The 72,089-nt window shown below is 42.6% G+C and overlaps 1 protein-coding gene and 1 long non-coding RNA gene across 2 annotated transcripts; one reads left to right on the top strand and one right to left on the bottom strand.

Moving 5' to 3' along the window:
- The first annotated feature begins 25,427 nt into the window (after positions 1-25,427).
- On the top strand, positions 25,428-28,614 carry LOC139554307 (uncharacterized). Its single transcript, XR_011670812.1, has 5 exons — positions 25,428-25,572; positions 25,696-25,919; positions 26,007-26,057; positions 27,021-27,068; positions 27,250-28,614. It is a non-coding gene; the product is annotated as an uncharacterized lncRNA (long non-coding RNA).
- A 5,263-nt stretch (positions 28,615-33,877) lies between these two features.
- LOC139554862 (CMP-N-acetylneuraminate-beta-galactosamide-alpha-2,3-sialyltransferase 1-like) lies at positions 33,878-54,501 on the bottom strand. Its single transcript, XM_071368076.1, has 6 exons — positions 54,290-54,501; positions 43,224-43,417; positions 42,504-42,686; positions 42,341-42,386; positions 41,450-41,569; positions 33,878-34,323 (listed from the first exon to the last, which is right to left on the bottom strand). Exons 1-6 carry the CDS (start codon positions 54,401-54,403, stop codon positions 34,165-34,167), a joined length of 816 nt encoding a protein of 271 aa, XP_071224177.1. The 5' UTR covers positions 54,404-54,501; the 3' UTR covers positions 33,878-34,164.
- Positions 54,502-72,089: the final 17,588 nt, after the last annotated feature.

Raw genomic sequence — 72,089 nt, 5'->3', positions numbered from 1 at the left:
GACCTACAGTACAGACATGATTAGTAGACCTACAGTACAGACATGATTCGTAGACCTACAGTACAGACATGGTTAGTAGACTACAGTACAGACATGGTTAGTAGACTACAGTACAGACATGATTAGTAGACCTACAGTACAGACATGATTAGTAGACCTACAGTACAGACATGATTAGTAGACTACAGTAGAGACATGATTAGTAGACCTACAGTACAGACATGGTTAGTAGACTACAGTACAGACAAGATTAGTAGACTACAGTACAGACATGATTAGTAGACCTACAGTACAGACATGGTTAGTAGACTACAGTACAGACATGGTTGGTAGACCTACAGTACAGACATGGTTAGTAGACTACAGTACAGACATGGTTAGTAGACTACAGTACAGACATGGTTAGTAGACTACAGTACAGACATGGTTAGTAGACTACAGTACATACATGGTTAGTAGACCTACAGTAGAGACATGGTTAGTAGATCTACAGTACAGACATGGTTAGTAGACCTACAGTACAGACATTGTCAGTAGACCTACATTACAGACATGTTTAGTAGATATACAGTACAGTCATGGTTAGTAGATCTACAGTACAGACATGGTTAGTAGACGAACAGTACAGACATGGTTAGTAGACTACAGTACAGACATGGTTAGTAGACCTACAGCACAGACATGGTTAGTAGATGAACAGTACAGACATGGTTAGTAGACCTACAGTACAGACATGGTTAGTAGACCTACAGTACAGACATGGTTAGTAGACCTACAGTCATGGTTAGTAGACCTACAGACATGATTAGTAGATCTACAGTACAGACATGGTTAGTAGACCTATAGTACAGACATGGTTAGTAGACCTACAGTACAGACATGGTTAGTAGACCTACAGTACAGACATGGTTAGTAGACCTACAGTCATGGTTAGTAGAACTACAGACATGATTAGTAGATCTACAGTACAGACATGGTTAGTAGACCTATAGTACAGACATGGTTAGTAGACCTACAGTACAGACATGGTTAGTAGATCTACAGTACAGACATGGTTAGTAGATCTACAGTACAGACATGGTTAGTAGACCTACAGTACAGACATGGTTAGTAGACCTACAGTACAGACATGATTAGTAGATCTACAGTACATACATGGTTAGTAGATCTACAGTACAGACATGGTTAGTAGATCTACAGTACAGACATGGTTAGTAGACCTACAGTACAGACATGGTTAGTAGACGAACAGTACAGACATGGTTAGTAGATCTACAGTACAGACATGGTTAGTAGATCTACAGTACAGACATGGTTAGTAGACCTACAGTACAGACATGGTTAGTAGACCTACAGTACAGACATGGTTAGTACATGAACAGTACAGACATGGTTAGTAGACGAACAGTACAGACATGGTTAGTAGACGAACAGTATAGACATGGTTAGTAGACCTACAGACATGGTTAGTAGACCTACAGTACAGACATGGTTAGTAGACTACAGTACAGACATGGTTGGTAGACCTACAGTACAGACATGGTTAGTAGACCTACAGTCATGGTTAGTAGACCTACAGTACAGACATGGTTAGTAGATCTACAGTACAGACATGGTTGGTAGACCTACAGTACAGACATGGTTAGTAGACCTACAGTCATGGTTAGTAGACCTACAGTACAGACATGGTTAGTAGATCTACAGCACAGACATGGTTAGTAGATCTACAGTACAGACATGGTTAGTAGACCTACAGTCATGGTTAGTAGACCTACAGTACAGACATGGTTAGTAGATCTACAGCACAGTCATGGTTAGTAGACCTACAGTACAGACATGGTTAGTAGACCTACAGTACAGACATGTTTAGTAGACCTACAGTACAGACATGGTTAGTAGACCTACAGTCATGGTTAGTAGACCTACAGTACAGACATGGTTAGTAGACCTACAGCCATGGTTAGTAGACCTACAGTACAGACATGGTTAGTAGACGAACAGTACAGACATGGTTGGTAGACAGACATGGTTAGTTTCCTCAGTCCAGAGGCGCCCCTCAGTCCAGAGGTGCTCCTCAGTCCGGTGGGGCCCTTTATTAGGGTTCCCAGGCCAGGGTCGGCGGCGAGGGTCGCCGCTCAAAGGACGTCACTGAAGCGGACAAAGACTATGGTGGAGTGGGGTCCACGTCCAGCGCCAGAGCCGCCACCGCGGACAGATGCCCACCCAGACCCTCCCCTATAGGTTCAGGTTTTGCGGCCGGGGGGGGTATACTGTCACGTTCTGACCATAGTTCTTTTGTGTTTTCTTTGTTTTAGTGTTGGTCAGGACGTGAGCTGAGTGGGCATTCTATGTTGTGTGTCTAGTTTTCCCGTTTCTGTGTTTGGCCTGATATGGTTCTCAATCAGGTGTTAGTCATTGTCTCTGATTGGGAACCATATTTAGGTAGCCTGTTTTGTGTTGGGTTTTGTGGGTGGTTGTCTTCAGTCTTCGTGTGTCTGCACCAGACAGAACTGTTTCGGTTTTTTCACATTTGTTGTTTTGTATTTTGTAGTGTTCACGTTTATTGTCTTTAATTATTGTCTTTAAACATTATGGACAATTACCAAGCTGCGCTTTGGTCCTCTCCTTCTTCCACAGAAGAAAGCCGTTACACATGCAGAATTGGGGTACTGGGTTTTCCCACAGATAAGAAATAATCACATGAAATCAGAATTGCTTACAGGTCTCTGTATCCTAGAAAAACAAAATAAAGACAAGAGAGGGGGGGGGGGGGGACCCCAGGGCGATGGCATTGGAATGTGGTGAGATTTCACACATGGTGCACAGAGACCCCTCCTCCTCCCATCTCTGCTGAAGGAATAAAGGGACAATGACAGATATATTCAAAGGGTTAGTTGTTCTTTCATCTGAAAAAGTGAACCATTAACAACAACCATAAAGGGGAAAATAAATAATGTAATGATACAAAATGGTGTATCAATCAAATTGAAGAAATTAACAACAAAATGTAATTTCAGGGGGTATTGTGCAAGAGATTTTGCTTCAAATCGCTGCAGCTGTACATAGCCCATCCAATCTACCTACCTCATTCCCATATTGTTTTTATGTACTTTTCTGCTCTTTTGCACATCAGTATTTCTACTTGCACATCATCATCTGCACATCTATCACTCCAGTGTTCATTTGATAAATTGTAATTACTTGCTACTATGGCCTATTTATTGCCTTACCTCCTCACGCCATTTGCACACACTGTATATAGACTTTCTTTTTCTATTGTGTTATTGACTGTACGCTTGTTTATTTCATGTGTAACTCTGTGTTGTTGTTTGTGTCGAATTGCTATGCTTTATCTTGGCCAGGTCGCAGTTGTAAATGAGAACTTGTTCTAGATACTTGAATTAGATACTAAATGACCCCCACATGAAGACTACAGCTAGAATCGGAGCTGTTCAGGAGATAATTGGGAAAGATATTTATTTTAATCAACGAACATCATGGAATAGCTTGAAGTTGTTGGTTTAGCTACAGTTATTGCGTGCAGACGAGCCACTATTAGAGAATGGGAATACCACAGCATTGAGCTTCACTTGGCCCTCATCTTTCTTGTCCTATGTGACGTGCACATACAAAAAATGAAACATCCCTCAAACACCTGGAACTTTTCGTAATAGGTATGCATGGAAAAGCTAACATCAGAAACTATTGTACCCTGATAACATTTGTGTCCAGGTTTCCCATAGGACTTGGATCATTTTCTACCATGACTTAGACAGAGAAGTGACACTCTCCTCTCCCACCAATCCTAAGTAAAAATAGAGAGAAGAAAACGGAGATAAGGGAGGGGATGAAAATAAGTTAATTGGTGGGGGCTAGCTCCCAACCCAGAGGTGCCGGTGTCTGGTTCTGCTGTGTGGCCGGGTTCTGCAGCTGCAGGGGGAACATTCCTGTCAGCACAGAGACGACTGCAGGTAATCACACAGGAGGAGCAGTGACAGACAGACAGACAGACTGACAGGGAAATCTCAGAGTGATAAGAATCTTTAAAGTTGAACATGTCATTCTCTCCAGGCCTGATGCTGCTCCATAACAGGCTATTTCATTCCAGTGGTCTAGAAAAGACTGTGGAGGAATTTTCTCCTTTAGGGCAGAAGTGAAGTTTCCTGAAACAGACAAAATATCAAAACAAGTCTTTAATTCTTAATTCCTAGTCATGGTCATGTTGACATTATTATGTACATCTCCACTACAACGTCATATCTAGAACCTTTACCATGTGAGATACAGAACTGTGTGAGGAGTGTAGTACAGCACAAGGTATAATATAGTGAGCGTTATCCACATCGTCCTGTAACACATTGCAGTACAACTATATGAGAAGATTAAAGAATAAAGTATAATCCTTCGGCAATTACATGCTCATTGACTGCTTAAGTCACAAAACAGCTGATTAACCTTTGTTGACTCGTAGCATAAGGATTTGATAATGACTGAATTAATTTGAACTTGCCATTTTAAATGTGACTGGGAGATCAGGTGACAGGTACAGCTACTGTAAGTAGGACTACTGTAAATGGCACAATGAATCAACACAAGCATTGTGAGTCAAGCAATACTCTAAATCCTTATTCCTTAGATTCCCAAAATATCTTGTGCCTCAATTTCACCACACACCCACACACACCATCCCACTGTGATTTCTCAGCATTGCAACACAGTAAGCCCTGTTCTGCTTGCGACCGTTCTGTTCCTAACCTCTGACCTCTCACAGGGCCACCAGCAAGCCAGTCAGATGCTGAGGAACTTGCTGATACAGATTGAATCCCAAATGGCACCCTATTCGCTATATAGTGCTCTAATTTTGACACGAGCCCTATGCCTTGGTCAAAAGTAGTGCATTATATAGGAAACAGGGTGCCATTGGGGACATATAGGTAACCTTCCTCCTGGGGGCTGTTTCTCCTGAGTTATTATCAACTGCTATGCTGCTGATACGGTCTCTCTCTGCAATCTGTCCCATAGCAAGGAGGATAAGTGGTAGTGATCTGATCTGAGGTGGGGTCAGGGTCAAAGGGGGAGAAAAATGTGTGTGTGCATTTTCGTATGCGTGCGTGCATGCATGTGCGTGCCTGAATCCCGGCCAGTGTATCTGTAAAGACACGTACAGTATGTAGAAGGTGAAATAATAAATACTGAAGCTGTTGTCCAGATGCAGTAACAGAAAAGTTACCTTAAGATTTAAGGAGTTTTAACAGCTGAGAATCTACGGATGCAGAGTTGGATTTTACAATATGTAACAGTTATGAATAGAACACTTTTCAGACATGTACTTCCATCCTCTCCATCCCCACCCCTCTGACAAGGCCAAATCATTACCTTCAACTTAATTGTCCTTCGTGTGGAAATGACACACTCAAAGCCACTGGATCAAATAGCCTGTAGTAATCCTAGAACATAAAGCCTTCCAACCCTCCGCCCCCTCTCATTTCTGATCACAGGGACCGTCAGAGTGTTTCATCCCCCAGCGTCTATAACACAATATATCCTAATGAGCAGCATCAACAGTGTGTGTGTGTGTGTGTGTGTGTGTGTGTGTGTGTGTGTGTGTGTGTGTGTGTGTGTGTGTGTGTGTGTGTGTGTGTGTGTGTGTGTGTGTGTGTGTGTGTGTGTGTGTGTGTGTGTGTGTGTGTGTGTGTGTGTGTGTGTGTGTGTGTGTGTGTGTGTGTGTGTGTTGGTACAAAGCATTGGCAATAACTTGCTGACACCAGAATCATAGAAAAATAATGTCTACCTATGTCTATGGTCAGAATATTGAGTCTCACATTAAGTAGTATGTTGCATTGGTTAGGCCTATATGCTGTGGGCTTAAATCTATGACATTCTGTAAAAACGACTAGCTGGAACAGTCAGAGCGGGTGGCTGTAAATGCCCTCATGCACTAGTAATTTACACTGGCTGCTAAAGGTCTGACCAGCTACAGGGTTGTCCAGTCAGAAAAGGTAGATGCTCAGGCTCAAAACTCTAGTATATTGTCACCACACATACACTGGAAACCAGCTACCACTTGAAGTATTTAACGTGGCTCAATAAAAAGAATAACAAATACAATCATGAGGATTCATGTTTACAATCATGAGATTAATTAATATATATCATGCAGAAGAGCAAACTAGCATAATATAAGAATAAAATTGAAACATGCAAACACAGTGCTATTCACACATACTAGAATACTGTCACAGAAAGATAAATAGCCAACACAGGGCAATTAAGGTTTAGGAACATCTGCGGTGTAATCATTAGGAACCAAAATAGGGAGGGACCTAAATGAATTTGTCCAATACAAACTCCCGTTTTCGTTGCAAAACCTTTCCTGTTTGCAACTGTTTGCTACGGTTTGGACTAATGATTACAATCCTGGCATTATCTGCAGCCAGGGCCGGTTCCAGGCATAAGCGTCAGACAAAAAAGGAATGACTTCATAGTTAAAACTTCTTAGGGCTAGGCCCCTTTTCTCTCATTTTCGGCCTGATTGACATGCCCAATGTAAATGCCTGTTGCTCAGGCCCTGAAGCCAGGATATGCATATAATTGGTACCATTGGAAAGAAAACACTTTGAAGTTTGTAGAAATGTTAAAAGAATGTAGGAGAATATAACACCATAGATATGGTAGGAGAAAATCCAAAGAAAAACCAACAGGAATTGTTTTTTGAGAGAGACCATCCTCTTACAATGGCAAGTATAAGATCATACTGATACTTAGCTCCCTGGATGCAATTCCTATGGCTTCCACAGGGTGTCAGCAGTCTATGTTTAAGGTTTCAGGCTTGTAACTTCAAAAACGAATAAGAAATAACAGTTTTAGTAGAAGGACAAAGTCTTGGAAATTCGTGTTTGTGCGCGCCATGAAGACAGGATGCACCTGCTTAAATCGGTTTCCTATTGAACATACTTCTTTCCGAAAGAAATGTTATAGTTTGATTACATTTTAGGGTTTCTGAGGAGTAAATAGAAATGTATTTTGACTTCGAAACAAAATTTAGTGGTAGATTTTCAAATTCCTTTCTGTGCATGTTGAACAAGTGGGTTACTCAAATCGATGGCGCCAACTAAACTTTTTGGGATATAAAGAGGGATTTTATCTAACAAAACGACACTACATGTTATAGCTGGGACCCTTTGGATGACAATTCAGAGGAAGATTTTCAAAAAGTAAGTGACTATTTAATCGCTATTTGTGAATTTATGAAACCTATTCCAGTGGAAAAGTATTTTGATGCGGGGGCGCTGTCCTCAAACAATCGCATGGCATGTTTTCACTGTAATAGCTACTGTAAATCGGACAGTGCAGGTAGATTAACAAGAATTTAAGCTTTCAACCGATATCAGACACTTATACTGTATGTAACTAAATGTTTAATATTCATAATTTATATGATTATTTATTTGAATTTGCGCCCTCCAGTTTCACCGGAAGTTGTCCCACTAGCGGGACGCCTAGCCTTAATGACAGCTCTGCACACTCTTGGCATTCTCTCAACCAGCTTCACCTGAAATGTTTTTCCAACAGTCTTGAAGGAGTTCCCACATATGCTGAGCACTTGTTGACTGCTTTTGTTGGCTCCTTCACTCTGAGCACTTGTTGGCTCCTTCACTCTGCGGTCTAACTCATCCCAAACCATCTCAATTGGGTTGAGGTCAGGTGATTGTGGAGGCCAGGTCATCTGATGAAGCACTCCATCACTCTCCTTCTTGGTCAAATAGCCCTTACACAGCCTGGAGGTGTGTTGGGTCATTGTCCTGTTGAAAAAATAAGATTGTCTCACTAAGCACAAACCAGATGGGATGGCGTATCGCTGCAAAATGCTGTGGTAGCCATGCTGGTTAAGTGTACCTTGAATTATAAATAAATCACTGACAGTGTTGCCAGCAAAGCATCCCCACACCATCACACCTCCTCCTCCATGCTTCACGGTGGGAACCACACATGCAGAGATCATCTAAAGGAGAGATTTCCACAGGTCTAATGTCCACTGCTCGTGTTTCTTGACCCAAACAGGTCTCTTCTTCTTATTGGTGTCCTTTAGTAGTGGTTTCTTTGCAGCAATTCGACCATGAAGGCCTGATTCATGCAGTCACTTCTGGACAGTTAATGTTGAGATGTGTCTGTTACTTGAACTCTGTGAAGCATTCATTTGAGCTGCAATCTGAGGTGCAGTTATCTTAAATTAACTTATCCTCTGCAGCAGAGTTAACTCTGGGTCTTATACACATGGTTAGCAGATGTTATTGCGAGTGTAGCTAAATGCTTATGCTTCTAGATTCGACATTGCAGCAGTATCTAACAGGTAATATCTAACAATTCCACAACAAAACCTAATACACACAATCTAGTACAGGAATGGGATAAGAATATATAAGTACATGGATGAGCAGTGACAGAGTGGCTAAGATGCAATAGATCGTAAAGAATAGATAGTGAAGGATACAGTATACACTATATACATATGACATGAATAATGTGAGTTTTGCTTTTTCTAACCATGTGCTGCAAAATGCGAGATGCCACTGATTTAACCGTGGCGCCTGTGCTTTCTTCGATGCAAAGTTGCTTTTATACACCGACCTCTACTGGACACCTTATTTACCAATTTAGTTTGATACTTTGTCAGTTTATAGCACTTGAACGGTAGCTCAGCAGGTAGGGGAATAGGGGATCAGACACCAGCATAGGCACAAGATTGAGTCCTGGCTATGGTTGAAAGATTATTTTCTGTGAAACCACACAATCTTCCCATTGTTGTTCAAATAATTTACTTCATTTAGTGTACTCTATGATAATCCTTTGTCTTCAGCACCCTAAATAATACTATGGATGCACAGTTTTTGAAAAAGCAGTGAACCTGTATGCAAAAAGGCTAAGTATGATGTGGGATGCAAACCCCACATTATAACTAAATTTAGTTTACAAACATACCCTGGCGGTTAGAGAGGCGAGCCAGCAACTGGAGGGTTGATGGCATCAAGTTAGATGCCATTGCCTGCTGTTGTGCCCTTTAGCAAGGCACTTAACCCCTACAATAGGCCTGGGTAACTCGGGGGCATGATTGGTGTCACACTTTTGCCCCATCCCCAGCTAACACACCTGACTCCAATAATCAACTAATCATGATCTTCAGTTAAAAATGCAATTAGTTTAAATCAGGTGTGTTTGCTAGGGATGGGGGAAAGGTCTGACACCAATCAGGTCCCCGAGGACTGGAATTGCCCAGGTCTGCCCTACAACAACAGCTCCCCAGGCGCCCAGTGTGGCAGCCGCCTCCACCTCTCCAAAACCTGTATAGAGTGCATTGGGAAAGTATTCAGACTCCTTGACTTTTTCTATTTTGTTGCATTACAGCCTTATTCTAACATGGATTAAATAGTCCACCCCCCCCTTATAAATCTACCCACAATACTCCATAATGACAAAGAGGTCATTTCCTGTGTGCAGCTCCCTGAGCACGAGCTAAAGGTTACCATGTGTACATTCCAAATGGCACCCTATTCCCTTAGCTACCAGGGCTCTGGTCAAAGGTAGTGCAGTATATAGAAAATATGAGGCCATTTGGGATTCAGCCCATGTCAACCTAAGAGGATCAATTCCACTAGAAGCCAGAGAGCTACTTCTTCTCCAAGTGATAAATGTCTCAATGTCAATTAACTGTCAATGGAGGTCTTAGCCTTTTTTCATGGACCAGGGCCCACAGTATATAATACCCCTGTTCTCTACAACTTTGGAGTAGGGGTGTGAGAAGACATGGCTCCAGTATTGCCCGGACGGCACATCCCATTCGTCTCCACTGTGTCTGCTCTGCTGGGGCTCTTAGGTGGCGGGCAGCGTGACTCGAGTCCTGGAGAACAAGGAGCACTCTGAAATGGAGGCAGGGGGCTTCCTCCACCCTGGTAGCCAGCCTCTCTCCCTCTTCCCCCAGCCTCCCTCTCCCCCCAGCCCCTCTCCCTCTTCCCCCATCCCAGTCTCGCTCTTCCCATCGCTCTTCCCCAAGCCAGGATTTTCTCCCTCTCCCCCCAGTCCCCTTCTCTCTCTCTCCCCCAGCCCCCCTCTCCCCCAGCCCAGCTTCTCTCCCCCCAGCTCAGCCTCCCTCTCCATCCAGCCCAGCCTCTTCTTCTGCCCTAGCCCATCTTGGTGGGCATCAATCCCCCAGCAGCGAGTCGACACCGTGTCCCAGGGAGGGGTAAGAGGATCCACCTTGTTGCCTCCGACTATCCCTCTGCCCCTGTAGGGACAGGTCGTGGTAAATGAATAGAGTGTTTGCAGACCCTGGATATTGTTAATGTATTTGCTATTGATGGAGTGAGATAAAATGAGTAGCTTTAGCCTTACTTAACACAAAACAAATTCTCAAGGGCCATTGGGTATGAATAGAACACGGTAGTGGTGGCAGGGCAGGCTGGATGGGGAAGGATGGGTCATGATGGGGTAGGATGGGGCAGGTGAGGTAGGGTGGGGTAGTATGGGATAGGATGGGGTAGGGGAAGTAGGATGGGGCAACCTGGGACAGGATGTGGCTGTATGTGGTAGGATGGGACAGGATGAGGTAAGATTGGGACACGGGGTAATTTGGGGCAGGATGGGGAAATTTGGGACAGGATGGGGTAATATGGGACAGGATGGAGCAGGACAGGGCAGTGGGGGTTGTTTCAGGCTTTTGGGGCACATTTTTCCTGAAGGTAGCTACCATATCAACCACAGTGAACTTTGATTTAAGATCGAAACCACTAAAAGACAAAAACACCACACATACAATAGTTTTAAATCATATCTGCCACTCTTACACCTGTCATCTTTGTATCCTCTTCTATCTGTGTGAAATTCCCCTCGTCATTGTCATCCAGAATAATGAGGCTGTAGGTGATGGTATAACATTTCCTCTTTGACAGATTCATACTGCAATAATTACTCCCAGCGGACCGACCGACGCCTAATGAAGATGGCATCACACATCAAGCATGCACACACGCACACACAGCAGCTATGCTTATTGACGATGACGCCTCAGAGTACCACTCAAGGACTAATGATTTACAGTACATCCAGGGTTGGGGAGTAACGGATTACATGTAAGGGATTACAAAAAACGGTAACTGTAATCCGTTATGTTACCAACAAAAATATTGTAATCAGATTAAAGATACTTTTGAAAAACTAGATTACTTATAAATTCAGAAAGGCTGCTTGCGAAAAAATTTGACACGTTTCCTCAATGACATTCAAATCAGCATTGAAAACAAGGTACAAATTTAAGTTTGTTCCACCTGAGCGAGTCTGACCACAAATCAGAGACCACTATGATGCCACACCAAATGTGTTTGATGTATCGCGGGAAAAGTGCAGGAATGGGCTTTTGTAGGCTACAGTCCAAGCTATGTCTTTCAACGGTGCGACTGCTGTCGTCATCCAAAGATAATACAATTTGAATAAACGCTTGGAGGTAAGGATGACATCAGTGGTGTAGTCTGCGGAGATATGGATATCACTTATTATTGATATCTACTTAGCGCTTTGATGTGAATCACACTGCTGCTCTCTCATTAGCTATTAGCGCTATAGGATTGTGGTTGTTGTAGATGGCTGTTCACAAATCTAAATGTGTATTGGAATCCAATAATTGTTGAATTCAAGAAGTTTAATCTGCCTGTCAATCATTGTTTTGAAACCAGCGGACAGCCAGTGTGTGACAATGTTGCGTTCAGAGGTAGGTGAAGGAGTCAGGCGCAGGAGAGCAGAGATGTCTGAGAAGCGTACTTTAATAGGCAAATCCACCAAATTACAGGTATGGCACAATCCAAAAGTAAAACGCCCTCGACAACAGAGAACCCGTACTCACGCACAGAGGAACAAACAAAGCTCCGACAATAACACACTCTTGTTAAATCCGTGAAAACCAGAAAAAGGGCATACCCTCACCGAGCTACATCACAATGAAAAAAAGATTCCCGCACAAACCTAGGCATGCAACAGGGTAAATATTGTAATTAAGGCAAATGAAACCAGGTGTGAAAGAACCAAAGACAAAACAAACAGAAAAGGAAAAAGGGATCGGTGATGGCTAGTAGACCGGCGACGCCGACCGCCGAGCGCCGCCCGAACAGGGAGAGGAACTACCTTCGGTGGAAGTCGTGACACAGTCAAAAATGTGCTCTTGCAACAGCTGCATAGTGTGGATCCCAGCCTATGGAATAAAAGTGGGTCTTTTATTGCTCAATTCATGCTGATAAAATATAGGCCTAATGGAAACATGCTCAAACTTGCACACTTTTGATAGACTGAAAGGGAAAATCTGTAGTTGCTACATACATTTTTGGATTTATAAATTATATATACAGTACCAGTCAAAAGTTTGGACACACCTACTCTTTCCAGGGTTTTTCTTAATTTTTACTACATCGTCTTCTTCCAACTCACTGTCAGACAGATATTTGGAAAATTCTTGTTGAAGACGTTCCTTCCAAATATTTCTAAGGCCCTCTGAGCAGAGATTATTTTTGCCATACTGCAAAGCTATTTATTTGTTGTATCCCTCCCCCAAATCGCACCTGGCTGGGATAGAGTGTCGGAAAATACTGCATTTATTTTTATTTTTTACAATGTATCGAAATAAGGTAAAGAAATAATGTATTGTAATAACATTGTGCAGGTTCCCGCAAGACATTGTGTAGTTTCACACACTACAAAGGGTAAAGAGTGGGAGAAAAGCAGGAGACAGGCAGACAGGCAGGGAGACAGACAGGTTCTTGGTGCTATGTTGAAACAGCAGGCCCAGGGAGGAGGAAGACAGAGTGAAGGCACACAGCAAAACTTTTTTGTTTGATTTTTACTTGTTTTCACCGAAACACACACTTTTACACACTTTTATTACCCTCGGTTCCAGTGGACCCGAACACTGCATATGTAATTGAAATGTGTAGGGGGGTGCACAGTGCGCACTCAATAAAAATTTGTTATTTTACATGTTCTTCACAGAAAATGAGCCAAGGCCAATGAGTCTCAGGTTGAAAAAAACATTTTTCTTTTAGTTAACACTGAAAATTGGACCCACAGACCTGAACACCAAACAAGGGTTAATGCGTTTGAGCCAATCAGTTGTGATGTGACAAGGTAGGGGTGGTAAAAATATATATATTTTTTAATTTAACTAGGCAGGTCAGTAAAGAAAAAGTTCTTATTTACAATGACAGCCTACCGGGGAACAGGGGGTTAATAGCCTTGTTCAGGGGCAAAATGACAGATTTTTACATTCTCAGCTTGGTAACCTTTCAGTTGCTGGCCCAATGCTCTAAACACAAGGCTACCTGCCGCCCCAAGATAGTCCATATTATGGCAAGAACAGCTCAAATAAGCAAAGAGAAGCAACAGTCCATCATTACTTTAGGACTTGAAGGTCAGTCAATACGGAAAATTTCAAGAACTTTGAAAGTTTCTTCAAGTGCAGTTGCAAAAACCATCAAGCGCAATGATGAAACTGCCTCTCATGAGGACCACCACAGGAAAGGAAGACCCAGAATTCATTAGAGTTACCAGCCTCAGAAATTGCAACCCAAATAAATGCTTCACAGAGTTCAAGTAACAGACACATCATATCAACGGTTCAGAGAAGATCTGCGTGAATCAGGCCTTCATGGTCGAATTGCTGCAAAGAAACCACTACTAAAGGACACCAATAAGAAAGAAGAGACTTGCTTGGGCCAAGAAACACGAGCAATGGACATTAGACTGATGGAAATCTGTCCTTTTGGTCTGATGAGTCTAAATTCGAGAATTTTGGTTCCAACCATGTCTTTGTGAGACGCAGAGTAGGTGAACATAGAGGAGGAGGTGTAATGGTGTGGTGGTGCTTTGCTGGCAACACTGTCAGTGATTTATTTAGAATTCAAGGAACACTTAACCAGCATGGCCACCACAGCATTCTGCAGCGATAAGCCATCCTATCTGGTTTGCGCTTTGTGGGACTATCATTTTTTTAATCAACAGGACAATGACCCAACACACCTCCAGGCTGTGTAAGGGCTATTTGACCAAGAAGGAGAGTGATGGAGTGCTGCATCAGAGGACCTGGCCTCCACAATCACCTGACCTCAACTAATTGAGATGGTTTGGGATGTGTTGGACCACAGTGTGAGGAAAAGCAGCCAACAAGTGCTCAGCATATGTGAGAACTCCTTCAAGACTGTTGGAAAAGCATTCCAGGTGAAGATGGTTGAGAGAATGCCAAGAGTGTGCAAAGCTGTCATCAAGGCAAAGGGTGGCTACTTTGAAGAATCTAAAATATAAAACATATTTTGATTTGTTTAACACTTTTGATTACTACATGATTCCATATTTGTTATTTCATAGTTTTGATGTCTTCACTATTATTCTACAATGTCGAAAGAAGTTTTAATAATTGTTTAATTTCATTTTAATAAGTAGGTGTGGCCAAACTTTTGACTAGTACTGTATATACAGTGGGGAGAACAAGTATTTGATACACTGCTGATTTTGCCATTTTTCCTACTTACAAAGCATGTAGAGGTCTGTAATTTTTATCATAGGTACACTTCAACTGTGAGAGACGGAATCTAAAACAAAAATCCAGAAAATCACATTGTATGATTTTTAAGTAATTAATTTGCATTTTATTGCATGACATAAGTATTTGATACATCAGAAAAGCAGAACTTAATATTTGGTACAGAAACCTTTGTTTGCAATTACAGAGATCATACGTTTCCTGTAGTTCTTGACCAGGTTTGCACACACTGCAGCAGGGATTTTGGCCCACTCCTCCATACAGACCTTCTCCAGATCCTTCAGGTTTTGGGTCTGTCACTGGGCAATACGGACTTTCAGCTCCCTGCAAAGATTTTCTATTGGGTTCAGGTCTGGAGACTTGCTAGGCCACTCCAGGACCTTGAGATGCTTCTTACGGAGCCACTCCTTAGTTGCCCTGGCTGTGTGTTTCGGGTCGTTGTCATGCTGGAAGACCCAGCCACGACCCATCTTCAATGCTCTTACTGAGGGAAGGAGGTTGTTGGCCAAGATCTCGCGATACATGGCCCCATCCATCCTCCCCTCAATACGGTGCAGTCGTCCTGTCCCCTTTGCAGAAAAGCATCCCCAAAGAATGATGTTTCCACCTCCATGCTTCACGGTTGGGATGGTGTTCTTGGGGTTGTACTCATCCTTCTTCTTCCTCCAAACACGGCGAGTGGAGTTTAGACCAAAAAGCTCTATTTTCGTCTCATCAGACCACATGACCTTCTCCCATTCCTCCTCTGGATCATCCAGATGGTCATTGGCAAACTTCAGACGGCCTGGACATGCGCTGGCTTGAGCAGGGGGACCTTGCGTGCGCTGCAGGATTTTAATCCATGACGGCGTAGTGTGTTACTAATGGTTTTCTTTGAGACTGTGGTCCCAGCTCTCTTCAGGTCATTGACCAGGTCCTGCCGTGTAGTTCTGGGCTGATCCCTCACCTTCCTCATGATCATTGATGCCCCACAAGGTGAGATCTTGCATGGAGCCCCAGACCGAGGGTGATTGACCGTCATCTTGAACTTCTTCCATTTTCTAATAATTGCGCCAACAGTTGTTGCCTTCTCACCAAGCTGCTTGCCTATTGTCCTGTAGCCCATCCCAGCCTTGTGCAGGTCTACAATTTTATCCCTGATGTCCTTACACAGCTCTCTGGTCTTTGCCATTGTGGAGAGGTTGGAGTCTGTTTGATTGAGTGTGTGGACAGGTGTCTTTTATACAGGTAACGAGTTCAAACAGGTGCAGTTAATACAGGTAATGAGTGGAGAACAGGAGGGCTTCTTAAAGAAAAACTAACAGGTCTGTGAGAGCCGGAATTCTTACTGGTTGGTAGGTGATCAAATACTTATGTCATGCAATAAAATGCAAATTAATTACTTAAAAATCATACAATGTGATTTTCTGGATTTTTGTTTTAGATTCCGTCTCTCACAGTTGAAGTGTACCTATGATAAAAATTACAGACCTCTACATGCTTTGTAAGTAGGAAAAATGGCAAAATCAGCAGTGTATCAAATACTTGTTCTCCCCACTGTATATCCATTGATTATTGAAGATTGTAACTTATAAATGCCTCATGAGCTTAGTTCAACTGTCACACTCCATGACAACCCAAAATATAAACTCGTTTTTCTCAGTGTTGAACACTGAGCTGTAGTCAATGAATAGCATTCTTGCGTAGGTGTTCCTTTTGTCCAGTGGGAAAGGGCAGTGTGGAGTGCAATAGAGATTGCATCATCTGTTGATCTGTTGGGGAGGTATGCAAATTGGAGTGGGTCTAGGTTTTCTGGGAGAATGGTGTTGATGTGAGCCATGACCAGCCTTTCAAAGCACTTCATGGCTACAGACTTGAGTGCTACGGGTCGGTAGTCATTTAGGCAGGTTACCTTGGTGTTCTTGGGCACAGGGACTGGTGGTCTGCTTGAAATATGTTGGTATTACAGACTTGGTCAGGGACAGGTTGAAAATGTTAGTGAACACATTTGCCAGTTGGTCAGCGTATGCTCAGAGTACATGCCCTGGTAATCCGTCTGGCCCTGCGGCCTTGTGAATGTTGACATGTTTAAAGGTCTTACTCACATTGTCTATGGAGAGCGTGATCAGACAGTTGTCCGGAACAGCTGATGCTCTCATGCATGCTTCAGTGTTGCTTGCCTCGAAGCGAGCATAGAAGTTATTTAGCTTTTCTGGTAGGCTCGTGTTACAGGGCAGCTCGCGGCTGTGCTTCCCTTTGTAGTCTGTCATAGTTTGCAAGCCCTGCCACATCCGACGAGCGTCGGAGCCGATGTAGCTCTGTCTATTAATCTGAGAGCGGTTACATTTATCCAGGCCCATCCCTCAGCTTTTAACCAAAACAGAGGCGGGGTGTCACGCCCTGACCTTAGATAGCCTTTTTATGTCTCTATTTTGGTTTGGTCAGGGTGTGATTTGGGGTGGGCATTCTATGTTCTGTTTTCTAGGTTTGTGTATTTCTATGTTTTCGCCGGGTATGGTTCTCAATCAGGGACAGCTGTCCATCGTTGTCTCTGATTGGGAATCATACTTAGGCAGCCTTTTTCCCTTGTGTCATTGTGGGAAGTTGACTTTTGTTAGTGGCACTTATTAGTAAGCTTCACGGTTGTTCTTTCGTTTCTTGTTTTGTTGGCGACATTCTAATAAAAGGAAAATGTACGCTCACCACGCTGCACTTTGGTACACTTCTTTTGACGGCCGTGACACGGGGCGTCCGTTATGTTATTGTCTCATCTGTGGATTTTTCCTTTAAACAGTTACATTTTATCAAGCTATCATAGTGTCCCCAACATAAAGGTAAACAATAGGCCTATAGCAAATGCAGCATATGGCACTCATTTTTCACATGTAAATAGCACTTTCAGTAGCGCTCAAAGCATGCCATTCCATTTCTTTTTACACTCGAATCAATGAGCCCAATCAGTTCTCCATGACAACAAAATCATAAACAACAGAGTAGGGCTGGCTAATAAGTCCTTCATTTTGGGGTTATGTTTAAGTAAAAAAATGTAATCTATATTTCCAAGTCGTATTCTTGAAGATCAAAGGGTATAACATTTATTGGAATGACTGGAATTCTGATAGACTTTGGTTTTTAATGTAAAGATATAATTTAATCGTATTATTATATGTAGTAGAAAGCGATGGGTTAGAAGAAGCCTACATAACCAACCCATAAAGTAAAATTTAACATCCATATATGGCCAGCTATGTAAACTTTAAAATGTATTTATCCTGCAATATATCTCGTTCAATTGTTGACATACAGTTTTGTCTTCTTCTAATGCCTCTTAATTGGAAAGTAATCTAAAATGTATGTAATCAGATTACGTTACTGAGTTTGGGTAATCCAAAAGTTACATTACTGATTACAATTTTGGACAGGTAACTAGTAACTGTAACAGATGACATTTAGAAAGTAACCTACCCAACCCTGAGTACAGTACATCCCCCTCTCCTTTTCATCCCCCTCTGCTCCTCATTCCTCTCTCCTCTCATTCTAATCCCATCTGTTCTCCTTTTCAGACAAACAATTGAATCAACACTGTTTCAATCAACTCAAGACTGATGGATTTAACGACAGATACATTTTTCCTCCTTTATAGGCAAGGAGAACTGACAACATGCAGAAGGAGGCAACCATGGTCTCTAAACGGAGGAGTAGGTGTTGTTATTGTTGAACAAACTGTAAAAAGTCTAATTTATTTTGTTTATATCCATTTTCATTAAGTTTAATGAGAAGGAAATTACACTGACAAATCACTGTAAACTTGAAATAAATTAAGGACATTAGTGTGTTGAGGCATAGTTCTCCCATTAGTCTGAAAGGGCTGTGAGCCGGGTTCTACAGGGTAACAAATGGATAGGGTACAGGACAGAAAAAAACACTTGAGAACCAAATAGACTATGGAATGGCTGTGTCTGAGTTATGTCTTCAGGGCATCCCAATCCAGGAAGTCCTGAATTGATGCGATTGAAAAGGGGGCTCAGTTTGGGGATTGCTTCTATGCTTGGTTTAGGGCTGTTAGCCCGCGACTCTCAGGAATGACGGTGACTGATTTTTGTTCCACAACACGGCTTGTTAGTAGAATCTTTCAGCACCAGTGACAGGCCATGACAACGAAGCCCTGGTTACACCTTGCATTAACATCGGGTTTACATCATCCAATCATGATGACCCAATAGCCCCGTTTTACACTCTTCCGTCTAAACTCACTCCACAGCGACCCCAGCTGTTGAGCTGACTACAACTGCAGATCCGAGTCTAACGTCACCACTGTAACATGCATCTGTAACATGCATCACACTGCTTTCTTAACAGTACCTCTTCCTCCCTCACCAGCTCACACCAAGACTGAATCTCGGGACCTCTGTCTTGCAAACACACGACTGCCCTCTTGACAAACTCTTAGGCAGCCGCACTCCCGAAAAGCTAGCAATTTGAAGACATTTCAAGCTGAGGAGTGAGGTTACCAACTCAGGCATTATGATAGCCATGGTGTTATGATAGACAGACTCATCGTGTTACACTGGGAGAGGACAGATGGGTTATATTATACTATCGTAAACATACTGTAAGTGAAAAGACACTAAAATCCTCTGGCCTTACTCTTCAATAATGCAGATACCACCACTGGAGAAATCTTCAAATTGCGTTCTGCAGACATCAGGTCATGACATGGAACTCTTTTTCCGATATGGTAATCAAAACTGATGTCACATTGATTTTTGAGGGTTTCTGGGTGACGTTGTACTGGATCGCAATGCTTCTTGGATGAGAGCCTTTTTATTCCCATTGATTGAGGGCCATGGGGGGACGCTTGATACAATGGAGGACCTCTACTAAAGTCAACAACATCGCTAGTTGTGTCATTATCATCCAGTATACAGTAGACGTGTTTTATTTTGGGGGATTTGTCACTTGTTACGCTATTTGAGAGAGGAACTCCATTGTCAGTTTCTGTGTTCGTCTTGTTGATGGAATTTGTTGGTAAAACGCAGCATGATTGCCAGAAATAGTGGAGTTGCATATGTTGCCTGAAAACCAAGTAACAATAAAACAATTGCACAAGTACTCTTTTTGTAGCACATTAATGTGTTCAATTTTGATCTCCCATTTTTTATACATGAAAGGCAGTTGAGGCAGAGCAGACACGTCGCAGGTGAATAAGTAGCTACAGTATGCCTGCCATACACTGAAACATTCATCTATAGTCTCATATCAATTAATATAATAGGCATTTTACCATTCAATATATACTAGCGCTGTTGCCAAGCAACATGAGAATCCAATATCTACCAGGAGTGAGTTTCTGAGAAAAATAATTTCCATATGTGTAGTTTAGTTTGTCATGTGCGTCTTTATATAGATTTCAGAAATGACTTTGCCTGTAACTGATGGTCGAAGAGAAACTGGGAAGTGATACGATAATGTTATAGCAGAGTGATTTTGATTCCTGGGAAGTTTCCAAAAGGGATCTGCCAATTAGACATAGCCTTTCCTTCCTCAAAGAGTGTAATAAGGGAATTATTAAAGAGGAACAGAACCCCCCAAAAATATGTATCTGGTTGAAAACAGCCTATGTGGCCTCGGTAGCAGTCATAAACATCAATTCTAGTCACAAAATGTACTAAAACAGAGATTTGTGAGAAGTAAGGAATTTATAACGTATCCGATGTCCTTGGATATTTTAGGGTTGGGTTTGGATTTCAATCATGCCCACTTTCCCACTAACACAGGACAGCTAGCAGCACCCATCTAAATGATCAGAGCAAAACACGCAAGGAGAATTGTCATGCAATAAAGTTGAAAGGTGAAACAGCTGCGAGCTATCTAATCGTAGCAGCAGAATCAACCTACAGCCCACCCATTTCTATGCAAACAGCAGAACTACCCAATTGAGTCATCACACTCAGCGCCTCGGCCTTGTTTGAGTGACATGAGACAATGACACATACAAGAAACATAACATTGCCAATGTTATGTTGAAAAATCGAGACTTGTTCTTTATAAAAGGCTTGGGTTTTTTCGAACTCAAACATTCTCACATTCATGAGCTTAGGTTAGCATCACAAGCACAACTGTCATTCCTTTAGCCAAAGTACCAAAGTGTCACGCCCTGACCTTAGAGAGCCTTTTATTTCTCTATTTGGTTAGGTCAGGGTGTGATTTGGGTGGGCATTCTATGTTTTCTGTTTCTTTGTTTTTGGCCGAGTGTGGTTCCCAATCAGAGGCAGCTGTCTATCGTTGTCTCTGATTGGGGATCATACTTAGGCAGCCCTTTTTCCCACCATTAGGTTGTGGGATCTTGTTTTCTGTTTAGTGTTTCTGCCTGACAGATCTGTGCGCTTTTGTTTTCACGTTTGTTATTTTGTTTGAGTGTTTTTGAAATAAATGGAATCATGAACACTTACCACGCTGCGCCTTGGTCCACTCTTCATACCACCAACGAGAGCCGTAACACAAAGTATCTTTGGTACTGTTGCTGTTAGGCATATCTTAACTACGGTGAGTGAAGAGGAATAAACAACAATACTGTCAGGGTAGGCTACAGCAGACATAACACACCCACATTAAATCACACCCCCAAGACATAAATCTCATCTCCGCAGTCAAATTTCTTAATATGAAGAAAAACTGAGACGAAATCAGTGAGTTCAGCGCCCCTTTAATGGTAGGGTAAAAAAAAGTTACAACTTCTCTTGTCATTGGTGATGCTCCCTAATGCTGGACTGGAGGCCTGGGTGAAAAAGTTTGGGAACCCCTTTAGCAGACCCTCTTACACAAGGCACGTCCCAACCATCAAACATGGCCATTAGGTGTCTGGGTGCAGAGAGCAGGTGACACACCAGATCTAGACCCTTACTGAATAAAAGCCAGACAATACTTTTATTATATGTGCAGATCTGAAATCAGATCTATATGGATGCTTCTCCTCTTCTGGTTTGCCTGGTTAATTCCCATCACCTGCCAACTGGAGTGCACTCTATTATCTCAGCCACAGTGAAGTGGCTCTTGGCAAGGCTTGTGAGATGAAGAGGTGATCCTGTTGTTTCATATTACACTTTACCGTCCCTCATCCACCCGATCCCATCACTTGACTTTCATAGTAGCTAATATATTGTAGGCCTATTGAAAGAGCATAGTCAGAAAACTGAGTACTCTAAAAGCATTCGTAAAATACTTGTCTCAAAACAAATTGCCTCAGTAAATGTCTCATTCTCTTAACATTTTAATGATTAAAATATTAGTAATGTTATCTAAGTGCTTCCACTTATCCTGTGCTTACAAGTCCTTGAAGAAAGAGCGGAGACAAGGAGAGGAAGCCACATTAGATTATTGGTATGCTCCCCCTGGTTATTTCTAGTGCAGACACAGAGTAGGCGGAGTTGAGGGTGAAAGTTGGAAGTGTGATGACTCGAAAGACAAACAATAGCACTAAAGTACAAACCTTCGTCTCCTGAATACAAGACAACTCAATTTAATCATGAATCTACTTGCTCTCTTGAGGAGCTTGGATTCCATCATTCTGCTAGCTCACTTGAGAATATCAAGATGGAGTCGGTCGACAGTAAAGATTCCTTTGAAATTGAGCCTGACCAGGATGAAGTACCTGCAGCGACAGGTGTGGTAGATACATCTACCCTTTATGCTGATAATCATATCAGAGACGATTTTGGACCGGTAGGTGTGAATTTTTTTGAGAAAGTGCATCCCTGGGTAATGAACAATCTGGGAACTGTTACATCTGTCAAAGTTTTGAGAAGTGGAATTGTTTGGATTTTCTGTGCATCCTCCGCCCAGAGGCAACGTGCTCTCCGTGTCACACATCTCATCCTACTTTGCTCTCAAGAGTAGGGTGCTACTCAAAGGAGTGATCAATGGGGTGGCATGAAGTGTAGAGGTGGATCAGATGCCCACCGTTTGGTGAGACGTAGACCCGGTGGCAATGGTGAGACTGAGGATACACAGTGAGCACGGTCCGATGCCGACGTCTATGGACATCTAAAATACGTAATTTTGCTCATTGCCCAGTGCATGAACCTCTAAAAAACATTCAACTTTGATACAGAGTTTATACCTGATAAGGTCAGTTTAGGTTGTCAGCTATTCCGTGAGAGCCTTTGTTCCAAACCCGCAACGGTGCTTTAGGTGCCAAGGATTTGGACATGTTGCAGCAGTGTGTAGAAGGGAGATCCGACAACATGACAAGTGTGGAGGAGGCCATAGTCAGAGAGAGTGTAAAGTTGGGGTAGAGAAAGCCCTGTGTGTTAACTGTGATGCCGCCCATGCAGCTGGGGATTCCAAGTGCCCTGTGCGAGAGACAGGTTGAGCCAGTGTTTGTAGGGCAGAAGGTTTTCTATGCTGAGGCAGTGATGAGAGTAGAGGACAACCTAAGGCTCAGTGATTCCGGCTGGTTGCCCCCCAGTGAGTAGGACTGAAGAGAGATCCAGAGAGGATGAGTTTGAGTAAGGTTGGATGACTTGCGTTTATTACCATGGTTATTAACTGTACTGCACTGATGGAGCAGAAATCCCAGCCTGGTCTCATAGACTGTGCAAAGCTGTCATTAAGGCAAAGGGTGGCTACTTTGAAGAATCTCAAATATAACATTTCTTTTGATTTGTTTAACACCTTTTTGGTTACTACATGATTCCATATATGTTATTTCATGGTTTTGATGTCTTCACTATTATTCTACAATGTAGAAAATAGTAAAAATAAAGAAAAACCCTTGAATGAGTAGGTGTGTCCAAACTTTTGATTGGTACTGTATGTCAGGAGAAGTGCAGTATTATCATAAGGAGACGTACACTTGGAATACGGAGGAGGAATGGAGGGAAAAAGAGCGCCAGAGGAGGTCTAAGAGAGAGAGAGGGAGGAAGAGGGTGAACATTTGTGGTTGCAGGGTGGGTGAAAACAGAACAGACTTGGGGTGCTGTGGAATCGCTGAGGGTAACCATAAGTGGTCTTCTGATAACGGTTTGTGTTTCTGCTGGTCAGAGGGAGAAGGCGCTCCGCATTAAATAAATAGAGGCAAGAAATGTGAATTGTTTTGCTCCCAAGAAAACGGCACCATTCAAAGGAGTGATTACTGGAGTAGCAGTAAATGTAAAAGTTGACCAACTGAAGGGGAAGATTCCCGGTGTTTGTGATGCTCGTTGTTTGGTGCGACGCAGACAGGGTGGCGTGAGTGGTGAAACAGAAGAGTCATTGTTATATTAATTTTATTTTGATGTTGAGTCTTTGACCGACAAAGTGATGTTAGTATATATAAGTTATCCTGTATGAGCTTTTTGTGCCATACATTACGTTGTTACAGGTGTCAAGCTTAAGGGCATGTGGCAACAGTGTGTAGGAGGGAGGTTCCTAGGTGTGAGAAGTGTGCAGAAGGGCATGAGACAAAGGAATGTGTAGCATTGGGGAAAGTAGTTGTATATGTTAATTGTAGGGGTGCCCATGGGGCTGGGGATCAGAATGTCCTGTGTGAGAGAGGCAGGTTGAGGTTTCCAGGGTTAGAGTGGTGCAGAAGTTGTCATATTGCCTAGTTAAATAAAGGTTAAAAATATATATTTTTAAATAAATAAAAGAAAAATATGCTGAGGCAGTGAAGAATGTAGAGGAAGATCGGTCTGTACCCGTACGGAGGGATAGGTCAACAAGTGATATACATTTCAGTAAGATTGGATTTTTAGCATTTATAGCAATGGTTATCATCTGTATTTTTACTAGGCAAGTCAGTTAAGAACAAACCCTTATTTACAATGACGGCCTACCCCGGCCAAACTCTAACCCAGATGACGCTGGGCCAATTGTGCGCAGCCCCATATGGGACTCCCAATCACAGCCAGTTTTGATACAGCTTGGAATTGAACCAGGGTCTGTAGTGACACCGCTAGCACTGAGAGGCAGTGCCTTAGACCACTGCGCCACTTGGGAGCGCCTGTACTGCAGGGATGCAGAAAATTGAGGTTGTGGAGGCAGCCGAAGAGAGGTATTTGGTTGTGCAAGTCTTGACATCAGAAGAGTTACAGGGTGTGTTAAGTGGTGGTGTTCCATCCTTTCAGGCTGTTGAGGTAGGACTAAATAGATTGAAATAGTGGAGTAGGGTGGTGTTTTTTTAAATTATGATTTTTTATTTTTTGTGTGAGTGTTGTGTTAGATGGTAGGATATTTGTTAATAATTTTTTTAAGCAAAGTATAAGAGAAGCCCCTGACAGCAGTGTGCAGTTTGGGGCCAGGCTCAATGTGTGCGGAGTCAAACGTGTTTAACCTGAACCCTTCAAGGTCACCCAAGTTGAGGTTCATGTCGAAGGTATCAACGTCAACGAAAGCGAATCTTAATCGAACCTAACCGGATAAAAATATAAACCATGGAAGTAAGTGAGACTGTCATTATGCATAATGTACTTTGTAAAATTGATGTTATACCAGTGCAATGGTATAGTTTTATATAACCAACTACCGCACCGATGTTAGCATAGCGTTAATTACCACCCGCATTTGCACGTGAGCTAGCTAATTGCTTACAATGAGGGAATCTTATTTGGGCAAATTTGCCTACTTGAGCAGCAAGCCTAGGTTTACATGTACAGTTATGTAATCGATTTGATCGTTGATTGTCGGTGTTTCTTCAATGTATGCCTTGTTGTGTTTGGCTGGCTCTAAACGTATATCGTTGATGCCAACGGTCATTCCCTAAGTTACACATAGCGAGTCTACACAGCCTACACATAGTATATACAGTAATGAAATGAAATGCCTATTGCTTCATTTATGATTTTCTAATTATCATGCCTTTTATGTCTATGGTTATTTTCTTTGCTGTATAGAGACACGTTAGTGTGTTATTGGAGGGCGAGAGTCCCAAAATAAAAAAATGCAGCAGCAGTCAACTTCATCACTGCCGTTCTGCATATATAAGCCTGAACATTATATGGTCAACAACCACATCAAATGTCATGCTTCAGTGAGGCACAGAGGTACTATTTCATTCTTTATTCAATATATTTGACGTTCACTTTTTTAATTTGCCCTATTTTTTCAGTTCCATCAGTGTATTTAATTATATAACTTGTTACTTTACTGTTATTCCTTTCTTTCAGAGTTCACAATCATAAAGTGTGGCTTTAGTTGTAGAAATGCGACACACTTTCATTGTTGCTATTGTACGGCAACAATAATCAACAGAGCACAGTTTCTGAAGCACCTGACATACCGTCAGCATACCAGTGGCCCCTCAAGAGCACCCAGAGGCCCTTCAATAACTTCGCCCCTCAAGATCTTGTACCCTGGACCTTGGAGGACTTTCGGTGTGGATGATGTGCATGTTAGATATTTCTTTCAATTATTCCAATGAACTGTACCATTTGATTGTCATTCCTTTATTGAAAATTGTACCTTGTTCACACCACAGGACCTACCAAAGCAAGGTTTCTCTAACAACTGTGGGGTGTTTGTTTTGATGGTAAGATGCTGGCTATTCAGTATATCATATTAGTCCTATTTTCTGTTATAACATATGAAAAGTTATTATTATTTCTGTGCTTGCAGCATGCAAAGCACACTATTGTTATTGCCCATACTTTTTCTTGTTTATTATTCTTGACACTTTTTGGGACCTATTTCCTACAATTTTTACACTACATACACAATTCATACATCAAACTCCTGCAGAGCTGGACGCTGATGTGACATGCTGTGACTTCTTGGGGGGGATGTCTTCTACATCCTGAAATATATTCCTTGGGGGGGGTATTATTATTTACTATTATCATTATTGTTGTTATCATAACTATCAAACTTAACAACCTACTCTTTCTTAACTTAAAGTACACTCTGTACATTGCAATGGAAGCACAATGTGATTTCACTGAGGTATGTATAAATTATGAAATTCTCATCACTAGTGGATATACGTTTTTTGGGGATACCCATCCGATTGTGTGATTTTCTTTTTCAAAGGAAAACATGCAGCAAATTAGGCGATGGTGGTGCCTAGTTCTCCTGCAGAACTTTCCCATGTCGTAAGTCTTGAACATTATAAAAACGTTTAATTTGCATCCTTAAAATCACTCGTTTCACTGTAGCCAGACTTACCTGAATATATTTTCATATTGAATGTATGTCATTCACTCACTAAGGTCTGAAGAAGAGAGACAAAACACTACAGGTAGAAGGTGTCATGATGAGTGGTATAGTCTTAAACCAATGATTAAAGACTTAAACCCCCCCCTCCAATATATTTCAGGAGGATGGAGAAGACACCCCCCCCCCCCCCCCCAAGAAGTCACAGCATGTCACATTAGCATCCAGCTCTGCAGGATCAGGTACTGTATAGGCTATTAGCTAAAGTAATGTGCATTCTTGTACACACATCCCTAGAGCTTCCTTTACATTACTTAATGACCACAATCTGTTTTCTTTCTAGAAGAAACGTAAAAACAAAATGCACAGCGAACTTGGAGCTGTGAACTGGGTATGTAGTCTACTGTGTGTAATGAGGAAGGCTTGATGATTGGCAAGATATAATAGTTGTGAAGACTTGTTTAGTAATAGTGGCTTTTGTTTGCATGATGGTATTGTGAAAGTGGGGTGTAATTTGGCTTGATCACCCAATGAGGCACTACTCTCATATTTATTCTTCCTTTTTCTTCAAGGAAGCAGATGTTCTTCTAAGGGACAGCCTAGAGGCAGCAAGGTGGTGCGAACGCCAAACATTTAAAGGCACCGTTTCCCTCCCTAGTGTAATTGAGATGGACGGGGAAGACCGCATTACAACCCTTAAAGAACTACGGTTGTACGATGGCCTGGATGAAGAGGAAAATATTCTCCTCAAGGAACCATGTTCTCGTTCCAGTTACAGAGAGATTATGAGATGTTCTATGTGGAGGCAGTTGACAAGAAAATGGCTGTCTTTGCCTCTTTTAAGGAGCAGGAGTGAAGCCATTTTTGTCTGCTGTGTAAATTGTTCCAATTGTTAATTGTGTTAGATCTCTTTACTAGAGCTGGTATAACTTAATGTACAAAGCACATTCAGCTTGTCAGTATGTCTATATGGTATAGTCTGTCTCCATTCTCATGAGGAAAGTAAATGGCTTTATAAATCAGGATAGATAGTAACTGTATATCTAGTGGCTTGCGAAGGTATTCATCCCCCTTGGCATTTTTCCTATTTTGTTGCCTTACAACCTGGAATTAAAATAGATTTGTTTGGGGGGGGGTTGTATCATTTGATTTACACAACATGCCTACCACTTTGAAGATGCAAAATATATTTTTTTGTGAAACAAACAAGAAATACCAAAAAAAAAATGAACTTGAGCGTGCAAAACTATTCACCCCCTCAAAGTCAATACTTTTTGCAGCAATTACAGCTACAAGTCTCTTGGGGTATGTCTCTGTAAGCTTGGCACATCTAGCCACTAGGATTTTTGCCCATTCTTCAAGGCAAAACTGCTCCACCTCCTTCAAGTTGGATGGGTTCCACTGGTGTACAGCAATCTTTAAGTCAAACCACAGATTCTCAAATGGATTGAGGTCTGGGCTTTGACTATGCCATTCCAAGACATTTAAATGTTTACCTTTAAACCCCTCGAGTGTTGCTTTAGCAGTATGCTTAGGGTCATTGTCCTGCTGGAAGGTGAACCTCCATCCAAGTCTCAAATCTCTGGAAGACTGAAACAGGTTTTCCTCAAGATTGTCCCTGTATTTAGCTCAATCCATCATTCCTTCAAATCTGACCAGTTTCCCAGTCCCTGCCAATGACAAACATCCCCACAACATGATGCTGCCACCACCATGCTTCATTGTGGGGATGATGTTCTCGGGGTGATGAGAGGTGTTGGGTTTGTGCCGACAACATTTTTCTTGATGGCCAAAAAGCTCAATTTTAGTCTCATCTTACCAGAGTACCTTCTTCCATATGTTTGGGTAGTCTCCCACATGCCTTTTGGTGAACACCAAACGCGTTTGCTTATTTTTTTCTTTAAGCAACGGCTTAAACAGAGCTGGGCTTTACGGAAGTGGCCAGAAACAAATTCTGGCCACTTCCGTAAAGCCCAGCTCTGTGGAGTGTACAGCTTAAAGTGGTCCTATGGACAGATACTCCAATCTCCACTGTGGAGCTTTGCAGCTCCTTCAGGATTACCTTTGGTCTCTTTGTTGCCTCTCTGATTAATGCCTTCCTTGCCTGGTCCGTGAGTTTTGGTGGGTGGCCCTCTCTTGGCAGGTTTGTTGTGGTGCCATATTCTTTCAATTTTTTAATAATGGATTTATTAGTGCTCAATGGAATGTTCAAAGTTATGGATATTTTATAACCCAACCCTGATCTGTACTTCTCCACAACTTTGTCCCTGACCTGTTTTGAGAGCTCCTTGGTCTTCATTGCTTGGTGGTGCCCCTTGCTTAGTGGCGTTGCAGACTCTGGGGCCTTTCAGAACAGGTGTATATATACTGAGATCATGTGACACTTAGATTCCACACAGGTGGACTTTATTTAACTAATTATGTGACTTCTGAAGGTAATTGGTTGCACCAGATCTTATTTAGGGGCTTCATAGCAAAGGGGGTGAATACATATGCATACACAACTTTTCCGTTTTTAGACTTTTTTTAAACAAGTTATATATTTTTTTTCACTTGACCAATTTGGACTATTTTGTGTATGTCCATTACATGAAATCCAAATAAAAATATATTTAAATTACATTAATTAATGCCACAAAATGGGAAAAATGCCAAGGGGGATGAATACCTTTGTAAGGCACTGTATATGCTCAATGAAATAATTTATCAACACAATTTGAACAGTACATGATATACATAACAAGTGTGTTGTTCACTGCAACAATATTAGTAGCTTGTCTCAAATAAAGCATGAAGCAAAAAGTGTTACAGCACATGTGCTGGTACCATTTTATATAATATTTCTTACGATCTTCAAAAAGGAAATATGTTTGTATTCAACGTGTGCCTTGCACAAACGTGTGTGTTTGTATTTCGTGTGTGACTGTCAAACCTCAGATGGAAAAAAAAAAAAAAACGTGGGCTGAGTAAAACGTTTGACTCCGCCAACATTGAGCCGGGCCGAACTGCACACTGCAGTCAAGGGTACTTGGAGAATAAGGGAGTTACTCCAGTCTCGTAGGTGGCGGTAATGCAACATTTATTGGATGCCAACCGCCGTTAAACCTCCTCGAAGAAGAAGTAGGCGGAGTTCTGTTTCCATGACAAGACGTCAATATCAGTGTCGGGTAACCAAAGGTCAAAATAGATAGAAGTGAGTGAAACGGAAGCAAACTGGAGAAAGGAGTTTTAAACTGTTGCAGAAACAAAAGTAACATTTAGCGAAGTGGTTTGTTGTGAAGGATACCGCCTTTTAAGTGTCTGGGAATAGGCAGAGAAGCTGGTGGTAAGGAGTTGTCAAGTCATATCAGTTGAAACCCGTTAGCTAGCTAATGGTAGCTAGCTAATCTTCAAAGGCTGACTTTACAGTCACTGTGATATACACAGCTAACTACTCTGTTGGCTAGTGGTTTTACATACAGTTGAAGGAAGACTCGGGTAGCAAGAGAGAATAGTTACTTGACACCTCATTCACTGAATAGCTTAACATTTGCAATTTTAGCTAACTAACGTAAGCTAGAAAAGTAGATAACTAGCACAAAGTAGACCACTTGCTGTTCAAGAACCTTGTCAAACAACAACAAAAGAAAAGTATGTTCTTGTTCATGTTGAGCTTGTTAGCCACCTTTAGGTAACAACGGGCATCGGCAGGCATAGAACGCATGTGTACCGGTGCCGTCTGACTGCTTACTTGTTTATGGAAGGACACTCCTAATTCTTGGCTATTGTAGCTATGCTAGCCAGCCAGCTTGTATACTGATGTTTATTAGCTAGTTAGTGCAAATTAGTATCAATGATAGCGTTCCTTTATCTCAAAGATGTATGCACTTTTATCTTCATTACATTTGTTTCATGTCCTCAATTATGCCATTGTATTAATTCAATGTACTGTATATTGATGTTTGTGCTCTTAGTCATGTGTATATCAACGTAAAAAGGGAGAACTAGTGATTGGCTTGGGAGATGAAAGGAGGATGTTCCTCAAGTGATTCAGAATGGACCCTGGTTAAAAGTAGTACACTATATAGGGAATAGGGTGCCGTTTGGCTATCACTTGAGCAACATCCTCCCTCCAGCCATCCTCCTTGGCCTCATGTCAGTGTTTTCCAGCACTGTTTCTCAGCTGTTCATAATGTGTTGAGTTGGGAGAACAACAGGTCAGGAGTTGATTCTTGGTGGTGCACAGTGTCACTGCTCTCCTGACCCAGGCCCATTTGTTTGGTCAACCAGTGGCCTGGGCCTCTTGGCTGGGAATCATTTCTACCCCATCTGCTCTGGGGTAGTGCTGTGCATTCCAAAAGGGCACCCTATCACCTATATAGTGAACTACTTTTGACCAAAGTAATGCTTTATATAGGAAATAAGGTGCCATTTGGGATTCAACCCTGGGGGCTGGGAAGGAATGGCTTTGGTGACCCCTCTGACCCTAAACATCTCCACAATGCCTCTCCCCAAACACACCCATTTCTGAACAAAGCTTTTTGCTAAATGAGATCGAGCTCTGTCGTGTGTGGATAGCTATGCTTGGCCCCAATTTGTAGGCTATACTTTATAACATATTGCGTTGTGAGCCGTGTAACTGTTCATTGGGATTTTTTTCATTTGAGTAATTTAGCAGACGCTCTTGTCCAGAGCGACTTACAGTATTGAGTGCATACTTTTTTAAATTTGTACTTTTTTGAAGATGCAAGTGAACTGCATTTTTTTGTTGATTGTGCAAGCTGTAAAATAAGATGCATGAATGTTATCCAGTGGTGTAAAAATACTTTAAAGTACTACTTTAAAGTATTTTTGGGGGGTATCTGATTCTGTACTTTACTATTTATATTTTTGGACTACTTTTACTTCACTACATTCGTAAAGAAAATTATGTACTTTTTACTCCATACATTTTCCCTGACACTCAAAAGTACTTGTTACATTTTGAATGCTTAACAGGACAGGAAAATTGTCTATTTCACACACGTATCAAGAGAACGTCTTGGTCATCCCTACTGCCTCTGATCTGGCAGACTCACTGAACACATGCTTCATTTGTAAATGACGTCCAAGTGTTGGAGCGTGCCCCTGGCTATCCTTAAAGTATACAAGAAATGGTGCTGTCTGGTTTGTTTAAGTATGAATCATTTCAAATTCCTTATTAAGTATTAAAAGTAAATGTAATTGTTAAAATATACTTAAGTATATTTAAAACCAAATACTTTTAGACTTATACTGAAGTAGGATTTTACTGGGTGACTTTTACTTGAGTCATTTTCTATTAAGTTATCTTTACATTTACTCAAGTATGACAATTGGGTACCTTTTCCACCCTGATGTTATCCCACCTGGTTTGTGCCAAATGAGGGCTGTTTGGGGCTGTAAACATCCCCGACTGGAATCTGTTCTCTATCATCAGAGCTTTCAGTCAGGTGTTTGCTGCTGCTGGCTGCCTCCATCTCCTACTGGGAAGCAGATCAGTAGCATGTGTTGCTTGACCTGCTAAAGACACTTACTACCACAGTCTGCATCCTTACCAATGCCGAAGTTCAGTGTCCTTCAATCCTGGTCCTGGGGACCCACAAGATGTGGATGCTTTTCTGCCACTCCAGCACGACTAATAAACCTAATGTAGGATAGCTAATGGACAAGCCCACAGTGCTCAGCTCTGAATCAGAAGCTGGCACTTCTACCTGTGGGTCTCCATGACCAAGATTTAATAACACTTCTCTACTGATTTCAATGGAATGCTGAAATAAATTTTATGAAAACTGTTCTACATAAACTCTTAACCTGTGCATTTCAGTTGTAATATCCACTCCTTAGCTCTAACATAATCTGGAGGACACCATACAGACAGTCTATACAGTGCTAAGACTACAGTTAATGTAAACATCCTACACTCAGCTGTGAGTTGGCAGCAGAGGCTGGGAGAAGGCTGTTTACTTTAACTGGCTTGGATAGACGTCCAACCAAACAGGAAGAACGACTGCAGGTCCATGCTAGGGATGGAGGATTGTCATCTACCACAAGTCTTATGGCCAGCACCGAGCTAGCTCAACTCTATAACAGGGTGATTTCTCAGGAAACAAGGATAGAATAAGACCAGGATTTTAATTAAATTGAATCCATAGACTGGTCCTTTGGAGGAAGGATTGTTGATATATATTTTACATTTGTATTTTAAAGCATAATTGAGAAATAATTAATTGAAGTTGAAATGTTTGACATTTTGGCCTTACACAGGCCTTTAAAACTCCATAATTTTAAATCTGTTTGTGCTACAAAAATCGGTACCACTTGCTCTATAGTGAGTTGTATTTAATTTTTTGTCACATTAATTTATGAATATTGAACTTTTTTATTTTGGCCAAATTTTCTATAATATACTCTACAACATGGCTCTCTAACCTGGTTCCTGGAGAGCTACTGTCCAGTAGGTTTTTACTCCAACCCTAATCTAGTGCACCTGATTCTAATAATAAGGTGGTTAATAAACTGAAATCAGGTTAGTCACACCTGGGGTTGGAGTGAAACCTACAGGTGGGCAGTGCTACATGAACAGGGTTGGAGAGCCCTGCTCCACAGGCATATCAAAGTTCCAGAGTAGGATGTCTGCTACCTTTAAAACTAGCAGGGATCCAACCCGAGACGTGAATATGCCTGTAGAGTATATTATGTTCAACAATGTATAAAGTTTGTATTTCTTGGTATGTGACTTGTCCTGTTGTTGCTGGATGACATTATTTGTTGTTATGATTAACTGACAACCTGGCCATAAGCTCCTTGCCACTTCCCATTCACTCAGTCGTGTTTTATGAGGATGATAAAACATTTAAACGTATAAATGAATATGTAAGTGATCATTTTCAATAAAGTCATCTTTCATAGCAATGAGATGTCACGTCTAACAATGTAACACATTATACCAGTGTTTAGCCTCTAGATGTCAGTGTTGTACTTATGGTCATACAGCGATGTGATAAATCCATACAGACCAAAGGGCATGTAAGCCTAACTGATGCAGGTTGTGTATATTATTTTAATCAGTCAATGGAAAAGTATAAACAAAATCCTCCCAAGTAAGTAATAGTAACATTTACATTAACAGTCCTTTCATTCAAGTAAGTAAGTAAAATAAGGTTCAGAAAGTATAAAACTAGTTGTCCATGGCATCAAAAACACAACCACCCTCACTCATGTACAACTCTAAATATTTTGCTACAAGGGAGACATTTGATTTAATGGCTAATAACTGCTGATTACTTTAAGTTAAAACGGAAACAATCGGTTCAAGTTCATGCAAAACCAAAATCGGTAGTGCAGATAAAAGGATAAGGTTAAAATAATATGTAAATGCTGTGCAATGTAGACAATAAGCGAACACCTATTTGATGATGACTTTTTTCAAAAGATTATTGCAGCATACAACTGTGAATTAAATCATCTGGATGAGTTACCAACATCACTTAATATATCTGTAGTTTGAATTTTTCCGAGAGCTTCATGATGACCTTGCACTCATAGTTTCCATCATGTATTCCAGTTTTGAGCCATTTATTGGTTAGTGCTTCCCAGTAGTGGTGCCAGTGGCCATCTTTTTCTTTTCCAAATCCATACACATTCACCTGCATTGGAATTAAATGTAGAGTTAGTTTAATAATAAGGTTTATGAAAGGTTGTATTTATGGCAATGTGATATTTTGTTAATGCAACCTATAGGTAGGATTGAGCAATTATTTAGTGTGTTTTAGCACCAAATGCATGTATCACAAGAATCAAGTGGGATTTTTAAATATAACTTATGTTCGCTTGTTCTCGTGTATTTTTGGTCTCTTCGCCTTCGCTCCTTCAAGACTGTGCACTTTAACATTTACGCACACACACACACACACAGCTCCTCGCCCTCCTACCATTCACAACAAAGATCAAATGTCACTTCTTCCTCTCTGACAAGCGGCTTTTAACACTCTATTTGCATTTTTTGTTTGGTCAATCGAAATGGGTCATATGGGCACCGAAACACATTGAGACATTATTTTACTGTAATAGAGGAGAACTTAACCTTTCTAATGATGCTCTTTCTATGTATCAACTCCTCAAATTGAGCAAAGAGCAGACAATACTAAACTGAAAGTAGCCTGTCAATGAACATTCATTCTGTCATGCACGGGTACTGCTAGCAGCATTTTAGCCACAGACTTTTATACTAGTGGTCTAGTCTGTGTTTTATGAATGTGCAATGAGCATAAAAAACTAAGTAATTGGCCACTCGTTCTCATTCTGAGAAATAAGGTGGCCACTTGATTTCAACATCTGAATAAAGTGGACAGACTAGCATGCTGTTCAAACAGTTGGAGATGGAAAGAAGTGTGTGTTCATAACAATTCCACTGTTCTACACTAAACAAAAATATAAATGCAACAATTTCAAAGATTTTACTGAGATACAGTTCATATAAGGAAATCAGTCACTTGAAATAAATAAATTAGGCTCTAATCTATGGGTTTCACATGACTGGGAATACAGAAAAAAAGGTATGTATGTGGATCAGAAAACCAGTCAGTATCTGGTGTGACCACCATTTGCCTCATGCTCGACACATCTCCTTCACATTGAGTTGAGCAGGCTGTTGATTGTGGCCTGTTGAATGTTGTCAGTCTAGGGCTGTCCCCGACAACAACAAAAAATCTTGGTCCACCTACAGTTGTCTGTTCTTTCGACCAATCAATTGGTCAAAATGTTTTAACTTTCTGTATACTTCTGGCCCTTCTTTGGACACTGTGTTAACAAACCTCCAAACGAGCTTCAATGCCATACAACACTCTTTCCGTGGCCTCCAACTGCTCTTAAACGCTAGTAAAACTAAATGAATGCTCTTCAACCGATCGCTGCCCGCACCCGCCCGCCCGACTAGCGTCACTACTCTGGACGGTTCTGACTCAGAATATGTGGACAACTATAAATACCTAGGTGTCAAGACTGTAAACTCTCCTTCCAGACTCATATTAAGAATCTCCAATCCAAAATGAAATCTAGAATAGGCTTCCTATTTCGCAAACAAAGCCTCCTTCACTCACGCTGCCAAACATACCCTTGTAAAACTGACTATCCTACCGATCCTTGACTTTGGCGATGTCATTTACAAAATAGCCTCCAACACTCTACTCAGCAAACTGGATGCAGTCTATCGCAGTTCCATCCATTTTGTCACCAAAGCCCCATATACCAACCACCACTGCGACCTGTATGCTCTCGTCGGCTGGACCTCGCTACATATTCGTTGCCAGACCCACTGGCTCCAGGTCATCTAAGTCTTTGCTAGGTATCTCAGCTCACTGGTCACCATAACAACACCCACCCGTAGCACGCACTCCAGCAGGTCACTGGTCACTGGTCATCCCCAAAGCCAACACCTCCTTTGGCCGCCTTTCCTTCCAGTTCTCTGCTGCCAATGACTGGAACGAATTGCAAAAATCGCTGAAGTTGGAGACTTATCTCCCTCTCAAACTTTAAGCATCAGCTGTTTGAGCAGCTTACCGATCGCTGCAGCTGTACACAGCCCATCTGTAAATAGCCTATCCAACTACCTACCTCATCCCTATATTGTTTTATTTACTTTTTGCACACCAGTATCTCTACTTGCACATCATCATCTGCACATCTATCACTCCAGTGTTAATTTACTAAATTGTAATTACTTCGCTACTATAGCCCATTTATTGCCTTACCTCCTTACTCCATTTGCACACACTGTATATTGATTTTTCTATTGTTATTGACTGTACTTTTGTTTATCCCATGTGTAACTCTGTTTTTTGTCACACTGCTTTGCTTTATCTTGGCCAGGTCGCAGTTGTAAATGAGAACTTGTTTTCAACTGGCCTACCTGGTGAAATACAAAAAATTAAATACAAAAAATGGCTGTGCGAAGTTGCTGGATATTGATGGGAACTGGAACACGCTGTCGTATAGGTCGATCCGGAGCATCCCAAAAATGCTCATTGGGTGACATTTTTGGTGAGTATGCAGGCCATGGAAGAACTGGGACATTTTCAGCTTCCAGTAATTGTGTACAGATCCTTGCGACATGGGGGCGTGCATTATCATGCTGAAACATGAGGTGATGGTGACGGATGAATGGCACAACAATGGGCCTCAGGATCTCGTCTCGGTATCTCTGTGCATTCACAATGCAATTGTGTTCGTTGTCCGTAGCTGATACCATAACCCAACCACTACTATGAGGCACTCTGTTCACAACATTTATATCTCAAACCGCTCGCCCACATGATGCCATACTGCCATCTGCCCGGTAGAGTTGAAACCAGGATTCCTCCATGAAGAGCACACTTCTCCAGCATGCCAGTGGCCATCGAATGTGAGTATTTGCCCACTGAAGTTGTAAACGGCGCGGAACTGTGGTCAGGTCAAGACCCCGGTGAGGACGACGAGCACGCAGATGAGCTTCCTTGAGACGGTTTATGACAGTTTGTGCAGAAATTCTTCAGTTGTGCAGATCCACAGTTTCATCGGCTGTTCGGGTGGCTGGTCTCAGACAATCCTGCAGAATCCTGCCTGATGTGGAGGTCATGGGCTGGTGTGGTTACACGTGGTCTGTGGTTGTGAGCCCGGTTGGACTTACCATCAAATTTTCAAAAACAATGTTGGAGGCGGCTTATGGTAGAGAAATTAACATTACATTCTCTGGCAACAGCTCTGGTGGACATTCCTGCAGTCAGCATGCCAATTGCATGCTCCCTCAACTTGAGACATCTCTGGCATTGTGTTGTGTCCAATAATTGCACATTTTGGTGGCCTTTTATTGTCCCCAGCACAAGGTGAATCTGTGTAATGATCATGCTGTTTAATCAGCTTCTTGATATGCCACACCTGTCAGGTGGATAGATTATCTTGGCAAAGGAGAAATGGTCACTAACAGGGATGTAAACACATTTGTGCACAACATTTGAGAGAAATAAGCTTTTTGTGCATATTGTAATGAAACAGCTGGGAGCAGGTCTCGAACACTCGACCTTCTAGCCCGAAGTCCGGCGCGCTATCGACTATCCCGCTAAAGCATGCTCGTGCTGCAGAGTCGATTTCCGCGCTTATAACCCCAGGGTCGTTACAATACTCTCTCCTTTCAAAGAGCGCGTCCTCGCGCTAGCTTGCGACTCTACGTCTTACAGGAACGCGCTCACCGGCCAAGCACACGCACTGTCGTGGATGCAAGCCACTGCCACTGCCGCGGCTTTTCTAGAGCGATGGGTAACGATGCTTCGTGGGTGGCTGTTGTTGATGTGCGAAGGGGGTCCCAGGTTCGAGCCCAGGTAGGGGCGAGGAGAGGGACGGAAGCTAAAGTATTACATATACACTTTCTGTTTGACATTTTCTGACAAGCGACCACTTCGATATGCTCATTTTTACATTTCATACATTCATAGAATGTTTGGGAATGAGGTAGAGTAAGGCATTTGTGAAAATTCTTTAGCAATTAGTGGGAAAACGGCCATGCGTTTGGACAATTAATACACACTGCAGCAAATAAAACCTTTAATAAAAACATATCTTGTTCAACACTGGAGTCTTACACAGACCGATACGCTATAGCCAATCAGAGCTACAGTAGGCCTACATGCAAATAAGCCATGTGCCACATCGGCCTGCCATGATTTACTTTGAACTGGAATGTGTTTACATGCATTAGCAACAGCAATAGAAAGCATTCACCAAAAGCCACAAAATACACCTGAATGGATTTGTGCAAATATGTAAATACCACGGGAGCCGTCTTACATCTGGGAAATGTACAGTCCTATTGATCAAGCAACCATGAAAAGGTAGGCTCTCTCAGTTGCCTATGCACATCATCAAGATCAACAACTGTTAGCCAGAGCGAGATGAGCTCAAATCTAACGTGTACACGGTAGATAAACTGAACGTTTTTCAGCTTGTAGTTGGCGGTCAAACTGATAAACGATGGAGAATAGGCGCCTGCTCGCCCAATGCATGCGTGTCCCAACCCACGTTTTGACAACTGAATGGACATTTGCCTGCCTGCCCGCCCATTCGATCGATGCCAAATACATTTGATTAACTAACAGTCGTTCAAGTTCAGCATAGCAAGCGAAGTGATTTACATTTCTTGCTAGCTAACCAAATAACACCTGCATCTCTAGCTGTAGCCACAGAAAAACGATTTGGGGGGGAAAGTCGGCCTTTCACCAACTCTTCCAATGACAACATCTTCCCAGCAGCTAGCTAGCTAACGTTATACTCAGTGTTTTTAGCTTGTTAAATAAATAGATAAACTAGCATACAGTATCTGACACGTTATGACTGACTTGTGATCATTGCCCTAGCTAGTTTGATTGTATTGACATTCCCAGCCTTAGCGACATTAGTCCGTTTTTGTCCAAAATATTGAGTCATTGAAACTGAAACAGTGCATCCGAATGGAGGCTGCAAACAATGTACCTGGCCAGCTGTAATTTACAACCAGATATAATATTTGTTGGACTAGTAAAACATTTATTGGTGAATTATATTAGTCATGCATTGAACTGCCAACAATGTCTTACTCTGCGTCATGGGATTTTTAAAAGTTGGTTTTCTAGTATAAATTGGAATTGTATATTTGACTATGATTGTTTGTTTCAATCTGCAAAGTAGTTACCACTGTCAGTTCCACTTTAAATATCAAGGTAAGCTGGCTACAACTAGCACATGGGCTTGTGGTTGGGAGATTGTTTATGAGACCTGTCTTCATTTTCTATAATGCCTGCTACAAGAAGTTTGTCATTATTAGTGAATGTGCAGTATGCATGGTTCTGATTTAAATTTGAAACAAAAAGGGCATTTTGATAGACAGTCTTGAAAGCAAGATAGAAAAAAACTGGTTAAACTATTTTCATGAAATAATTAAATGATTAGTGGGTCTCATGTTATGGAAGGCTTATATTTAGCCTAGGTATAATTTCACAAGCCCTGAATTCATTAGTTGTATTTCTGTTTGTTTGAAATGCAGTGTATTTTACCTTTAATTGTACAAAGTAGCTTATTTAGAGAAGAACGGAAAAAAAACTTTGCACACTCTTGGCATTCTCGCAACCAGCTTCATTAGGTAGTCACCTTGAATGCTTTTCCAGCATTCTTGAAGGAGTTCCCACATATGCTGAGCACTTGTTGACTGCTTTTCCTTCACTCTGTGGTCCAACTCACCCCAAACCATCTCAATTGAGTTGAGGTCAGGTGATTGTGGAGGCCAGGTCATCAGATGCAGCACTCCATCACTCTCCTTCTTGGTCAAATAGCTCTTACGCAGTCTGGAGGTGTGTTTAGGGTCATTGTCCTGTTGAAAAACAAATGATAGTCCCACAAAGTCCAAACCAGATGGGATGGTGTATCGCTGCAGAATGCTGTGGTAGCCATGCTGGTTATGTGTGCCTTGAATTCTAAATAAATCACTGACAATGTCACCAGCAAAGCACCCCCACATCCTTACACCTCCTCCATGCTTCATGGTGGGAACCACACATGTGGAGATAATCCGTTCACCTACTCTGTGTCTCATAAAGACATGGGGGTTGGAACCAAAAATCTCAAATTTGGACTCATCATACCAAAGGACAGATTTCCACCGGTCTAATGTCCATTGCTCGTGTTTCTTGGCCCAAGCAAGTCTCTTCTTCTTATTAGTGTCCTTTTGTAGTGGTTTCTTTGCAGCAATTCGATCATGAAGGCATGATTCATGTCAATCTCCTCTGAACAGTTGATGTTGAGATGTGTCTGTTACTTGAACTCTGTGAAGCATTTATTTGGGCTGCAATCTGAGGCTGGCAACTCCAATGAACTTATCCCCTGCAGCAGAGATAACTCTCGGTCTTCCTTTCCTGTGGCGGTCTTCATGAGAGCGAGTTTAATCATAGCTCTTGATGGTGTTTGCGACTGCACTTGAAGAAACTTTCAAAGTTCTTGGCATTTTCCGGATTGACTTACCTTCATATCTTAAAGTAATGATGGACTGTCATTTCTCTTTGCTTATTTCAGCTGTTCTTGACATAATATGGACTTGGTCTTTTACCAAATAGGGCTATCTTCTGAATATCAACCCTACCATGTCACAACACAACTGATTGGCTCAAACACATTAAGAAGGATAGAAATTTCACAAATTAACTTTTAACAAGGCCAACCTGTTAATTAAAATGCGTTCTGGGTGACTACCTCATGAAGCTGGTTGAAAGAATGCCAAGAGTGTGCAAAGCTGTCATCAATGCAAAGGGTGGCTACTTTGAAGAATCTCAAATATAAAATATATTTTTATTAGTTTTGCACTTTTAGTACATGATTCCATATGTGTTATTTCATACTTTTGATGTCTTCACTATTATTCTACAATGTAATTTTTTTTTTAAATAACAAAAAACTCTTGAATGAGTAGGGGTGTCCAAACTTTTGACTGGTACTGGTTATGTGTGCCTTGAATTCTAAATAAATAATACACTGACAATATATATATATATATTAGTGAATCACCCATAAGTTTGAAATTGTTAGGCCATATCACCCAGCCCTACTTAAAGCCATTAGATGTCAGTGTTGTTCCTCTATACTCCCATTGTGTGTAGTATACAGTGTGTATTGTGTCATTTCTTTATTATCCAGTGTGTCTTGTAGAGAGCTGAGAAAGTACACTCCTATCCACATTCCTAGCAGTGCATGTATTTAGATATGTATAAGAAGTCTTACCTCGTCACAAATGTGTATGGCTAATATTAAAGCCATGAATCCAGTGGAGGGGTATTTGCCTCGATAGTCAAGCCAGACTTCATGAACATATTTCATAAATGCAGGATTAAGAACCAAGACCTGTGTGCAAGATATTATACATAACATGTATATATCAATGTGATTCAATTAGAAAAAGAGGAACGATGACTTGTGATACATCAAATTTGAGAACTTACACTGTTAGATTTGAAATTGTCAGAGAATAGATGGCATGATGCACTGTTAGTACACTTCCATTCTGATGCAGTCTCAAACTATGAGCCAGGTCATGACTCTTAATGACACATTTGCCTTGAGGCAAATACCAATCCAAATAATTTCTGACCTCACTGCCTTTTGTTAAGAAACCACCCATACCAAGAACCATATTTAATTTATTTAAATGTATTTATATATGTATAGTTATTTATCGTAGTAGATGGCTCTGCCCATACCTAACACAGATCCTCAATTACAAGCATTACAAGTGTATCATAGTGTCCAAAATATAAAAATATAATTCATTAGATATCATTGACTCTGTAGATGTTTTGTAGTAAAGTAAGTAGGCTGGCACTGGAATGGCTATAGGAGCAGGAGCCTATATCCTGTTTCTGTAAGGTGAGGCAGCTTGATGTACAAGTATCACCCCTTGACATGATGCTAGTCTATCAGAGGGCCTTATCCTCAATCTATCTCCTTAAAGCTGAGTGCCAAGCAGAGACGCACTGGGTCCCATTTTCTTTGTCTTCGGTGTGACTCTGCCGGGGATTGAACTTCCAATCTTACAATCTCAGGGCGGACACTAACCACAAGGCCACTAGATGATAATAATAACATTAAATACATCATGATCAACAAGGTACTCACCAAATCTTTGTTGGCCTTTATCTTTGGTCTAAGAGGTAAATATGAGCTGTTGAATAAAATAAGACTGATTTCATCCGGAGGTGCTACGTAATCTTATTAAAATGCATGGTGTAACAAACTGCTAGACTAATCAAAAGAGAATCTATAATAAGTGATTACTCACTAAAGGATGTTAGATCCATTGGTGATGGCGCCGGGTAGCCACTGAAGGTCCAGAGTCTTGAAAGGGATCAGCAGGAACCTGGTGGTGTTGTCCAGATCTATAGCACTCTCTGGGTACATGACTTTATGCGTGGTCCGGCTTCCTACATCCTCCTCATAGCCAGAGGTAGGAGCCTTGTTCATTCTGGATAACGCAGTAAAAAAAATAAGCAGTGACCCATATCATGACAACAATATTTCAAAGCACTTGAATTCAAAACACATAGTGACAGCATTGGTGGCGCCTTTGAGGGCTATCTCTATTTTAAAGTAGTTGATTTCTTCTTATTCTATTTCTAATGGTTTATTGGCAGTCACTAAACAAACTGAAATGGTGCTTACTGCTACCTGGAGTGTGCGGTCTGAACAGGCATAAAGCCAAGGTTGGTGGTTTCTTGACACCTCCAACTATAGAATGTTTGCTCTTTTTTCCTGGAGTGTGCACTTGTTCACTACTTCTCACAAATCCAAAAGCATTGGATTGGTGGAGGCATGCGCTAGTGGGAGTTTCCACCATATTTCTTATATAGTCATTTCCTTTCAAATCATTAAAGGGAAGTGAACAAGTACACATTTGGAGGTAGGAAGGATAGCTAATCCCTCCTGCTGAGTCCTCAATGGCACTGCCCATGCTGAAACAGGCTTTGTGGAAAGTCTATCAACACCCTTTGTTGGACTATACCTTATGATGACATCATTGGAGTCGATGAGGGCTCCGTAGTGGGAGCCCTTGAGGTTCCCAGAGTTCCCCACCACAGCACAGGTCCTACAGCGCTCAGGGCCCGCGTCCACGTAGAGGTCATCACCAGGGATGACCTGGAACAAGTGCTCCACCACCTCTCCGAAGGTGGCTGTGCTACTGTCATTCTGCAATTTCTGGTGATAAGGTAAGATAGTACTTTATTTGATTCCACCAGCCAATAGCCTACATAAAACACAACAGATAGACACCAAAAACAGCACAGTGCAAATCACACACCATAACATCAGAGAAAACCCTCACACTGAAGTGATATCTGATTGTATTTCATGGTTTCATGTTTACGTTTTCACCTGCCCAGGGACTGCAAATGGAAATGAGCTGTTGGCTAAATCTGGTGCAACGGATCAGGATAATGAGACTGTTTTTGTTCAACATTGTCTCTGTCCAAATAAACGTAATACATCAATAAAATACATAAGTATTGAATCCAGCCACCTGCTATTTACACTGTTGTTGCTATTGCTATTGTTGGCTATTGTTGATGACAATAGCAAACAGTTGTCAGTGACCGTGTTTTTAAACTGCAGCCTAAAACATCCAATAAGAGTTAATTCTGAAAAAAACTCCCACATATGAACACGTCAATATGAAAATACACATAAAAACATGCGACTACATTAAGCTATTGGAGGTTCTTAACTTTAGAAAACAATAAACATGTTTTGACATTTGAATGTATTGTAGTGATCCACACTATATGAGCCACGTTACAACTGGGTTAACCCTATTGGTGCGATGAGTATACAGTGGGGAGAACAAGTATTTGATACACTGCCGATTTTGCAGGTTTTCCTACTTACAAAGCATGTAGAGGTCTGTAATTTTTATCATAGGTACACTTCAACTGTGAGAGACGGAATCTAAAACAAAAATCCTGAAAATCACATTGTATGATTTTTAAGTAATTAATTAGCATTTTATTGCATGACATAAGTATTTGATACATCAGAAAAGCAGAACTTAATATTTAGTACAGAAACTTTTGTTTGCAATTACAGAGATCATACATTTCCTGTAGTTCTTGACCAGGTTTGCACACACTGCAGCAGGGATTTTGGCCCACTCCTCCATACAGACCTTCTCCAGATCCTTCAGGTTTCGGGGCTGTCGCTGGGCAATACGGACTTTCAGCTCCCTCCAAAGATTTTCTATTGGGTTCAGGTCTGGAGACTGGCTAGGCCACTCCAGGACCTTGAGATGCTTCTTACGGAGCCACTCCTTAGTTGCCATGGCTGTGTGTTTCGGGTCGTTGTCATGCTGGAAGACCCAGCCACGACCCATCTTCAATGCTCTTACTGAGGGAAGGAGGTTGTTGGCCAAGATCTCACGATACATGGCCCCATCCATCCTCCCCTCAATATGGTGCAGTCGTCCTGTCCCCTTTGCAGAAAAGCATCCCCAAAGAATGATGTTTCCACCTCCATGCTTCACGGTTGGGATGGTGTTCTTGGGGTTGTACTCATCCTTCTTCTTCCTCCAAACACGGCGAGTGGAGTTTAGACCAAAAAGCTCTATTTTTGTCTCATCAGACCACATGACCTTCTCCCATTCCTCCTCTGGATCATCCAGATGGTCATTGGCAAACTTCAGACGGGCCTGGACATGCGCTGGCTTGAGCAGGGGGACCTTGTGTGCGCTGCAGGATTTTAATCCATGACGGCGTAGTGTGTTACTAATGGTTTTCTTTGAGACTGTGGTCCCAGCTCTCTTCAGGTCATTGACCAGGTCCTGCCGTGTAGTTCTGGGCTGATCCCTCACCTTCCTCGTGATCATTGATGCCCCACGAGGTGAGATCTTGCATGGAGCCCCAGACCGAGGGTGATTGACCGTCATCTTGAACTTCTTCCATTTTCTAATAATTGCGCCAACAGTTGTTGCCTTCTCACCAAGCTGCTTGCCTATTGTCCTGTAGCCCATCCCAGCCTTGTGCAGGTCTACAATTATATCCCTGATGTCCTTACACAGCTCTCTGGTCTTGGCCATTGTGGAGAGGTTGGAGTCTGTTTGATTGAGTGTGTGGACAGGTGTCTTTTATACAGGTAACGAGTTCAAACAGGTGCAGTTAATACAGGTAATGAGTGGAGAACAGCAGGGCTTCTTAAAGAAAAACTAACAGGTCTGTGAGAGCCGGAATTCTTACTGGTTGGTAGGTGATCAAATACTTATGTCATGCAATAAAATGCAAATTAATTACTTAAAAATCATACAATGTGATTTTCAGGATTTTTGTTTTAGATTCCGTCTCTCACAGTTGAAGTGTACCTATGATAGAAATTACAGACCTCTACATGCTTTGTAAGTAGGAAAACCTGCAAAATCGGCAGTGTATCAAATACTTGTTCTCCCCACTGTATGTGTGTTTCTCTTTCACATCAGCGACCTGCATTTGCTTCCCTGCCCCGCCATTCGCTACAGTATAGTGGTAGTTTGGCGCATTCATTGACCAACAGGAACGTTAATAGGCTAATCTACAAAGGACACTACTGTTTCTGCACAGTTGACCAGTTGTTTTTTAGAGATGGCGTAGGATACTGTAATTAAGTTTTTAATAATAAATTACCCGCCACAGGTCACTTTTCCAAATTTTTTTATTTTTTTTTATGACATCAAATCAAATCAAATTTTATTAGTCACATACACATGGTTAGCAGATGTTAATGCGAGTGTAGCGAAATGCTTGTGCTTCTAGTTCCGACAATGCAGTAATAACCAACAAGTAATCTAACCTAACAATTCCACAACTACTACCTTATACACACACAAGTGTAAAGGGATAAAGAATATGTACATAAAGATATATGAATGAGTGGTGGTACAGAACGGCATAGGCAAGATGCAGTAGATGGTATAGAGTACGGTATATACATATGAGATGAGTACTGTAGGGTATGTAAACATAAAGTGGCATAGTTTAAAGTGGCTAGTGGTACATGTATTACATAAAGATGGCAAGATGCAGTAGATGATATAGAGTACAGTATATACATATGAGATGGGTAATGTAGGGTATGTAAACATTATATTAAGTGGCATTGTTTAAAGTGGCTAGTGGTACATTTTTACATAATTTCCATCAATTCCCATTTTTAAAGTGGCTGGAGTTGAGTCAGTATGTTGGCAGCGGCCGCTAAATGTTAGTGGTGGCTGTTTAACAGTCTGATGGCCTTGAGATAGAAGCTGTTTTTCAGTCTCTCGGTCCCTGCTTTGATGCACCTGTACTGACCTCGCCTTCTGGATGATAGCGGGGTGAACAGGCAGTGGCTTGGGTGGTTGTTGTCCTTGATGATCTTTATGGCCTTCCTGTGACATCGGGTGGTGTAGGTGTCCTGGAGGGCAGGTAGTTTGCCCCCGGTGATGCGTTCTGCAGACCTCACTACCCTCTGGAGAGCCTTACGGTTGTGGGCGGAGCAGTTGCCGTACCAGGCGGTGATACAGCCCGACAGGATGCTCTCGATTGTGCATCTGTAGAAGTTTGTGAGTGCTTTTGGTGACAAGCCGAATTTCTTCAGCCTCCTGAGGTTGAAGAGGCGCTGCTGCGCCTTCTTCACGACGCTGTCTGTGTGGGTGGACCAATTCAGTTTGTCCGTGATGTGTACACCGAGGAACTTAAAACTTTCCACCTTCTCCACTACTGACCCGTCGATGTGGATAGGGGGGTGCTCCCTCTGCTGTTTCCTGAAGTCCACAATCATCTCCTTTGTTTTGTTGACGTTGAGTGTGAGGTTATTTTCCTGACACCACACTCCGAGGGCCCTCACCTCCTCCCTGTAGGCCGTCTCGTTGTTGTTGGTAATCAAGCCTACCACTGTAGTGTCATCCGCAAACTTGATGATTGAGTTGGAGGCGTGCATGGCCACGCAGTCGTGGGTGAACAGGGAGTACAGGAGAGTGCTCAGAACGCACCCTTGTGGGGCCCCAGTGTTGAGGATCAGCGGGGTGGAGATGTTGTTACCTACCCTCACCACCTGGGGGCGGCCCGTCAGGAAGTCCAGGACCCAGTTGCACAGGGCGGGGTCGAGGCCCAGGGTCTCGAGCTTGATGACGAGTTTGGAGGGTACTATGGTGTTAAATGCTGAGCTGTAATCGATGAACAGCATTCTCACATGGGTATTCCTCTTGTCCAGATGGGTTAGGGCAGTGTGCAGTGTGGTTGCGATTGCGTCGTCTGTGGACCTATTGGGTCGGTAAGCAAATTGGAGTGGGTCTAGGGTGTCCGGTAGGGTGGAGGTGATGTGGTCCTTGACTAGTCTCTCAAAGCACTTCATGATGACGGAAGTGAGTGCTACGGGGCGGTAGTCGTTTAGCTCAGTTACCTTAGCTTTCTTGGGAACAGGAACAATGGTGGCCCTCTTGAAGCATGTGGGAACAGCAGACTGGGATAAGGATTGATTGAATATGTCCGTAAACACACCAGCCAGCTGGTCTGCGCATGCTCTGAGGACGCGGCTGGGAATGCCGTCTGGGCCTGCAGCCTTGCGAGGGTTAACACGTTTAAATGTTTTACTCACCTCGGCTGCAGTGAAGGAGAGCCCGCAGGTTTTGGTAGGGGGCCGTGTCAGTGGCACTGTATTGTCCTCAAAGCGGGCAAAAAAGTTGTTTAGCCTGTCTGGGAGCAAGACATCCTGGTCCGCGACGGGGCTGGTTTTCTTTTTGTAATCCGTGATTGACTGTAGACCCTGCCACATACCTCTTGTGTCTGAGCTGTTGAATTGCGACTCGATTTTGTCTCTGTACTGGGACTTAGCCTGTTTGATTGCCTTGCGGAGAGAATAGCTACACTGTTTGTATTCGGTCATGCTTCCGGTCACCTTGCCCTGGTTAAAAGCAGTGGTTCGCGCTTTCAGTTTCACGCGAATGCTGCCGTCAATCCACGGTTTCTGGTTTGGGAATGTTTTAATCGTTGCTGTGGGTACGACATCGTCAATGCACTTCCTAATGAACTCGCTCACCGAATCAGCATATTCGTCAATATTGTTGTTGGACGCAATGCGGAACATATTCCAATCCGCGTGATCGAAGCAGTCTTGAAGCGTGGAATCAGATTGGTCGGACCAGCGTTGAACAGACCTGAGCGCGGGAGCTTGTTGTTTTAGTTTCTGTTTGTAGGCTGGAATCAACAAAATGGAGTCGTGGTCAGCTTTTCCGAAAGGGGGGCGGGGGAGGGCCTTATATGCGTCGCGGAAATTAGTATAACAATGATCTAGGGTTTTTCCAGCCCTGGTAGCACAATCGATATGCTGATAGAATTTAGGGAGTTTTGTTTTTAGATTAGCCTTGTTAAAATCCCCAGCTACGATGAATGCAGCCTCAGGGTGTGTGGTTTCCAGTTTCCAGTTTCCAGTACAAAGAGTCAGATAAAGTTCGTTCAGGGCCATCGATGTGTCTGCTTGGGGGGGAATATATACGGCTGTGATTATGATCGAGGAGAATTCCCTTGGTAGATAATGCGGTCGACATTTGATTGTGAGGAGTTCTAGATCAGGTGAACAGAATGACTTGAGTTCCTGTGTGTTGTTATGATGATCACACCACGTCTCGTTAATCATAAGGCATACCCCCCCGCCCCTCTTCTTACCAGAAAGATGTTTGTTTCTGTCGGCGCGATGCATGAAGAAACCAGCTGGCTGCACCGACTCCGTTAGCGTCTCTTGAGTTAGCCATGTTTCCGTGAAGCAGAGCACGTTGCAATCCCTAATGTCTCTCTGGAATGCTACCCGTGCTCGGATTTCATCAACCTTATTGTCAAGAGACTGGACATTGGCGAGTAGTATGCTAGGGAGTGGAGCGCGATGTGCCCGTCTCCGAAGCCTGACCAGGAGACCGCCTCGTTTTCCCCTTTTACGGCGTCGCACAGGGTCGCCGGCTGGGATCAGATCCATTGTATTGGGTGGAAGGCAAAACACTGGATCCGTTTCGGGAAAGTCATATTCCTGGTAGGAACGATGATGAGTTGACGTTAATCGTATATTCAGTAGTTCCTCCCGACTGTATGTAATGAAACCTAAGATTACCTGGGGTACCGATGTAAGAAATAACACATAAAAAAACAAAATACTGCATATTTTCCAAGGAACGCGAAGCGAGGCGGCCATCTCTTTTCGGCGCCGGAAAGATAGTATCTATTGTTGCTTTGTAGGTCTGTGTATGTAGGTTAGGGTGTCTTGGGGTTAAACAACCCCCTCCAGTCATTTTCACAGAAACCACTCTGTCACCCCCAAAAATGTAACACTTTCCCTGGATGCCACTAGTCTTGCTATACACACACACACACGTGTGTGTGTATATATATGTACACTACCGGTCAAAATTTTTAGAACACCTACTCATTCAAGGGTTTTCATTTATTTTTACTAATTTCTACATTGTAGAATAATAGTGACAGTGTCAAAACTATGAAATAACACATATGGAATCATGCAGTAACCAAAAATGTGTTAAACAAATCAAAATGTTTTTATATTTGAGATTCTTCAAATAGCTACCCTTTGCCTTGATGACAGCATTGCACACTCTTGGCATTCTCTCAACCAGCTTCACCTGTAATGCTTTTCCAACAGTCTTGAAGGAGTTCCCACATATGCTGAGCTCTTGTTGGCTGCTTTTCCTTCACTCTGCGGTCCAACTCATCCCAAACCATCTCAATTTGGTTGAGGTTGGGGGGGTTGTGGAGGCCAGGTCATCTGATGCATGACTCCATTACTCTCCTTCTTGGTCAAATAGCCCTTACACAGCCTGGAGGTGTGTTGGATCATTGTCCTGTTGAAAAACAAATTATAGTCCCACTAAGCCCAAACCAGATGGGATGGCGTATCACTGCAGAATGCTGTGGTAGCCACGCTTGTTAACTGTGCCTTGAATTCTAAATAAATCAGTGTCACCAGCAAAGCACACCCACACCATAACACCACCTCCTCCATGCTTTAAGGTGGGAACCACACATGCAGTCATCATCCGTTCACCCACACCGCATCTCACAAAGACATGGTGGTTGGAACCAAAAATCTCAGATTTGGACTCTAGACCAAAGGACAAATTTCCACCGGTCTAATGTCCATTGCTCATGTTTCTTGGCCCAAGGAAGTCTCTTCTTATTGGTGTCCTTTAGTAGTGGTTTCCTTGCAGCAATTTGCCTCATTCACACGGTCTCCTCTGAACAGTTGATGTTAAGATGTGTCTGTTACTTGAACTCTGAAGCATTTATTTGGGCTGCAATATGAGGCTGGTAACTCTAATGAACGTATCCTCTGCAGCAGAGGTAACTCTGGGTCTTCCATTCCTGTGGCGGTCCTCATGAGAGCTAGTTTAATCATAGCTCTTTTGCAACTGTACTTGAAGAAACTTAAAAGTTCTTGAATTTTTCCAGATTGACTGACCTTCATGTCTTAAAGTAATGATGGACTGCTGTTTCTCTTCTTGCCATAATATGGACTTGGTCTTTTACCAAATAGGGCTATCTTCTGTATACCCCCCTACCTTGTCACAACACAACTGATTGGCTCAAACGCATTAAGAAGGAAAGAAATTCCACAAATTAACTTTTAACAAAGCACATATGTTAATTAAAATTATTCCAGGTGACTACCTCATAAAGCTGGTTGAGAGAATGCCAAGAGTGTGCAAAGCCACTCATGCGTTGTCTTGGCTGTGTGCTTATGGCCGTTGTCCCGGTGGAAGGTGAACCTTCGCCCCAGTCTGAGGTCCTTAATGCTCTGGAGCAGGTTTTCATCAAGGATCTCTCTGTACTTTGCTCTGTTCATCTTTCCCTCGATCTTGAATAGTCTCCCAGTCCCTGCCACTAAAAACCATCCCCACAGCATGATGCTGCCTCCACCATGCTTCACCATAGGGATGGTGCCAGGTTTCCTCCAGATGTGATGACTGGCATTCAGGCAACAGAGTTTAATCTTGGTTTCATCAGACCAGAGAATCATGTTTCTCATGGTCTGAGAGTCCTTTAGGTGCCATTTGGCAAACTCAAAGCAGGCTGTCATGTGCCTTTTACTGATGAGTGGCTTCCGTCTGGCCACTCTACCATAAAGGCCTGATTGTTGGAGTGCTGCAGAGATGGTTGTCCTTCTGGAAGGTTCTCCCATCTCCACAGAGGAACTCCACAGAGTGACCATCGGGTTCTTAGTCACCTCCCTGACCAAGGCCCTTCTCCCCTGATTGCTCAATTTTGCCAGGCGGCCAGCTCTAAGAAGAGTCTTGGTGGTTCTGAACTTCTTCCATTTAAGAACGATGGAGGCCACTGTGTTCTTGGGGACCTTCAATGCTGCAGAAATGTTGTGGTTCCCTTCCCCAGATCTGTACATTAACACAATCCTGTCTCGGAGCTCTACGGACAATTCCTTCAACCTCATGGCTTGGTTTTGCCTCTGACATGCACTGTAAACTGTGGTACCTTATATAGACAGGTGTGTGCCTTTCCAAATCATGTCCAATCAATTGCATTTTCCACAGGTGGACTCCAATCAAGTTGTAGAAACATCTCAAGGATGATTATTGGAAACAGGATGCACCTGTTTTCACTTTGTCATTATGAGGTATTGTGTGTAGATTGATGAGGAAAATGTTTTATTTAATCAATTTTAGAATAAGGCTGTAACGTAACAAAATGTGTAAAAAGTCAAGGGGTCTGAATATTTTTCCCAAATGCACTGTATGTGTGGACACTCCTTCAAATTAGTGGATTTGGCTATTTCGCCACACCCGTTGCTGACAGGTGTATAAAGTCAAGTACACAGCCATGCAATATCCATAGACAAACAGTGGCAGTAGAATGGCCTTACTGAAGAGCTCAGGGAATTTCAACGTGGCCTTGTCATAGGGTCAGTTCGTCAAATCAGTTCGTCAAATTTCTGCCCTGCTAGAACTGCCTCGGTCAACTGTAAGTGCTGTTATTTTGAAGTGGAAATGTCTAGGAGCAACAACGGCTCAGCCGCAAAGTGGTAGGCCAAGCTCACAGAATGGGACCGCTGATTGCTGAAGCATGTTGCACATAAAAATCTTCTGTCCTTGGTTGCAACACTCACTACCGAGTTCCAAACTTTCTTTGGAAGAAATGTCAGCGCAAGAACTGTCCGTCGGGAGCTTCATGAATTGTGTTTCCTTGGCCGAGCAGCTGCACACAAGCCTAAGATCCCCATGCACAATGCCAAGCGTCGGCTGAATTAGTGTAAAGCTCGCCGCCATTGGACTCTGGAGTAGTGGAAACGCGTTCTCTGGAGTGAGGAATCATGGATCACCACCTGGCAGTCCGACTGACGAATCTGTGTTTGGCGGATGCCAGCATGCTACCTGCGCGACTTCATAGTGCCAACTGTAAAGTTTGGTGGCGGAGGAATAATGGTCTGAGGCTGTTTTTCATGGTTCAGGCCTCTTACTTCCAGTGAAGGGAAATCTTAACACTACAGCCTATAATGACATTCTAGACAATTCTGTGCTTCCAAGTTTGTGGCAACAGTTTGGGTAAGGCCCTTTCCTGTTTCAGCATGACAATGCCCACATGCACAAAGTGAGGTCCATACAGAAATGGTTTGTCAAGATTGGTGTGGAAGAACTTGACTGGCCTGCACATAGCCCTGACCTCAACCCCATCGAACACCTTTGGGATGAATTGGAACGCTGACTGCGAGCCAGGCCTAATTGCCTAACACCGGTTCCTGACCTTACTAATGCTGTTGTGGCTGAATGGAAGCAAGTCCCCGCACAATCTTCCAAACTGGAAATTGTAGGCTACATTAGTTCTAGCACTAACTGAGGAAAGATTGACGTAACACAGAAACCACAATATGAATGAGCTAATAGCAATTACTATTTATAATTCGTCACATCACGGGCGAGGTCACCATTGATCTAAATAATTGAGTAAAACACTTTCTAGAAATCGAAAGTAATCCGACGATGTGTAGTTTATGTGTGCCGCCATGTTTGTTTTTTCGCATCAACCAATGATAATAAGAGGAGACAAGATGAGTTTGTTCTGTTTGCAATATGCATGTTGAATGGGGGGTGTCATCTAGTATCATTCACTTCCCTTCATTCGCTTCTGGAAGTTTACTCAAAAGATGAGTGAATCATTCCTTCACCTCATTATAACATCTTTGGTCTGACAGAATGCATTGTATAATGTCAACAAACATGGAGCCATAGCATTATAGCATTAGCTCATTATAGTCAGTACAACCTTTAGTACAAGTATTTTACACACATCATAGGTGTCCATTACAATCTATGCAATAATTGGAATGCATTATTTGTCACCAGTACTTAAATGTGAATAAAACTGTAAATATATTCTGCTCCCTACATGCATACATACATACATACATACATGCTGTATGCTACAGTAGAAACGACAACATGATATACAGAAAATAAGGCACTTACACATGTAGAAAGGTATTTGTAAGGAAAACAACAAAGAAGGCAATGCGCGCGCCGGCCAGAAAATGTGCCAGTTTGTGCAAGACTGCGCAAATGTCTGCATACTTGATCTGCAGAAATACTGTGGTAGTGCTTGGGCTCTCCTCAAAGAGAGAAGTTTGTCCAGCTCCATAAAACCTCAAAAATAAATTGTCCGCAACACTGAAATGGGCTACTTCTATGTGAATTAATGAGGCGGAACACACCTCAATTCTGTTTGTTAGAAAAGAAAAGTTGTTAGAAAATAATTTGAAATTGACAAGTTGAAACAGCCTATAGATAATTAGCAGGCAGTGCGTGTTAACTGTCCTGTTACGTAATAATCACATTTTGGAACAGTGAGTGCATTCTGACATCACATGCATAAAACAACTGGCGCTGGGGCGACTGTTAGAGATATTTGGAACTCACAGGGGAAAAAGTTAAGGTTTTCCCCCAAGTTACCCTTCTATGTACGTGCGCTGACAATGCTTTTATTTGTCCAATTCTGTTTATTCTGCCATTTTGGTAAGGTATCATTTTAAAGAACAGTTGATCTAAAAAATATATATAATAATTACCTGCCACCATGCTCTGGTATCTTCATTAAGTTTCTTGTTCTCTCTGGTCAGAAATGGTTTGATAGACCTGATGAAGCGCTTCTGAAACCAGAGGTCATCATCCGGCTGAGTCATACATTTGATACATGCACAATGACTTGGAAAGATTTTCCTGCCCAGCAGCCGAAGGGCAATTTTTGCCGAATCAACAAGTGACTTGGAGAATAGCTGTCCAGTATGTAACACAAAGATAGTGATGAGTAGAATGGTGATAAGACGGCCTTTTCTATGCCTGAAGATAATCATTTTGGGGGTAGCAGGGTATCTGTTGGGTGTCACAGAATCCTCAACACCTGTGAAGAGATCAATAATAAACGAATAATAGCTTGTCATGTAGAATAGATGCATAGGTCTTAATAAAACAGCTGAAAATGTATAGGCATTATAGCATTAGCTCATTATAATCAGTACAACCTTTTACAAGTACATATTTCCTGAAGCCTTGCATTGTAATTACACAGTGCTGCATAATAGCCTAATGAAGGTTTTATTTCACATGCTCACAAATTAAGGGGTAAACTCACCTTTGTTCTGGTTTAGTCAACAAAGGTGATTTCATGACCATCGAATACCCACTGGTCTGCCATTGAAATATATAGCCCTATGCCTATAGGCTTAATAAAATTATTCAAAGATAACATTTTAATCCAGGAAAATGCCAATTTAGACCATGCCTACTTGAGTTCTGATATCTTTTGCCTAATCCAAGGAGGGGCAAATGAAAAATCATCATAATTTGTCTGCAATAAAGGCTTTTTGATTATTCTTACCTTAAACTTGCTCCTTTTTTTATCTTCCACAAAATCAGATTAACTTTGAGAGCTATCTTCTCTCATGCTGCTTCCAACAAATTCAAATGATGGGTGTGCGTGTGCAGGGTGCAGTGATTTTATCCGTGGGCTAGAGGTGTAGGCTGCACTTCATTCAGGATTTATAGCATGCCAGGTAATTACAGTTTAGTTGTTTGACAGGTGAGTACAGTTTAGTTGTTTTGGACCATTCCACTTAGTTCTAAACCAAGTGCAACTCAACCCACCCGTTGCACTAGTCTGGCGAGGTAGTTTAGATCACGTGTCAGCCTTGATCACACCGACAGCGTCATTACACAAAATGGTAAGCAGCATCATCTGGATATGTGTGCAACAAAAGTTCAACATTCACCATCTGCTACCATTTCTGTCAAGCCGTCGATGCATACAGTTTGACGCATACGTTCGATAAATCCAACGTATGCACCACACAGAATGCACTGCAACTGCCTCTGCAACGCAATGCTGCAAGGCACACGCTGCGTACCATTAGTAATGAATGTACTTTTGGTGTACCAAAATACAACAACGCTGTCGGTGTGATCGAGGCGTCACCCTACTTGTAGAGAAACGCCAATGCCATCCTCCTCTCTTTCATGTTGTCGAAACGGTCTATCACTCTTTCATACAGTAGAAGCTTTTATTTTTGGTTGTCCTAGCCTAACTGGTTAAAATGCTTGCTTGGAAGCCTAACTTACATTCATGGGCAACGTTAGCTAGTTAACATTAGCCTTCTACAACAATGTATGAATAAATCATAAAAATCATTGGCCAGTATGGAGAATTAAGTAAAACCAGAAGTCCAAATCCCTATCTGTCAATGACATATGCTCTCAATGGGATTTGATAGGAGTGACTCCAAAATTCAAGCTGGCTTTCCTTGACAATTTTTTTGGGGTGCGCCAGGGCCATTCACAGTTGAGCTCGCTCAGTTTATTTAGCTCAACGCTGATTGGTACATTTAAAAAAAAAAAAAAAAACTTTTTTTGTTGTCAAGGGAGGCCTGACGCTTGCTGGCTTCCCTTACCTTCAATGCTATGGGCGGCAACAATGTCATACTCCTTTGGACCAGATATATGGAGCCAGTATCTGCCAAAATGTTGAACATACGTCTCGTTAGGATCGTAATCAAATCCATACGTAAATTGTTAGGATCATAGGAAAAGCCATGCATGAAACGTAACCGTTCAATTAGATCTGTAAACTTACTATGTTACTACTATGAATTAAAATTTACACGTTCAATTCTTACTTTACATCTCCCTTTACTCGGTTACAGATCTTTTTTAAACGTACAAACTTTTGTCAGGAATGTGGCATCTGCAAAGGACATGAACCGAATGTAGCTAGTCGAAACTTAGCTAGTCAATCAAGCAACTCTAGCCCAGATGTTAGAGATGCTTTGCAGCTTCCGGTTTCATTTCCAAAATAAAAGTCTAAAACTTGTTTTAGAATGGCATTCGATAATGACGTTATTCCAGTAGATGCCATTGTATAGGCTTGGCCTTTCAGCAAATGACCGCCTGAACTGCAAAATAGAAAGTAAATATGATTTAGGGTTATTCCACTATCTAAATATGCCATGCTGTTGTGTGTTATTTAATGGCCATATAATTGCATAATGTATTTGTATAGCTGTGTGGGGCTACTGTGGTGATCATGTACCCTAATAAATCGCACTTTTCAGTATTTGGGAGCACGGACTGTAGGCCTTATATTAGGTATTTTGACTGTTGTATTTGCAAATTCCACTCCGTATGTAGGCTTATTATAGCCATTTGCATTGTACAACTCTAAATCAAATCACATTTATTTATAAAGCCCTTCTTACATCAGCTGATATCTCAAAGTGCTGTTCAGAAACCCAGCCTAAAACCCCAAACAGCAAGCAATGCAGGTGTAGAAGCACGGTGGCTAGGAAAAACTCCCTAGAAAGGCCAGAACCTAGGAAGAAACCTAGAGATGTCACGCTCATCGTAATGAATAGACCAAGGCGCAGCGTGAGTAGAGTTCCACATACTTTTAATAAACCGAAACTCAGCAAAACAAACAAGCACAAAAAACGAAACGTGAAGCTACTGTTGTGCACTCAGGCAACTAAATGTAGACAAGATCCCACGAATAACCATGGGGAAATGGCTACCTAAATATGATCCCCAATCAGAGACAACGATAAACAGCTGCCTCTGATTGGGAACCATATCAGGCCACCATAGACATACAAATTCACCTAGATGACCCACCCAAGTCACTATCACGCCCCAACCAACACAGAGAATAACTTCTTATGGCTGCAATCCCGGTAACGGGATCGATATGACAACAGCCAGTGAAAGTGCAGGGCGCCAAATTAAAAAAACAGAAATCTCATAATTAACATTCCTCAGACATACATGTGTCTTATACCATTTTAAAGGTAATCTTGTTGTTAATCCCACCAAAGTGTCCGATTTCAAATATGCTTTTCAGCGAAAGCACCACAAACGATTATGTTAGGTCACACCAAACCACAATAAGCACAGCCATTTTTCCAGCCAAAGATAGGAGTCACAAAAAGCACAAATAGAGATAAAATTAATCACTAACCTTTTGATGATCTTCATCAGATGACACTCATAGGACTTCATGTTACACAATACATGTATGTTTTGTTTGATAAAGTTCATTTTTATATAAAAAAATCTGAGTTTATATTGGCGCGTTACATTCACTAGTTCTAAAAACATCCAGTGATTTTGCATAGCCACATCGTTTCAACAGAAATACTCATCATAAATGTAGATGATAATACAAGTTATACACATGGAATTATAGATATACCTCTCCTTAATGCAACCGCTGTGTCAGATTTCAAAAAAACTTTACGGAAAAAGCAAACCATGCAATAATCTGAGACGGCGCTCAAAACAACAGTCAAATTAACCGCCATGTTGGAGTCAACAGAAACCAGAAATTACATGATAAATATTCCCTTACCTTTGATGATATTCATCAGAATGCACTCCCAGGAATCCCAGGTCCACAATAAATGCTTGATTTGTTCGATAATGTCCATTATTTATGTCCAATTAGCTACTTTGGTTAGCGCGTTTGGTAAACAATTGCAAAGTCACAAAGCGCGTTCACTAAAACCTGACAATGTCCAAATGTTCCGTAACAGTCAGTAGAAACATGTCAAACGATGTATTGAATCAATCTTTAGAATGTTGTTAACATAAATCTTGAATAACGTTCAAACCGGAGAATTACATTGACTTCAGATGAGCGATGGAACGGAGCTCCCTCTCATGTGACCGCGCATGGTCAAAGAATGGTCACCTCATGGCAGTGGTGACTAATTCTCCTCTCATTCGCCCCCCCTTCACAGTAGAGTCATCAGACAAAGTTCTACAGACTTTTGACATCTAGTGGAAGCCGTAGGAAGTGTATACTTATACTTAATACTTATTCATATCTCACTGTGATTTCAATGGGATCTTGGTTGAAACTCGACCAGCCTCAGAATTTTCACTTCCTGTTTGGATTTTTTCTCAGGTTTTTGCCTGCCATATGAGTTCTGTTATACTCACAGCCATAATTCAAACAGTTTTAGAAACTTCAGAGTGTTTTCTATCCAATACTAATAATAATATGCATATATTAGCAACTATGACTGAGGAGCAGGCCGTTTACTCTGGGCACCTCTGTGCACCTTTCATCCGAGCTACTCAATACTGCCCCTGCAGCCATAAGAAGATAAACAGATTACTATGGTCAGGGCGTGACAAGAGAGGAACCAGGCTATGGGTGGTGGTCAGTCCTCTTCTGGCTGTGCCGGGTGGAGATTATAACAGAACATGGCCAAGATGTTCAAATGTTCATAGATGACCAGCAGGGTCAAATAATAATAATCACAGTGGTTGTTGAGGGTGCAACAGGTCAGCACCTCAGGAGTAAATGTCAGTTGGCTTTTCATAGCTGATCATTCAGAGTATGTCTACTGCTCCTGCTGTCTCTAGAGAGTTGAAAACAGCAGGTCTGGGACAGGTAGCACGTCCGGTGAACAGGTCAGGTTTCCATAGCCACAGGCAGAACAGTTGAAACTGGAGCAGCAACACGGCCAGGTGGACTGGGGACAACAAGGAGTCATCAGGCCAGGTAGTCCTGAGGCATGTTCCTAGGGCTCAGGTCCTCCGAGAGAGAGAACGAAAGAATTAGAGAGAGCATACTTAAATTCACACAGGACACCGGATAAGACAGGAGAAATACTCCAGATATAACAGACTGACCCTAGCCCCCCGACACATAAACTACTGCAGCATAAATACTGGAGGCTGAGACAGGAGGGGTCGGGAGACACTGTGGCCCCATCCGATGATACCCCCGGACAGGGCCAAACAGGCAGGATATAACCCCACCCACTTTGCCAAAGCACAGCCCCCACACCACTAGAGGGATATCTTAAACCACCAACTTACCATCCTGAGACAAGGCCGAGTATAGCCCACAAAGATCTTCTTGATATGCCATACCTGTCAGGTGGATGGATTATCTTGCTCACTAACAGAGATGTAAACAAATTTGAGAGAAATAATATTTGTGCGCATATGGAACATTTCTGGGATCTTTTATTTCAGCTCATGAAACATGGGACCTACACTTTACATGTTGCGTTTATATTTTTGTTCTGTCTATTCAGGAGGAAGTTTGTATTAATAAATAAAATGTGACATTTTTTTAAATCAAATTTGACATTTTTTATCTCAGACTTCACCATGGCATGGAGCTAGAAAATTATGTAATAATTTTCCAGCTCCCTGCCATGGTGCAGTCTGATATACTTTGGGTGCGTTCGTTTACACAGGCAGCACAATTCTGATATTTTTACCAAGAATGTAACTTTTCATATCAGATATTTTTCAGAGCTGATCTGATTGGTCAAAAGACTGTGTAGGCCTAAACGCTGCCTCTGAAACACACTGAGAAACACTTTAATTTAACCAGAAATTAAACTGTGCTGTTCTGTGACACTATCAATCGAATAGGGTATTTATCCTCCTACACTTTGCTCTATACCAATCACAAACCAGGTTTCCATTCAACCTTTTTATGATGTTGGATAAAAAATGTCATGACAGGCTTGATGGGAAAAAAAAGTATGTGTGCAAAGTATAGTGCACTTAAAATGAACTTTTGCAGTTAATTCCCATGTACCGAATTTAAAATACAAGTTGTAATGGGTTTCCATCGCATTTTCAAATCTACTGATGATTTTGTCACACAAACTTTTGCGTTAAATACCAACTGTGCCCACTCTTGTCTTGGCACGTGTGCTCCAGCCAACAGCTTGCAGATACAGTGCAGGTAGGCTACCAACATTATGAGATTATTATGGATAATAGCGATATTATTTGTATTTGTCAAACGGCAGCCAAGCATCAATCATAATGTCACCAGAATAAGACCCTCGATATTTATTGGAAAGCAGCAGCAAGCTCATCACCTTGCACGTTTACCACCTTGTGAAGTTCATCATCATTTATTTCATCTGTAGCCTAATAAACTGCATGCTTTCCCGATTTGTAGTGGGATGACCACACAATGACACACACTGTGTCATCGCGTGACTCCAAGTTTTGCCTACTTCGATATGATGGTTATCATAAAATGTATGATTTTTCACATCATACATTTTTACAGACACAAAAAGATCCCACCGTGTTAAACAAACAAATTGTCAGCATTTATACAAGTGTACCAGCATTTCATGCTTCTGTCATCCCAACCTGGTCTCAGAGCATTTCGTATTATTATTTATGTAAATTCGAGACACTCAATTTAGTATGATATGTTACATTTTGTCACACTCTGATCTGTTTCACCTGTCTTTGTCTCCACCCACCTCCAGGTGTCACCTGTCTTCCCCATTATTCCCAGGGTATTTATTCCTTTGTTTCCTGTTTGTTTGTTGCCAGTTTGTCTTGTCTTGTCAAGCTTACCAGCGTGTTTTCCGAGTCCCTGTTTTTCCTAGTCTCTGTTTTTCTAGTCCTCCCGGTTTTGACCTCTTGCCTGCCTTGACACTAAGCCCAGCTGCCTGACCATTCAGCCTACCCTGACCTCGAGCCTGTCTGCCGCCCTGTACCGTTTGTACTCTGACCTGGTTTAAGAACTTTTGCCTGACCTCGACCTGCCTCTTGCCTGCCCCTTGTTGTTCAATAAATATCAGAGACTCGAACCATCTGCCTCCTGTGTCTGCATCTGAGTCTCGCCCTGTGTCGTTATCGATTTTGTATGCATGTATTAATTTGTAAATGTCATCATCCATGTCTTATGATATGTTCTACATTGCTTGCTCTTTGGGGGTTTTGGCTGGGTTTCTGTATAAGCACTTTGTGACATCTGCTGATGTATAAAGGGCTTTATAAATACATTTGATTGATTGTTACGAATTACAAATCATATGATATGTTACAAATTTGCAAAAGGTACAATGTTACAAATTTGCCATATGTATAATATATTACGAATTCCAATTTGTTGTGGCTAACCTTAGCTAGCTGACTAATGTTAGTTGGAGTTAAGGTTAGGGGAAGGGTTAGCTAACATGCTAAGTAGTTGCAAAGTAGCTAAAATGTTAAAGCTGTCTGTGATGAGATTCAAACACACAACCTTTGGGTTGCTAGACCATACCAAACGTACAGTGGCGTGCCGTGGGCCTGGGGCCTAGGCCTTCAGTGAGGTACTACACAGTCCCACCCGAATTAATCCACCTCTTATTACCATCATTATGCCATGGCTCTAGACACTATACATTTAGACAGAAACGCAGTATAACCAGGCGTTGCGTCACCTTGAAATTGACAAATTGACATTTTTGGGTAAACAGTGTTTAACAGACAACTCAAGTTTGCAAAGCCAGTGTGGCTCCAAACACCAAATCGATCACTTGCAAATAATAGGCATTCCCAGCAGTACAGTTTGCAGTGCTTCTCGGAGCCATAGCGCTCGTAGTTGAAACTTTGAAAGTGGCGAGCGAACGAACCCCTTTCCCGCCTGTGACAGGCTTTGTGGCGTCGGGCGACCTCTCCTTACAATGTCTAACTTTTCTTGAAAAGTTCGTCTTGAGAATGGCGTTATAATTATATCCTCGACCAAATCGATATCTTCTCCTCCTTCCGCCATTGTGGGTTGAAAAAACAGCTTAGTAGAACGCGAATTAATTCGTTTATCAAATTCAGTTTCCTAGATCTGCATAGACCTGCCCATAGGACCTGCCTCTCAATATTGGTAATCCAATCAAAAGACGTGGACGCACTACGCGTGCTAGCTGGCTCCTGTGTAACACTGGAGCCAGCCAGCAGGCGTACAATAGCCAACTCTAAAGCTGATTGGTTGACACAAAATTTTAATTTCCATTCACTTTAAGCTACAAGCGCCCGCACTGTTGATTCTGAAGGCCCGAGGGCAGATTTTAGACCCCTGGCAACACATGATGGCTGAATATGATTGGATAAAAGATCTAACATAAAGACCAGCCCTCCAAATCTCAACCTGGGGCTGGAAGCAGTGCAACCAAGAGGAAAGCTATGAAATGAAGAGTATAACTCTTACTCTGGGGAATAATTTAATACATATTTGTGGGAAAATATATTTAAAAAAAAATTATATTCTGATGATGTTTAGGCCAGCAGAGAAGGCCTTGCAGGCCCTGATGGCCCACCACTGCAAACGTAACATATAATACTAATTTACTACTGTATGTTACATCTATGAGACCAGGCTAATCAGCACAGTTTATTACTTTTTTCATGCTTTAGGTAATTCATCTACATGAAATGATTGGATGGAAACATGATTACAGACAGGTATTTATCCTCCAACACTACCCTACCAATCACAGATGGGGCATTTCCTCCAACAGTTTGAATGATTAATTAACATATAAATCCTCATGTCTCTGTACTGCAACCAGTCTGTAGGCTACTGCAGCTGGAGCCAAGTTTTTAATTTCAGTGGAGAGGAGAAAAAAAATGAAAATAATTCATCAGGAACCATCCATTAGGGAAATTGCTCTAGTTTAACACTGTGGCTGAGACATCTATATCACTATAAGGCAGGAGCTGCTGTAGAGACCGAGCTAAATGTCACTGCCAATGGCTATAGATCTACACATTTCAGATGCCTCCCAAATGGTACCCTATTCCCTATAGAGTGCACTACTTTTGAGCAGAGCCCTAGCGTATAGGGTGCCATTTGGGATTACTACCTGATGAATAGGCTGGTTTCCTCACCAATGGGTTCCCAGAATTCTCAATTATAGAACATCTAGCTCAAACTAGAACATGCTGATCCCAGCATTGCAGTTTTCCTTTCTCTTTCAACTAGATTAATTTCTCTCAATGTTGTATATGAATAACACTTCAACCTCAGCTAAAACAAATATTGTGTATCTTCGCCAAGTACATTTACACATACCTAGAATTTTGCCTTAGCAATAGACAATATACAAACAGAATACAGACAAGTCCACATAGACATCATACAGAACATACAATATTGGGAACAGTAAACATAAATCTCTGGAGTATAGGCTGATTACAGTGGGAATATACCATTTACAGAGGGGATATATCTATATAAGCCATGGTAAATATATAAAGTGCATATACAGTGTTGTGCAGTCATTGATGTCATTGATGACAAGCTGCAGTAATTGGCCCAATGCAAAGTCAATCAATCCCTATGAGCCCGATGTCCGGTTGACGAGGGCCACAGCATGGGTGACGATACTGTTCAGGTGGTGGGTGGTTTTGGTCATGATTGCCCTAAACCGTCTTCCAGAGCGGAGTTTTTTAAATATGGGGTGTCCGGGGTGGGCAAGGTCGGCGACGATCTTACCTGCACACTTCCGGGGGCAGGTGACCGGACGATGCGCTGCAGTTTACCCATACAACAGGCAGATGCAGACCCAAACCAGACTGATAGAAGAGGTGAGGATGGACTCAATGATGGACATGTAGAACAGAACCAGAAATGTCAAAGAGAGTTTGAGTTTCCTCAGCTGAATAGATAGTAATCCTCTGTTCAGCCTTCTTAGTCACCACTGTGATGTTGTCCTCCCACTTGAGGTTGTGGGAGATGATGGTCCCCAGGAATTTGAATGACTTGGCCATGCTGATGGTTGAGCTATCAATCTCGAGGGGGAGAGAGAGTGGGGTGCATTTACTGTAGTCAACCACCAACTCCACAGTTTTGACTGTGTTGATTTCCAGGTTGTTGCGACTGCGCCTAGCGGTCAACCTCTCCACTGTGCTTGGACTCGTCACAGTCGGAGATGAGACCAACCAGGTTGGTTGTTGGAGGTGCAGTCATTGGTGTAGAGTTAGTAGAGGATGGGGAAGAGCACACAACCCTGTGGTGCCCCCGTGCTGAGAGATGGGGAGTCTGAAAGATGTTTTCCCATCTTAACGTGCTGTTTCCTGTTGGTGAGGAAGTTGGTGATCCACCGGACGATGGGGTACATTCAGCTCGGTGAGTTTGTGCTGTAGCAGGTCCGGAATGATTATGTTGAAGGCTGAGCTAAAGTCCACAAACAATATCCTTGTGTATGTCCTTGGGTTGTTGAGGTGTTGGAGGATGTAGTGAAGGCCCATGTTGATGACTTTGTACATAGATCTATTGGCTCTGTAGTGGGCCCGGCTCCTCGAGGGGTAAAAAGTGAGCCTAGCCCCCTCAGTTCAAACTTGCGCCACTTCAGTTTTAGCTTTATGTCCCTAATATATATAAAAATAACAAAAAAGTTCAAATGATTGTGACAGGTTGGCGCAAAATCCCCACAATGTCCGCACAATGGGCAGAGAGCGCTGCGGTGTGTATTGGGGCTATGGAAATCCACTGGGGTATGTATGACTCCTATGGATTTCCATAGAAAGCGGGGGAATACTCTTCTCATCTGTGGTAGGCTAGGTAAATAACGTGATATGCCTCTAACAGTAATATTTTATATTGATTTAAATGGGTGGGTCAAGTTTACCGTTGGAACTGCTTCACTAAATTCTGCATCACGCTCCACCACTGCAGAGCTTCTTGGCTAGCTTTAAAAAGTGTTAGTGTTATAAGCCTTAGCCCATTTAGCTAGCTCGAACCAGCTAATCTGCCACTGCTTTTCCAAAGTATACAAACAAAGCCAAAGGAAAAGGAGAGCGGTGAGCAGCAGCAGTGTCAAACCACTGAGGCCACCACCAAGCCCAGAGCGATGATGCCGCCGAGCTCCGCATGCAGAGCCTACCCACCGTCCCACAAGCACCACCAGTATAATGGCTCCAAAGCCCTATCCCCCTTCGACTGTTCCTGAAGATCTTGGAACAGAGGAGCCAGCCCAGGTTAGCCTAGAATCCTACTGTATCCGGTTCATACTAAGAGAGTGGCTGGAATACTCGGTTACTGCAGATGCATTGCTTAATTGATTACGTGGGTCGAATTTGGTGATTGGCAGAACGGGTGTTGTATGTGGAGGATGAGAGCTACGAAAAATACAGTTGAAAACTCTCTAGGTAGATAATGTGGTCTAACAGCCAGTGAATTAATTAACATTTTTTATTTAACCTTTATTTAACTCTGAGATAGGGGGGAGTGAGACCTAAGAGGGTTTTATAAATACGCATCAACCAGTGGGTCTTGCAACGGGTATACAGAGATTACCAGTTTACAGAGGAGCAGTGATGTGTCCTATAAGGAGCATTGGTGGGAAATCGGATGGCCGAATGGTAAAGAACATCTAGCCGCTCGAGAGCACCCTTACCTGCCGATCTATAAATGATGTCTCTGTAATCTAGCATGTGTAGGATGGTCATCTGAATCAGGGTTAGTTTGGCAGCTGGGGTAAAAAAGGAGCGATTACGATAGAGAAAACCACGTCTAGATTTAACTTTAGCCTGCTTTGATATGTGCTGAGAGAAGGACAGTGCACCGTCTAGCCATACTCCCAAGTACTTGTATGAGGTGACTACCTCAAGCTCTTAACCCTCAGAGGTAGTAATAACACCTGTGGGAGGAGGGGCATTCTTCTTACCAAACGACATGACCTTTGTTTTGGAGGTGTTCGGATCAAGGTTAAAGGTAGAGAAAGCTTGTTGGACACTAAGAAAGCTTTGTTGTAGAGCATTGAACACAAACTCCAGGGAGGGGCCAGCTGAGTACAAGACTGTATCATCTGCATATACAGTTGAAGTTGGAAGTTTACATACACTTAGGTTGGAGTCATTAAAACTCGTTTTTCAACCACTCCATAAATTCCTCGTTAACAAGCTATAGTTTTGGTAAATCGGTTAGGACATCTACTTTGTGCATGACTCAAGTAATTTTTTCAACAATTGTTTACAGACAGGTTATTTCACTTATAATTCACTGTATCACAATTCCAGTGGGTCAGAAGTTTACATACACTAAGTTGACTGTGCCTTTAAACAACTTGGAAAATTCCAGAAAATGATGTAATAGCTTTAGAAGCTTCTGATTGGCTAATTGACATCATTTCAATCAATTTGAGGTGCACCTGTGGATGTATTTCAATGCCTATCTTCAAACTCAGTGCCTCTTTGCTTGACTTCATGGGAAAATCAGAAGAAATCAGCCAAGACCTCAGAAAAAAAAATGTTGACCTCCACAAGTCTGGTTCATCCTTGGGAGCAATTTCCAACACCTGAAGGTACCACGTTCATCTGTACAAACAATAGTACCAAGTATATACACCATGGAACCACGCAGCCGTCATACCGCTCAGGAAGGAGACGCATTCTGTCTCCTAGAGATGAACGTACTTTGGTGCGAAAACTGCAAATCAATCCCAGAACAACAGCAAAGGACCTTGTGAAGATGCTGGAGGAAACAAGTACAAAAGTATCTATATCCACAGTAAAGCAAGTCCTATATTGACATAACCTGAAAGGACGCTCAGCAAGGAAGAAGCCACTGCTCCAAAACCGCCAATAGAAAGCCAGACTACGTTTTACAACTGCACATGGAGACAAATATCATACTTTTTGGAGAAATGTCCTCTGGTCTGATGAAACAAAAATATAACTGTTTGACCATAATGACCATCATTATGTTTGGAGGAAAAGGGGGGAGGCTTGCAAGCCGAAGAACACCATCCCAACCGTGAAGCACGGGGGTGGCAGTATCATATTGTGGGGGTGCTTTGCTGCAGGAAGGACTGGTGCACTTCACAAAATAGATGACACGAGGGAGGAAAATGATGTGGATATATTGAAGCAACATCTCAGACATCAGTCAGAAAGTTAAAGCTTGGTCGTAAATGGGTCTTCCAAATGGACAATGAACCCAAGCATACTTCCAAAGTTGTGGCAAGATGACTTAAGGACAACAAAGTCAAGGTATTGGAGTGGCCATCACAAAGCCCTGACCTCAACCCTATAGAAAATTTGGGAGCAGAACTGAAAAAGCGTGTGCGAGCAAGGAGGCCTACCACACCTGACTCAGTTACACCAGCTCTGTCAGGAGGAATGGGCCAAAATTAACCCAACTTATTATGGGAAGCTTGTGGAAGGCTACCCGATACGTTTCACCCAATTTAAAGGCAATGCTACCAAATACTAATTGAGTGTATGTAAACTTCTCACCCACTGGGAATGTGATGAAAGAAATAAAAGCTGAAATAAATCATTCTCTCTACTATTATGCTGACATTTCACATTCTTAAAATGAAGTGGTAATCCTAACTGACCTAAAACAGGGAATTTTTACTGGGATTAAATGTCAGGAATTGTGAAAAACTGAGTTTAATGTATTTGGCTAAGGTGTATGTAAACTTCCGACTTCAACTGTAAATGGATGAGAGAGCTTCGTACTGCCTGAGCTATGTTGTTGATGTAAATTGAGAAGAGCGTGGGGCCTACGATTGACCTTGGGGTACTCCCTTGGTGACAAGCAGTGGCTGAGACAGCAGATTTTCTAACTTTATACACTGCACTCTTTTAGAGAGGTGGTTAGCAAACCAGGCCAAAGACCCCTCAGAGACACCAATGCTCCTTAGCCGGCCCACAAGAATGGAATGGTCTACCGTATCAAAAGCTTTGGCCAAGTCAATAGAAATAGCAGCACAATATTGCTTAGAATCAAGGGCAATGGTGACATCATGTAGGACCTTTAAGGTTGCAGTGACACATCCATAAAATGAGCGGAAACCAGATTGCATACCTGAGAGAATACTATAGACATCAAGAAAGCCAGTCAGATGATTATTGACAAGTTTTTCCAATACTTTTGATAAACAGGGCAAAATAGAAATAGGCCTATAACAGTTAGGATCAGCTTGATCTCCCCCTTTAAATAGAGGACAAACTGTGGCTACCTTCCAAGTGTAACAGTTGTTAAAGTACTGTGTGAATTTCACCAGGTTCATATATTAATATGGCATGTTGATTTGTTATTATGCATGCCTGCATCCTGGGAGTAGGGGAGTGTGTACTTACGTTTTGCCCTGCATGCATCCTGGGAGTAGGGGAGTGTGTAGTTACGTTTTACCCTGCATGCATCCTGGGAGTAGGGGAGTGTGTAGTTACGTTTTACCCTGCATGCATCCTGGGAGTAGGGGAGTGTGTACTTACGTTATGCCCTGCATGCATCCTGGGAGTAGGGGAGTGTGTACTTACGTTATGCCCTGCGTGCATCCTGGGAGTAGGGGAGTGTGTACTTACGTTATGCCCTGCGTGCATCCTGGGAGTAGGGGAGTGTGAACTTACGTTATTCCCTGCGTGCATCCTGGGAGTAGGGGAGTGTGTACTTACGTTATGCCCTGCGTGCATCCTGGGAGTAGGGGAGTGTGTACTTACGTTATGCCCTGCGTGCATCCTGGGAGTAGGGGAGTGTGTACTTACGTTATGCCCTGCCTGCATCCTGGGAGTAGGGGAGTGTGTACTTACGTTATGCCCTGCATGCATCCTGGGAGTAGGGGAGTGTGTACTTACGTTATGTCCTGCATGCATCCTGGGAGTAGGGGAGTGTGTACTTACGTTATGCCCTGCGTGCATCCTGGGAGTAGGGGAGTGTGTACTTACGTTATGCCCTGCGTGCATCCTGGGAGTAGGGGAGTGTGTACTTACGTTATGCCCTGCATGCATCCTGGGAGTAGGGGAGTGTGTACTTACGTTATGCCCTGCATGCATCCTGGGAGTAGGGGAGTGTGTAGTTACGTTTTGCCCTGCATGCATCCTGGGAGTAGGGGAGTGTGTACTTACGTTATGCCCTGCATGCATCCTGGGAGTAGGGGAGTGTGTAGTTACGTTTTGCCCTGCGTGCATCCTGGGAGTAGGGGAGTGTGTACTTACGTTATGCCCTGCGTGCATCCTGGGAGTAGGGGAGTGTGTACTTACGTTATGCCCTGCGTGCATCCTGGGAGTAGGGGAGTGTGTACTTACGTTTTGACCTGTGTGCATCCTGGGAGTAGGGGAGTGTGTATTTACGTTTTGACCTGTGTGCATCCTGGGAGTAGGGGAGTGTGTACTTACGTTTTGACCTGCGTGCATCCTGGGAGTAGGGGAGTGTGTACTTACGTTATGCCCTGCATGCATCCTGGGAGTAGGGGAGTGTGTACTTACGTTATGCCCTGCATGCATCCTGGGAGTAGGGGAGTGTGTACTTACGTTATGCCCTGCTTGCATCCTGGGAGTAGGGGAGTGTGTACTTACGTTATGCCCTGCTTGCATCCTGGGAGTAGGGGAGTGTGTACTTACGTTATGCCCTGCGTGCATCCTGGGAGTAGGGGAGTGTGTACTTACGTTATGCCCTGCGTGCTCCTGGGAGTAGGGGAGTGTGTACTTACGTTATGCCCTGCGTGCTCCTGGGAGTAGGGGAGTGTGTACTTACGTTATGCCCTGCGTACTCCTGGGAGTAGGGGAGTGTGTACTTACGTTATGCCCTGCGTGCATCCTGGGAGTAGGGGAGTGTGTACTTACGTTATGCCCTGCGTGCTCCTGGGAGTAGGGGAGTGTGTACTTACGTTATGCCCTGCGTGCTCCTGGGAGTAGGGGAGTGTGTACTTACGTTATGCCCTGCGTGCATCCTGGGAGTAGGGGAGTGTGAACTTACGTTATTCCCTGCGTGCATCCTGGGAGTAGGGGAGTGTGTACTTACGTTATGCCCTGCGTGCATCCTGGGAGTAGGGGAGTGTGTACTTACGTTATGCCCTGCGTGCATCCTGGGAGTAGGGGAGTGTGTACTTACGTTATGCCCTGCATGCATCCTGGGAGTAGGGGAGTGTGTACTTACGTTATGCCCTGCATGCATCCTGGGAGTAGGGGAGTGTGTACTTACGTTATGCCCTGCATGCATCCTGGGAGTAGGGGAGTGTGTACTTACGTTATGCCCTGCATGCATCCTGGGAGTAGGGGAGTGTGTACTTACGTTATGCCCTGCGTGCATCCTGGGAGTAGGGGAGTGTGTACTTACGTTATGCCCTGCGTGCATCCTGGGAGTAGGGGAGTGTGTACTTACGTTATGCCCTGCATGCATCCTGGGAGTAGGGGAGTGTGTACTTACGTTATGCCCTGCATGCATCCTGGGAGTAGGGGAGTGTGTAGTTACGTTTTGCCCTGCATGCATCCTGGGAGTAGGGGAGTGTGTACTTACGTTATGCCCTGCATGCATCCTGGGAGTAGGGGAGTGTGTAGTTACGTTTTGCCCTGCGTGCATCCTGGGAGTAGGGGAGTGTGTACTTACGTTATGCCCTGCGTGCATCCTGGGAGTAGGGGAGTGTGTACTTACGTTATGCCCTGCGTGCATCCTGGGAGTAGGGGAGTGTGTACTTACGTTATGCCCTGCGTGCATCCTGGGAGTAGGGGAGTGTGTACTTACGTTTTGACCTGTGTGCATCCTGGGAGTAGGGGAGTGTGTATTTACGTTTTGACCTGTGTGCATCCTGGGAGTAGGGGAGTGTGTACTTACGTTTTGCCCTGCGTGCATCCTGGGAGTAGGGGAGTGTGTCCTTACGTTATGCCCTGCATGCATCCTGGGAGTAGGGGAGTGTGTACTTACGTTATGCCCTGCATGCATCCTGGGAGTAGGGGAGTGTGTACTTACGTTATGCCCTGCATGCATCCTGGGAGTAGGGGAGTGTGTACTTACGTTATGCCCTGCTTGCATCCTGGGAGTAGGGGAGTGTGTACTTACGTTATGCCCTGCGTGCATCCTGGGAGTAGGGGAGTGTGTACTTACGTTATGCCCTGCGTGCTCCTGGGAGTAGGGGAGTGTGTACTTACGTTATGCCCTGCGTGCTCCTGGGAGTAGGGGAGTGTGTACTTACGTTATGCCCTGCGTGCTCCTGGGAGTAGGGGAGTGTGTACTTACGTTATGCCCTGCGTGCATCCTGGGAGTAGGGGAGTGTGTACTTACGTTATGCCCTGCGTGCTCCTGGGAGTAGGGGAGTGTGTACTTACGTTATGCCCTGCGTGCTCCTGGGAGTAGGGGAGTGTGTACTTACGTTTTGCCCTGCGTGCTCGTGCTCAAATCATTTTGATGCACTATGAGGGGTAGACACGCTTTTTCTGTCGTCTTCAGAAAAGCTTGATTCTTTTAAGCACAAAGTCATACACACAGTGTTTTGTTCATGAATAATGTTGTATATCTAGAGGTTACTCATAAGTGGATGGTACTGTTAAGATGCACTTGTAACTGTACTTTTTAGGATGATATTAACATTCTGAATTCAACATGTGGTTAATAGCTAGCTAAGGTATTAGCTAGCTAAGGTATTAGCAGGCTATTGTACGTGTGAACGATGGCTAGCTCCTCGAATGATGAGCGTAAAAGAGGGGTTGGGGGGGGCACACAATGTAAATAGTCTAGGTAACCATTGGTTACCTGTTCAGAAGTCTTATGGCTTGGAGGTAAAAACTGTTGAGAAGCCTTTTTGTCCTAGACTTGGCATTCCGGTACCGCTTGCCATACGGTAGTAG

This window comes from Salvelinus alpinus, chromosome 26 (genome assembly GCF_045679555.1).
Source record: "Salvelinus alpinus chromosome 26, SLU_Salpinus.1, whole genome shotgun sequence".
Lineage (NCBI taxonomy): Eukaryota > Metazoa > Chordata > Actinopteri > Salmoniformes > Salmonidae > Salvelinus > Salvelinus alpinus.
The sequence above is the reverse complement of the archived record's forward strand: the minus strand, read 5'-3'. Positions and strand labels throughout refer to the sequence as shown.

Coding starts and splice junctions, on each gene's coding strand:
- LOC139554862 (XM_071368076.1), bottom strand. CDS start 54,403: ATGACTCAGCCGGATGATGACCTCTGGTTTCAGAAGCGCTTCATCAGG. Junction 42,687..43,223: donor TCCAATGATGTCATCATAAG/GTATAGTCCAAC, acceptor TGCGTTATCCAG/AATGAACAAGGCTCCTACCT. Junction 41,570..42,340: donor TAAAGGCCAACAAAGATTTG/GTGAGTACCTTG, acceptor TCTTGCACACAG/GTCTTGGTTCTTAATCCTGC.